Source organism: Scyliorhinus torazame, chromosome 4, assembly GCF_047496885.1.
Source record: "Scyliorhinus torazame isolate Kashiwa2021f chromosome 4, sScyTor2.1, whole genome shotgun sequence".
NCBI lineage: Eukaryota > Metazoa > Chordata > Chondrichthyes > Carcharhiniformes > Scyliorhinidae > Scyliorhinus > Scyliorhinus torazame.
The window spans coordinates 370,562,799-370,634,887 of record NC_092710.1 but is presented as its reverse complement, the minus strand read 5'-3'; the positions used below and the strand labels follow the sequence as shown (position 1 = coordinate 370,634,887).

The 72,089-nt window shown below is 50.9% G+C and overlaps 1 protein-coding gene across 1 annotated transcript; it reads right to left on the bottom strand.

The window, feature by feature from the left end:
• Positions 1-28,461: 28,461 nt before the first annotated feature.
• Positions 28,462-55,818, bottom strand: LOC140411784 (uncharacterized). The gene is made up of 4 exons (XM_072500767.1): positions 55,589-55,818; positions 42,512-42,641; positions 31,177-31,351; positions 28,462-30,275 (listed from the first exon to the last, which is right to left on the bottom strand). The coding sequence occupies exons 1-4, from the start codon at positions 55,718-55,720 to the stop codon at positions 30,110-30,112; spliced, it is 603 nt and encodes a 200-aa protein (XP_072356868.1). The 5' UTR covers positions 55,721-55,818; the 3' UTR covers positions 28,462-30,109.
• Between the last annotated feature and the right edge of the window lie 16,271 nt (positions 55,819-72,089).

Sequence of the window (72,089 nt, the reverse complement as noted above, 5' to 3'; positions counted from 1 at the left end):
GCCTCTTGTTGGCCTGTCAACATATTGTTTCAGGAAACCCTCCTGCACACACTGTACAAAAAACGACCCATCTATTGTACTCAAACTATATCTTTTCCAGTCAATATTTGGAAAGTTAAAGTCTCCCATAATAACTACCCTGTTACTTTCGCTCATATCCAGAATCAGCTTCGCCATCCTTTCCTCTACATCCCTAGAACTATTAGGAGGCCTATAAAAAACTCCCAACAGGGTGACCTCTCCTTTCCTGTTTCTAACTTCAGCCCATACTACCTCGGAAGAAGAGTCCCCATCTAGCATCCTCTCTGCCACCGTAATACTGCTCTTGACTAGCAGCGCCACACCTCCCCCTCTTTTGCCTCCTTCTCTGAGCTTACTAAAGCACCTAAACCCCGGAACCTGCAACATCCATTCCTGTCCCTGCTCTATCCATGTCTCCGAAATGGCCACAACATCGAAGTCCCAGGTACCAACCCATGCTGCCAGTTCCCCTACCTTGTTTCGTATACTCCTGGCATTGAAGTAGACACACTTCAAACCACCTACCTGAACACTGGCCCCCTCCTGCGACGTCAAATCTGTGCTCCTGACCTCTATACTCTCATTCTCCCTTACCCTAAAACTACAATCCAGGTTCCCATGCCCCTGCTGCATTAGTTTAAACCCCCCCAAAGAGCACTAACAAATCTCCCCCCCAGGATATTTGTGCCCCTCAGGTTCAGATGTAGACCATCCTGTCTGTAGAGGTCCCACCTTCCCCAGAAAGAGCCCCAGTTATCCAGAAATCTGAATCCCTCCCGCCTGCACCATCCCTGTAGCCACGTGTTTAAATGCTCTCTCTCCCTATTCCTCATCTCACTATCACGTGGCACGGGCAACAACCCAGAGATAACAACTCTGTTTGTTCTAGTTCTGAGCTTCCATCCTAGCTCCCTGAAAGCCTGCCTGACATCCTTGTCCCCTTTCCTACCTATGTCGTTAGTGCCAATGTGGACCACGACTTGGGGCTGCTCCCCCTCCCCCCTAAGGACCCGGAAAACACGATCCGAGACATCACGTACCCTTGCACCTGGGAGGCAACATACCAAACGTGAGTCTCTCACGCTCCCACAAAATCTCCTATCTGTGCCCCTGACTATAGAGTCCCCAATTACTAATGCTCTGCTCCTCTCCCCCCTTCCCTTCTGAGCAACAGGGACAGACTCCGTGCCAGAGGCCCGTACCCCATGGCTTACCCCTGGTAAGTCGTCCCTCCCACAAGTATCCAAAGCGGTATACTTGTTTCTCAGGGGAACGACCGCAGGGGATCCCTGCACTGACTGCTTTTTCCCAGTCCCTCTTACAGTTACCCACCTATCTCCAATCTTTGGTGTAACTAATTCCCTGAAGCTGCTATCTATGACCCCTGCTGCCTCCCGAATGATCCAAAGTTCTTCCAACTCCAGCTCCAGTTCCCTAACTCGGTCTTGGAGGAGCTGGAGATGGCAGCACTTCCTGCAGGTAAAATCAGCAGGGACACTAACTGCGTCCCTCACCTCAAACATCCTGCAGGAGGAACATTGCACTCCCTTCCCTGCCATTCCTCTTACTTTCTACCAGGATCTGGCTAACAACTAAATTAAATTTTTATAAAAAATAATAATAATATAATAAAATATGGTACTTACCTCAGACCAAAGGGTTTTATTATTAGGTTAGAGGAGGAGGGCGGTTGGGAGACACTAAACGTGTAGTGTCTCGGGTTTCCTCTCCACCAGAATTTATTGGTGAGGGTCTTCCCAGACGTCCACGGGTCGACTTCCTGTTCCCGCATAAAAAACTAAATTAAAAAAAAAAAAATTCTCAGCTCCTGCTCAAACTGACTAACCAGCCAGCTCCACTCCCGCCGAAATCGACTGGCCTGCCCCTGCAAAGACAAGTGGACAGGACAAGGACAGACTTACCTCCCAGCAGCCACTTCCGCACTGCTCCCGCTGAAACTGACTCACCAGCTGATTCTCCCGCCTAAATCGACAGGCCTGCCCCTGCAAAGACAAGTGCTTTTAAGTCCTTAGGTACATAGTAAAGCTCCCTCTACACGGCCCCCATCAGACACTCCCAGGACAGGTACAACACGGGGTTAGATACAGAGTAAAGATCCCTCTACACTGTCCCCATCAAACACTCCCAGGACAGGTACAGCACGGGGTTAGATACAGAACAAAACTTCCTCTACACTGTCCCCATCAAACATTCCCAGGACAGGTACAACACGGTGTTAGATACAGAGTAAATCTCCTTCAACACTGTCCCCATCAAACACTCCCAGGACAGGTACAGCACGGGGTTAGGTACAGAGTAAAGCTTCTTCTACACTGTCCCCATCAAACACTCCCAGGACAGGTACAGCACGGGGTTAGATACAGAACAAAGCTCCCTCTACACTGTCCCCATCAAACACTCCAAGGACAGGTACAGCACGGGGTTAGATACAGAGTAAAGCTCCCTCTACACTGTCCCCATCAAACACTCCCAGGACAGGTACAGAACGGGGTTAGATGCAGAGTAAAGCTCCCTCTACACTGTCCACATCAAACACTCCCAGGACAGGTACAGAACGGGGTTAGATGCAGAGTAAAGCTCCCTCTACACTGTCCCCAATAAACACTCCCAGGACAGGTACAGCACGGGGTTAGATACAGAGTAAAGCTCCCTCTACACTGCCCCCATTAAACACTCCCAGGACAGGTACAGCACGGGGTTAGATACAGAGTAAAGCTCCCTCTACACTGTCCCCATCAAACACTCCCAGGACAGGTACAGCACGGTGTTAGATCCAGAGTAAAGCTCCCTCTACACTGTATCCATCAAACACCCCCAGGACAGGTACAGCACAGGGTTAGATACAGAGTAAAGCTCCCTCTATACTGTCCCCATCAAACACTCCCAGGACAGGTACAGCACGGGGTTAGATACAGAGTAAAGCTCCGTCTACACTGTCCCCATCAAACACTCCCAGGACAGGTGCAGCACAGGGTTAGATACTGAGTAAAGCTCCCTCTACACTGTCCCCATCAAACACTCCAAGGTCAGGTACAGCACGGGGTTAGATACAGAGTAAAGCTCCCTCTACACTGTCCCCATCAAACACTCCCAGGACAGGTACAGAACGGGGTTAGATGCAGAGTAAAGCTCCCTCTACACTGTCCACATCAAACACTCCCAGGACAGGTACAGAACGGGGTTAGATGCAGAGTAAAGCTCCCTCTACACTGTCCCCATCAAACACTCCCAGGACAGGTACAGAACGGGGTTAGATGCAGAGTAAAGCTCCCTCTACACTGTCCCCATCAAACACTCCCAGGACAGGTACAGCACGGGGTTAGATACAGAGTAAAGCTCCCCCTCCACTGCCCCCATTAAACACTCCCAGGACAGGTACAGCACGGGGTTAGATACAGAGTAAAGCTCCCTCTACACTGTCCCCATCAAACACTCCCAGGACAGGTACAGCACGGTGTTAGATCCAGAGTAAAGCTCCCTCTACACTGTATCCATCAAACACCCCCAGGACAGGTACAGCACAGGGTTAGATACAGAGTAAAGCTCCCTCTATACTGTCCCCATCAAACACTCCCAGGACAGGTACAGCACGGGGTTAGATACAGAGTAAAGCTCCCTCTACACTGTCCCCATCAAACACTCCCAGGACAGGTACAGCACAGGGTTAGATACTGAGTAAAGCTCCCTCTACACTGTCCCCATCAAACACTCCAAGGACAGGTACAGCACGGGGTTAGATACAGAGTAAAGCTCCCTCTACACTGTCCCCATCAAACACTCCCAGGACAGGTACAGAACGGGGTTAGATGCAGAGTAAAGCTCCCTCTACACTGTCCCCATCAAACACTCCCAGGACAGGTACAGCACGGGGTTAGATACAGAGTAAAGCTCCCTCTCCACTGCCCCCATTAAACACTCCCAGGACAGGTACAGCACGGGGTTAGATACAGAGTAAAGCTCCCTCTACACTGTCCCCATCAAACACTCCCAGGACAGGTACAGCACGGTGTTAGATCCAGAGTAAAGCTCTCTCTACACTGTATCCATCAAACACCCCCAGGACAGGTACAGCACAGGGTTAGATACAGAGTAAAGCTCCCTCTATACTGTCCCCATCAAACACTCCCAGGACAGGTACAGCACGGGGTTAGATACAGAGTAAAGCTCCCTCTACACTGTCCCCATCAAACACTCCCAGGACAGGTACAGCACAGGGTTAGATACTGAGTAAAGCTCCCTCTACACTGTCCCCATCAAACACTCCCAGGACAGGTACAGCATGGGGTTAGATACAGAGTAAAGCTCCCTCTACACTGTCCCCATCAAACACTCCCAGGACAGTGACAGCACAGGGTTAGATACAGAGTAAAGCTCCCTCTACACTGTCCCCATCAAACACTCCCAGGACAGGTACAGCACGTGGTTAGATGCAGAGTAAAGCCCCCTCGACACTGTCGCCATCAAACACTCCCAGGTCAGGTACAGCACGGGGTTAGATACAGAATAAAGCTCCCTCTACACTGTCCCCATCAAACACTCCGAGGACAGGTATAGCACGGGGTTAGATACAGACTAAAGCTTCCTCACCACTGTCCCCATCAAACACTCCCAGGACAGGGACAGCACGGGGTTAGATACAGAGTAAAGCTCCCTCTACACTGTCCCCATCAAACACTCCCAGGACAGGGACAGCACGGGGTTAGATACAGAGTAAAGCTCCCTCTACACTGTCCCCATCAAACACTCCCAGGACTCCAAGGCGGCCTTCAGGACGCGCAACAACGCAGAATCGCCGAGCAGAAACTTATAGCCAAGTTCCGCACACATGAGTGCGGCCTCAACCGGGACCTGGGATTCATGTCACATTACATTCATCCCCCACCATCTGGCCTGCGAAACCCTACCAACTGTCCTGGCTTGAGACAATTCACACCTCTTTAACCTGGGGTTACCCCATCTCTGGATCTGTAAAGATGTAATCACCTGCTAATGCTCGCATTCCTAGCATTGTTTGGCATCTTTGAATTTGTCTATATATGTATTTCTGGAACATACCTCTTCATTCACCTGAGGAAGGAGCAGCGCTCCGAAAGCTAGTGACATCGAAACAAACCTGTTGGACTTTAACCTGGTGTTGTAAGACTTCGTACTGTGCTCACCCCAGTCCAATGCCGGCATCTCCACATCATGACTCCCAGGACAGGTACAGCACGGGGTTAGATACAGAGTAAAGCTCCCTCTACACTGTCCCCATCAAACACTCCCAGGACAGGTACAGCACGGGGTTAGATACAGAGTAAAGCTCCCTCTACACTGTCCCCATCAAACACTCCCAGGACAGGTACAGCACGGGGTTAGATACAGAGTAAAGTTCCCTCTACACTGTCCCCATCAAACACTCCCAGGACAGGTACAGCACGGGGTTAGATACAGAGTAAACCTCCCTCTACACTGTCCCCATCAAACACTCCCAGGACAGGTACAGCACGGGGTTAGATACAGAGTAAAGTTCCCTCTACACTGTCCCCATCAAACACTCCCAGGACAGGTACAGCACGGGGTTAGATACAGAGTAAAGCTCCCTCTACACTGTCCCCATCAAACACTCCCAGGACAGGTACAGCACAGGGTTAGATACAGAGTAAAGCTCCCTCTATACTGTCCCCATCAAACACTCCCAGGACAGGTACAGCACGGGGTTAGATGAAGAGTAAAGCTCCCTCTACACTCTCGCCATCAAACACTCCCAGGACAGGGACAGCACGGGGTTAGATACAGATTAAAGCTTCCTCTACACTGTCCCCTTCAAACACTCCCAGGCCAGGTACAGCACGGGGTTAGATACAGAGTAAAGCTACCTCTACACTGCCCCCATCAAACACTTCCAGGACAGGTACAGTACGGGGTTAGATACAGAGTAAAGCTCCCTCTACACTGTCGCCATCAAACACTCGCAGGACAGGGACAGCACGGGGTTTGATACAGAGTAAAGCTCCCTCTACTCTGTCCTTATCAAACACTCCCAGGACAGGTACAGCACGGGGTTAGATACAGAGTAATGCTCCCTCTACACTGTCGCCATCAAACACTCGCAGGACAGGGACAGCACGGGGTTAGATACAGAGTAAAGCTCCCTCTACACTGTCCGCATCAAACACTTGCAGGACAGGTACAGCACGGGTTTAGATGCAGAGTAAAGCTCCCTCTACACTGTCTCCATCAAACACTCGGAGGACAGGTACAGCACGGGGTTAGATACAGAGTAAAGCTCCCTCTACACTGTCCCCATCAAACACTCCCAGGACAGGTACAGCACGGGGTTAGGTACAGAGTAAAGCTCCCTCTACACTGTCCCCATCAAATACTCCCAGGACAGGTACAGCACGGGGTTAGATACAGAGTAAAGCTCCCTCTACACTGTCCCCATCAAACACTCCCAGGACAGGTACAGCACGGGGTTAGATGCAGAGTAATGCTCCCTCTACACTGTCTCCATCAAACACTCCGAGGACAGGTACAGCACGGGGTTAGATACAGAGTAAAGCTCCCTCTACACTGTCCCCATCAAACACTCCCAGGACAGGGACAGCACGGGGTTAGATACAGAGTAAAGCTCCCTCTACACTGTCTCCATCAAACACTCCGAGGACAGGTACAGCACGGGGTTAGGTACAGAGTAAAGCTCCCTCTACACTGTCCCCATCAAACACTCCCAGGACAGGTACAGCACGGGGTTAGATACAGAGTAAAGCTCCCTCTACACTGTCCCCATCAAACACTCCCAGGACAGGGACAGCACGGGGTTAGATACAGAGTAAAGCTCCCTCTACACTGTCCCCATCAAACATTCGAAGGACAGGTGCAGCATGGAGTTACATACAGAGTAACGCTCCCTCTACACTGTCCCCATCAAACACTCCCAGGACAGGTACAGCACGGGGTTAGATACAGAGTAAAGCTCCCTCTACACTGTCCCCATCAAACACTCCCAGGATAGGGACAGCACGGGGTTAGATACAGAGTAACGCTCCCTCTACACTGTCTCCATCAAACACTCGGAGGACAGGTACAGCACGGGGTTAAATACAGAGTAAAGCTCCCTCTACACTGTCCCCATCAAACCCAGGACAGGTACAGCACGGGGTTAGATACAGAGTAAAGCTCCCTCTACACTGTCCCCATCAAACACTCCCAGGACAGGTACAGCACTGGGTTAGATACAGAGTAAAGCTCCCTCTGCACTATCCTTATCAAACACTCCCAGGACAGGTACAGCATGGGGTTAGATACAGAGTAATGCTCCCTCTACACTGTCCCAATCAAACACTCCCAGGACAGGTACAGCACGGGGTTAGATACAGAGTAAAGCTCCCTCTACACTGTCCGCATCAAACACTCCCAGGACAGGTACAGCACGGGGTTAGATACAGAGTAAAGCTCCCTCTACACTGTCCCCATCAAACACTCCCAGGACAGGTACAGCACGGGTTTAGATGCAGAGTAAAGCTCCCTCTACACTGTCCCCATCAAACACTCCCAGGACAGGTACAGCACGGGGTTAGATACAGAGTAAAGCTCCCTCTACACTGTCCCCATCAAACACTCCCAGGACAGGTACAGCACGGGGTTAGATACAGAGTAAAGCTCCCTCTACACTGTCCCCATCAAACACTTGCAGGACAATTACAGCACGGGGTTAGATGCAGAGTAAAGCTCCCTCTACACTGTCTCCATCAAACACTCGGAGGACAGGTACAGCATGGGGTTAGATACAGAGTAAAGCTCTCTCTACACTGTCCCCATCAAACACTCCCAGGACAGGTACAGCACGGGGTTAGATACAGAGTAAAGCTCCCTCTACACTGTCCCCATCAAACACTCCCAGGACAGGTACAGCACGGGGTTAAATACAGAGTAAAGCTCCCTCTGCACTGTCCTTATCAAACACTCCCAGGACAGGTACAGCATGGGGTTAGATACAGAGTAATGCTCCCTCTACACTGTCGCCATCAAACACTCGCAGGACAGGGACAGCACGGGGTTAGATACAGAGTAAAGCTCCCTCTACACTGTCCGCATCAAACACTCCCAGGACAGGTACAGCACGGGTTTAGATGCAGAGTAAAGCTCCCTCTACACTGTCCCCATCAAACACTCCCAGGACAGGTACAGCACGGGGTTAGATACAGAGTAAAGCTCCCTCTACACTGTCCCCATCAAACACTCCCAGGACAGGTACAGCACGGGGTTAGGTACAAAGTAAAGCTCCCTCTACACTGTCCCCATCAAACACTCCCAGGACAGGTACAGCACGGGGTTAGATACAGAGTAAAGCTCCCTCTACACTGTCCCCATCAAACACTCCCAGGACAGGTACAGCACGGGGTTAGATGCAGAGTAATGCTCCCTCTACACTGTCTCCATCAAACACTCCGAGGACAGGTACAGCACGGGGTTAGATACAGAGTAAAGCTCCCTCTACATTGTCCCCATCAAACACTCCCAGGACAGGGACAGCACGGGGTTAGATACAGAGTAAAGCTCCCTCTACACTGTCTCCATCAAACACTCCGAGGACAGGTACAGCACGGGGTTAGGTACAGAGTAAAGCTCCCTCTACACTGTCCCCATCAAACACTCCCAGGACAGGTACAGCACGGGGTTAGATACAGAGTAAAGCTCCCTCTACACTGTCCCCATCAAACACTCCCAGGACAGGGACAGCACGGGGTTAGATACAGAGTAAAGCTCCCTCTACACTGTCCCCATCAAACACTCCCAGGACAGGTACAGCATGGAGTTACATACAGAGTAACGCTCCCTCTACACTGTCCCCATCAAACACTCCCAGGACAGGTACAGCACGGGGTTAGATACAGAGTAAAGCTCCCTCTACACTGTCCCCATCAAACACTCCCAGGACAGGGACAGCACGGGGTTAGATACAGAGTAACTCTCCCTCTACACTGTCTCCATCAAACACTCGGAGGACAGGTACAGCACGGGGTTAGATACAGAGTAAAGCTCCCTCTACACTGTCCCCATCAAACCCAGGACAGGTACAGCACGGGGTTAGATACAGAGTAAAGCTCCCTCTACACTGTCCCCATCAAACACTCCCAGGACAGGTACAGCACTGGGTTAGATACAGAGTAAAGCTCCCTCTGCACTATCCTTATCAAACACTCCCAGGACAGGTACAGCATGGGGTTAGATACAGAGTAATGCTCCCTCTACACTGTCCCCATCAAACACTCCCAGGACAGGTACAGCACGGGGTTAGATACAGAGTAAAGCTCCCTCTACACTGTCCGCATCAAACACTCCCAGGACAGGTACAGCACGGGGTTAGATACAGAGTAAAGCTCCCTCTACACTGTCCCCATCAAACACTTGCAGGACAGGTACAGCACGGGGTTAGATGCAGAGTAAAGCTCCCTCTACACTGTCTCCATCAAACACTCGGAGGACAGGTACAGCATGGGGTTAGATACAGAGTAAAGCTCTCTCTACACTGTCCCCATCAAACACTCCCAGGACAGGTACAGCACGGGGTTAGATACAGAGTAAAGCTCCCTCTACACTGTCCCCATCAAACACTCCCAGGACAGGTACAGCACGGGGTTAAATACAGAGTAAAGCTCCCTCTGCACTGTCCTTATCAAACACTCCCAGGACAGGTACAGCATGGGGTTAGATACAGAGTAATGCTCCCTCTACACTGTCGCCATCAAACACTCGCAGGACAGGGACAGCACGGGGTTAGATACAGAGTAAAGCTCCCTCTACACTGTCCGCATCAAACACTCCCAGGACAGGTACAGCACGGGTTTAGATGCAGAGTAAAGCTCCCTCTACACTGTCCCCATCAAACACTCCCAGGACAGGTACAGCACGGGGTTAGATACAGAGTAAAGCTCCCTCTACACTGTCCCCATCAAACACTCCCAGGACAGGTACAGCACGGGGTTAGGTACAGAGTAAAGCTCCCTCTACACTGTCCCCATCAAACACTCCCAGGACAGGTACAGCACGGGGTTAGATACAGAGTAAAGCTCCCTCTACACTGTCCCCATCAAACACTCCCAGGACAGGTACAGCACGGGGTTAGATGCAGAGTAATGCTCCCTCTACACTGTCTCCATCAAACACTCCGAGGACAGGTACAGCACGGGGTTAGATACAGAGTAAAGCTCCCTCTACATTGTCCCCATCAAACACTCCCAGGACAGGGACAGCACGGGGTTAGATACAGAGTAAAGCTCCCTCTACACTGTCTCCATCAAACACTCCGAGGACAGGTACAGCACGGGGTTAGGTACAGAGTAAAGCTCCCTCTACACTGTCCCCATCAAACACTCCCAGGACAGGTACAGCACGGGGTTAGATACAGAGTAAAGCTCCCTCTACACTGTCCCCATCAAACACTCCCAGGACAGGGACAGCACGGGGTTAGATACAGAGTAAAGCTCCCTCTACACTGTCCCCATCAAACACTCCCAGGACAGGTACAGCATGGAGTTACATACAGAGTAACGCTCCCTCTACACTGTCCCCATCAAACACTCCCAGGACAGGTACAGCACGGGGTTAGATACAGAGTAAAGCTCCCTCTACACTGTCCCCATCAAACACTCCCAGGACAGGGACAGCACGGGGTTAGATACAGAGTAACTCTCCCTCTACACTGTCTCCATCAAACACTCGGAGGACAGGTACAGCACGGGGTTAGATACAGAGTAAAGCTCCCTCTACACTGTCCCCATCAAACCCAGGACAGGTACAGCACGGGGTTAGATACAGAGTAAAGCTCCCTCTACACTGTCCCCATCAAACACTCCCAGGACAGGTACAGCACTGGGTTAGATACAGAGTAAAGCTCCCTCTGCACTATCCTTATCAAACACTCCCAGGACAGGTACAGCATGGGGTTAGATACAGAGTAATGCTCCCTCTACACTGTCCCCATCAAACACTCCCAGGACAGGTACAGCACGGGGTTAGATACAGAGTAAAGCTCCCTCTACACTGTCCGCATCAAACACTCCCAGGACAGGTACAGCACGGGGTTAGATACAGAGTAAAGCTCCCTCTACACTGTCCCCATCAAACACTCCCAGGACAGGTACAGCACGGGTTTAGATGCAGAGTAAAGCTCCCTCTACACTGTCCCCATCAAACACTCCCAGGACAGGTACAGCACGGGGTTAGATACAGAGTAAAGCTCCCTCTACACTGTCCCCATCAAACACTCCCAGGACAGGTACAGCACGGGGTTAGATACAGAGTAAAGCTCCCTCTACACTGTCCCCATCAAACACTCCCAGGACAGGTACAGCACGGGGTTAGCTACATGGGGAAGACGGGGACACAGTGATAATGTTGCTGGAGTTGCAATTCAGAGATCCAGATCCTCTCGGGACGGGTATGAATCCCACCGCGGCAGATGGTGGAAATCAAACTCGATGACCATGAAACCATTGTCAATTGTTGTAAAATCCCACCTAGTGCCCTTTAGGGAGGGAAATCTGCGGTTGTTTCCGAGTCTGGCCTGCATGCCACTCCAGACCCCAGCAATGTGGTTGTATCAGGATGTCAACAGGGGGACAGGGTGGTGAAGGAGGCATTCAGCAAGCTGGGTTTGATTGGTCAGAATATTGAACACAGGAGTTAGGGCGTCTTGTTGAAGTTGTAGCAGACATTGCGAAGACCACACATGGAATCCTGTGTTCAGTTCTGGTCACCCTGTTATAGGAAGGATGTTGTTAAACTAGAAATAGTGCAGTAAGAAGTCTTACAACACCAGGTTAGATTCTGTAGCAGCTCGGACACTGAAGGGCCTAACGGAATGGCACGGAATAGCACACTTCAGCTCAGGCCCATCAGAAAACACAGGGCACGGAATGAGCTTTGACTTTTCGGGGTGAAGATATTTGCAGTCTTTCCAGCCTGCCACAAGGGGGAGCTGCAATGTCAACACAGTTGTGGGGGGAGATTTCCCTTCGGAAAGAATATGTGGAGAGGTTGGACAACATCTGCTCCTGGTTCTGGGTCTGTTGATTTGGGGGGAGGGGGAGCAGATGTTTTCGTGCCATTGAGTCACGGGTCAGCCCAGGTTTCTGCCTGTGTCCCTGAACAGCGAGTTGTTCATTTCTGTGTGAGCTCTCTGGTGCTCTGGGGTAAAAGACAGTTGATATCCTGCAGGGAATTCTCTGTCCAATATTCAGTCAGGGGCCTGGGAGCAGAGCATCATCCTGTCCTCTCGTCACAAATGGGATGTGGTGGGTCTGGGACAGAAGGGAAATTACAGGAGGATGATAAGGATGTGCTACTAAAAAGATTAATGATGGAATGTGCCAATTTGCTTTGTTAGCCCAGTCTGGGGTCATTCAGGCAGAGGTCGCTGCAAATGAACAGCACTGACACCAAATGCTTAGCTCCCAAACCCCCTTTTGGGTGTAATGTCAAGGCTCCAGTACAAGTGAGGATGCATTATATAGTGCTTTATGGTGAAACAGTTGAGGACTAGCGGAGAACCTTCCAAGCAATTTTTCACAGTGCTCAGCAAAGGTTTATACCAACAAAAAGGAAGGACGGTAGAAAGAGGGAAAATCAACCGTGGATATCTAAAGAAATAAGGGAGAGTATCAAATTGAAGGAAAAAGCATTCAAAGTGGCAAAGATTAGTGGGAGACTAGAGGACTGGGAAATCTTTCGGGGGCAACAGAAAGCTACTAAAAAAGCTATAAAGAAGAGTAAGATAGATTATGAGAGTAAACTTGCTCAGAATATAAAAACAGATAGTAAAAGTTTCTACAAATACATAAAACAAAAAAGAGTGGCTAAGGTAAATATTGGTCCTTTAGAGGATGAGAAGGGAGATTTAATAATGGGAGATGAGGAAATAGCTGAGGAACTGAACAGGTTTTTTGGGTCGGTCTTCACAGTGGAAGACACAAATAACATGCCAGTGACTGATAGAAATGAGGCTATGACAGGTGAGGACCTTGAGAGGATTGTTATCACCAAGGAGGTAGTGATGGGCAAGCTAATGGGGCTAAAGGTAGACAAGTCTCCTGGACCTGATGGAATGCATCCCAGAGTGCTAGAAGAGATGGCTAGGGAAATTGCAAATGCACTCGTGATAATTTACCAAAATTCACTAGACTCTGGGGTGGTCCCGGCGGATTGGAAATTAGCAAACGTGACACCACTGTTTAAAAAAGGAGGTAGGCAAAAAGCGGGTAATTATAGGCCAGTGAGCTTAACTTCGGTAGTAGGGAAGATGCTGTAATCTATCATCAAGGAAGAAATAGCGAGGCAACTGGATGGAAATTGTCCCATTGGGCAGATGCAACATGGGTTCGTAAAGGGCATGTCGTGCCTCACTAATTTAGTGGAATTTGTTGAGGACATTACTAGTGCGGTAGATAACGGGGAGCCAATGGATGTGGTATATCTGGATTTCCAGAAAGCCTTTGACAAGATGCCACACAAAAGGCTGCTGCATAAGATAAAGATGCATGGCATTAAGGGTAAAGTAGTAGCATAGACAGAGGATTGGTTAATTAATAGAAAGCAATGAGTGGGGATTAATGGGTGTTTCTCTGGTTTGCAAGCAGTAGCTAGTGGTGTCCCTCAGGGATCAGTGTTGGGCCCATAATTGTTCCCAATTTACATAGATGATTTGAAGTTGGGGACCAAGGGCAATGTGTCCAAGTTTACAGACGACACTAAGCTGAAAGGTAAAGCAAAAAGTGCAGAGGATACTGGAAGTCTGCAGAGGGATTTGGATAGGTTAAGTGAAAGGACTAGGGTCTGGCAGATGGAATACAATATTGACAAATGTGAGGTTATCCATTTTGGTAGGAATAACAGCAAAAGGGATTATTATTTAAATGATAAAATATTAAAACATGCTGCTGTGCAGAGAGACCTGGGTGTGCTAGTGCATGAGTCACAAAAAGTTGGTTTACAGGTGCAACAGGTGATTAAGAAGGCAAATGGAATTTTGTCCTTAATTGTTAGAGGGATGGAGTATAAGGTGTTAGTGAGGCCACACCTGGAGTATTGTGTTCAGTTTTGGTCTCCTTACTTGAGAAAGGACGTACTGGCGCTGGAGGGTGTGCAGAGGAGATTCACTAGGTTAATCCCAGAGCTGAAGGGGTTGGATTACGAGGAGAGGTTGAGTAGACTGGGACTGTACTCGTTGGAATTTAGAAGGATGAGGGGGGATCTTATAGAAACATATAAAATTATGAAGGGAATAGATAGGATAGATGAGGGCAGGTTGTTTCCACTGGCGGTGAAAGCAGAACTAGGGGGCATAGCCTCAAAATAAGGGGAAGTAGATTTAGGACGGAGTGTAGGCGGAACTTCTTCACCCAAAGGGTTGTGAATCTCTGGAATTCCTTGCCCAGTGAAGCAGTTGAGGCTCCTTCTTTAAACATTTTTAAGAAAAAGATAGATACCTTTCGAAAGAATAAAGGGATTCGGGGATATGGTGTACGGGCCTGAGAGTGGAGCTGAGTCCACAAAGGTCAGCCATGATCTAATTGAATGGCGGAGCAGGCTCGAAGGCCAGATGGCCTACTCCTGCTCCTAGTTCTTATGTTCTTATGGTCACTTGTCCATCATCTGCCCTTCCTTATTTAATTTCAATAATAATAATCTTTATTGTCACAAGCAGGCTTACATTAACACAGCTAGGAAGTTACTGTGAAAATCCCCTCGTTGCCACATTCCGGCACCTGTTCGGGTCACAGAGGGAGAATTCAGAATGTCCAATTCATCTAACAAGCACATCTTCGGGACTGTGGGAGGAAACCGGAGCACCCGGAGGAAACCCACGCATACGCAGACTCCGCACAGACAGTGACGCAAACCGGAATCGAACCTGGGACCCTGGCGCTGTGAAGCAACAGTGCTACCCACTTTGCTACCGTGTGAAGTTAAAAACTCACCACTAATCTTAGAATTCCCCCTATACCAAAAATAGGGTCGATATTCTAAATGGTGAACAGGGACTCTCACTCCCTGACTCTGATGCAGGCTTCAGTGGGTGCTATTCAGGTCAAACTATATTTTCAAGTTATCCCCCGGTATAACCCATACCTTCACTGAAGAATTTTACCTACTTACCCCTCAGTAGCATTGATACCCTGGGTCCTGTGTTGCTAAGTAAGTAAAGTAGGCTAATAACCACTGTTTCAGGTTAAAACCTTTAAGGTATTTTATTGCCATATTTTTTTTTTTCTTTTTAAAAGATGCAATCACTGTCTTTACAGAAAAGTAGAACGATCTTGCTTCTGGGTCCTTCTGGTTGGTTGAAGGGACCTTCAGGCCCAACTTGACAATCAATCTTCTTTTTTAAATCTGGTCTCCTTTCGATGTATTCGCTGGTGAGCTCGGTTGCTGTGTCCTATCTTTCCCATGTACCGAGCTGTGAGAGCTGACTCTGCTGGCTGTCCCCTTTCTTCGGGTTTTTATATATTTCGAACAGTTATCTAGTTTTTATGACTTTATTGTAAAGTAACTCTTGATTCTCTTTGATTGTAAAAAGTATCTTTGATCTAAACATTCCAATCCAACTAAGTATTCATTTTGACATAACCTCATCTCATAGATCGGATTACATTGTGTCCTTTGTGATGTTCAAAATGCTTTGACTTCAAGAGGTGTTACTTTTAATTCCTGTCATTTCAATAGTTTTATTTTCCAATTGTGTCCTCAGCTCATAATTTTGACTTTGATTTTGGCTTTGAATTATGTTTCTCGTAGACTGATAGTCTCCAGTTTTCTTTAATTTACCCGGTATTAGCAAATTTTAACACCGAGAATTCTCACCAAATTCAACTGAACCTCATCCATGCTTTTCCAGATGTTTACTGAGATAGTTACTTTCAATGAAGGTGTGAGCCATTGTTTTTGGCTTCATTCAAAATCCTGTTTGCCTTGTTTGCTAATCTGCTTGACCAAGGGTATCTGGATTTTACAATCCTTCCCTGGCAGCTGCTGTTAACCCTTTGTGGGATTTTGCCCTGTATCCTCTCATGTTTCTCTCAGACCAGATATTGCCAGACTTCCATGTTTCAAATGACACATCTTTCCATATTTTCAATAACACCCCGTCTTGACATTTGAAACATAACTATATCGTTTGGTCAATTATCCCCCCATCTAATTGTACTGACTAACATTTATCCCCAATCTTTCTCATTTGTATGTACATGTTTTGTGATTTTAAATTGTGCACCGAAATCAATTCGTAAATGTATCCATATCACAGACCAGTGTCTTTTTTCGTTCTTTCCTCAAGTCCAATTACCGTGAACCATAGCCGCAGCCGCTCAGGAAGGTAACACAATAGCTATATCCGTGTTCCACTACCTCCAAAGCATTTTACTTCCTTGGGGTAGCAGCACCGTAGAAGCTTCCTCATGTCCCTCAGAAACAGCACACAACTCAGTCCATCAGTAACCAAAAAGGTCTTTTGTTCATCACTGGCTGTTTCCTGTCCCATTATTCCATCATCCAAATTGCTTCCCGTTTCTCATCGGAATGGTAAATTATGACATCATGTATCACCCACTGGTTCCCTCGCTTCATTAATTTAAAAGGTTCAATTGATCCTGCTTCTATCCCTGACTTCTCCACATTAATATCTAACATTGTCCTGAACCATGTATGTCTGCCAGTACCTGAGAGAATATCTTTCTGACAAATTTCCTTCAAATCCTTTTCATCTATCATTTCCCTGACAACATGAAAGTGTGTATTTTCCATTACAACACGCCCACAGTATTCGCAAAACCACATCGAACTGTCACTTTTCTTTTTCCAAATAAATTCTCCCTATTGTTAAATACAGTTTTAAAAAAAACTAAGTCTTATCTTAACACATTACTCATGACCTAACCACACAAATGGACTGTGTTGCAACTTTACATATGTGCAACTGTTATCACAATTCCAAGACTAAAAATAAAGTACAATATCGACGCATCCCTTCGTGGCTTTGGGACCAATAGTCACCATATACTAAATATGGTGTGTGAACAACATCAATATTATTTGTGATGTTCTATGTGGTTAAATCAAGAAAACACACTTAACTACCACTATTCCCCCTCTATTAAAACATTCACACATCTTAGAAATGCTGATCAAGTTCCTGAACGGCACACAGACCCCCATTATCTTACATACATAACAGTGCCTACCAATTTACATGACATTTCTTCCTTAATAATGTTTACAGCTCGTCAATGCAATATTGTTTGCTGCATTGGTAACAATTTTCCCACCGTGGCATCAAGCTACAATAATTCTTAAACTTTTGTCATTTATCATGTTGGGGCTCCTCGTCAGTCGCTGCTGTCTGCCGAGACCCTTAATAACTCCACCACGTAGTAAATACCCTGTGGAGACCTCAGATCATCCATCAGCTGATGTCCAATTAGAGATGTCTGACCGGAGGTTTCATTGCTCAGTAATAATTTGATATTTTGATTTGTTTCTAACCCGTAAAGTTTTCCTTCGGGCTCTGTCAATTAATTCCCTCAAATATGTAGCCAATTGTATCATTAGTTTCCCCCCAGTCCTGTCTAAAACATTCTTTTCTGTAGTGAGGTTCTCTTCCCTCTTGTGAACTGGCTTGTCTGTTATTTACTTTTTCCATCTGAAAAATCAAATGAACAGGTCACGGGTGGAGAGGGCCCTAATCTTTAATTTGTACTTTCTATCTTCGTTTGAACACTCCAGAAGTGCCCTCTCCAGGACCTCCGGATTTCTTTTGCCACCATTTCTTTCCTTTTTTTTTGAACTGATTTATTTTCCTTTTCCTTTATGTCCTTCATACAATTAAAGCCTGTTAAGCCTCCTCCTTCTGTCATTGCACCCCTGAGTGAGATTCAAAGAATCTCAAACTCCTCCTCTTTTGCTCACTCAGTGATCCAATCTGGTCAAAACCTTACCCTGATACATTCCTGATATTGCTACTGCATTTACTTTAGTTATTTTATTTTGATTACAACCGGATTTTTATGAAGGCAAGCTTCAAACATGACATTTTAACTTTATCATCTGTCCAATCAATGCTGCTCACGGGTTTTAATTCACTGTCTTCCCACCAATTGGGTCATGTATTTTAATTGTTGTAGAGGGTGCCATCTCTGCTACTCCACTACTGAGGGTGCCATCTCTGCTACTCCACTACTGAGCCGATATCTGGGGTTTGAGTATCTGTGTGTGTCTCTCTCCAGCTGGCACTGAAACTTCAGAGGCCAGGGGATGCCGCACTGGGACACCTCCGCGGGAGAGAGCACTGAATCAAGCCTGCCGTTTATCCCTAACCGGAAGCCTGAGGCTTATATCACACAGATATCCAGACCCCTACCAATGCCCAGGTGATTCTCTCTCTTGCCGGTGGTGCAACACCCACCCGGTTCCTACTTCGCTGGAGTAGCTTTCCCAAGAGAGAGAATAGGACACTGCTGTTTATTACCTAACCAGCAGCCTGTCCTGAGTGAATCGCTCAAGATGACCCTAGATTCTTGAACCCGGAATTAAGGTGAGGAATATTTTAACAATGACTTGGTCAGAGATCGCTAGTGAGAGATTGAAGAATTTAAACGACTCCAATTATCAGCAAATCAAGGTTTATTGCAAAACCCAGGTCAAAATCATCAAACAGAAGAAATTATAATAAAATCTTAAACTCTAACACAAACTAAGTCTATTCAGAAAGTACTATAACGGACACAACGAAAAATCTTATTGTTACACAGTTTTAGCAATGACACAGAACACAAATCAAGTCCCCTTCCCCAAAGCCTTAACCACTATCAAGGTCAAGCGAGTTTCGCAAGCTGCTGCAGGGTACTTACAGTCACAGGCTGCAGAGGTCAAGTCAAAGGTGGAGAGGTCGAGCCAAGAGCCCCTCAATCGAAACACAGCCCCTTTTACATTGTTTTACCTGGCCTTTTTTGTGTTCGGCCAGCCCCTTTTGCATTGAGTTGGTAAGGTTTAGATTTCCCGCTGGTCCCGCCCCCTTTGAGCCGGTCAGAGCTGTCGACTTCCGGGTTTTCCTCCCCCTTTGCGTTGTATCGGTCCAAGTTTAAAGTTCCCGCTGGTCCCGCCCCCCTTTGAGCCGGTCAGAGCTGTTCGCTTCCGGGTTATCCTCGCAGGTCCGCTCCTTCCAGCCAGGCAGACCTGCCGCGATTTGAATTTGGCGCCGACTCCGCCCCCTCCTCCCAGTGAGTTCCTGCCGGTGGCTTCTGTCAAGATTGGAGTACCTCCCCCAGGTCCGCCTCCAACTTGGTTTTTTCTACCGTTTATCTTCAAGGGGCTTTTCCAGCGCAATATACTGAGCCCAGACAGTCTGCTTTTTAGGATAACAAGGTTAAGCTCTCTTGTGAAGATTTTCAAAAGTCTTCCAGCTGCTCCGGAGATGGCTGCTATTCTCACCTTGCTATGTTGATGGGGTGTTAATTGGATTCTGCTCTGGTGGAGGCCAGGTCATTTACATCTGCATGGGGCTATGACCATCCCATTGTCCTGCCTGCAGGCAGGCCCCCTGTGTATTCCCGTGCCCCTTTGTCTGTGTTTTGATCTTATCTCGTTGTCTGGCTCCTTCTTCCTTGTAGCTCCTAGGGGGGGGGTTTGTAAATACCTATGCCCCTACTCAGCTCAGCGGACCAAGCCTGCTGGGAAATCTGGTTACGTTCTCTTGGCTGAAAAGTCAGTTTACAGTCTCTGGGTTTTATTCTTGGGCAGTCCAAAAAGGGCCGAATTGCCCGAAAACCTTACATTGTGATACAATTTATTTTGCTCCAGCCACCATGCTTCTCTAATTCAACTGCATGTTTACCCAGATTCTGAACAATCTTGTCTTTACATTTCACAGCTTCACTGATTATTTTCCCTGCAGTCCTAGTTGGTAGCTTCACCCACACTTCCTCTCGTACTTAATAATTTCCAGATTCACTTGGGTCCCCTTGTCCCAGGGTGACAGAGGTTCCGAGATTACTATTAAGATCAAATACTATTCTCTCAATGTCTTTATCCCAGCCTTTATCATTCTGATTCTTTATTATCCAATCCTTTACTTTTCTTACAGACCTCTCAGCCAGTCCATTACTCTCAGGCGCATATTTCACGGCCCAATTGATTGCTATTCCTCTGTCAGCACAAAAGTTAATAGCGGTATTATTTCTAAAGTGCGACGCATTGTCCATCCGGGTCGATTCTGGCCTACCTCTTGAGGTCATCATTTCTGCCAATACCTTTTTGGTAGTGGCTCCATTTGCTTTGCTGGTTGCTCTGAGGTCAATTTCTCCCATGCAGCTGTCAGTTTTGACTAGAAAGTACAAATTACCTTTGCTGCTTCTCGGAAAAAGCGGTCCTGCATAATCTAATGACCATTCTTGCATTGGTTTCTCAGTTTTTATGCTCCTGTATGTTTTATTCCCTCTCTGTCCTCCACAGGCCATACCTCTTTCACATTTTCTCCTGACTGCCGTTAAGTGTTGTCTCCAATAGGCTATTTTAATTCCTAACTTTTTCAACTCCCTTGCGACTACAACATGACCTCCATGCCCTGTGGCTTCATGTATTTGCTTAATTACCACTTGAAGGTCGGTCGCTGTGTTCCCAAAAGTCCCCAAGGTTATCGTTCTAAGTCTGGCTAATTCATCCACTTCCTGATTCCCCTTACACATCTCCCCAGTTCCTTTTGTGTGAGCTTTGTGATGAATTGTCCGGATTTCCACATCTGCTAAAATTTTATCTATCTCTTCCCACTGTTCTTTCTGTTCCAGTCGTTTATTTCTACCGTTCGTCCAACCGTTTAGTTTCCAAAACTTCAATTCTTTCTCTAATCCTTACTGCACAAAAAAGCTATCTGTGACAACGATTACTTCCTGCAGTTTTTCTCTGCTGACACTCCTTTAACCCTTGCAATACTCCCTCTACCTCGGTTGTCTCAGATGGCCCAATGATTATTTCCTGTTTCTCCACTACTTTCTTTCCTGAATTTTTTTAATGAATGCCCATCTGGCTTGTTCTTCGTCCTCCTTGAATTTACTACCATCAGTATATAATACCCAAGCATTCACCAACTCCGTTTTACTAACTGGTTCATCAAGTTTCTGTCCCTTTTTAATGTTATGAATAAACATTAAGTCAGGGTTTAGAAGAATGGGTTCCCATCTTTCCCGTCCAGCTGTATTTGCACCTTGCTGGCAAATGTGTCTCTTAGTTAGCTCTTTTAATTCCAAAAACGCAGTTGTGACATAAATTTTCTTTCCAAGCGATAATTTTTCTATCTCTGATACTCCTTTTGTTACAGCTGCCAGACATTTGTCGATGATTTTTGTTCAGCTCTCGACCAGTTACCTGTCAGATGTTTGATCGGTGTCTGATCGCTATGATTAGCGAGCACCATACCATATCCATTTTTATATAGATCTAATTTAGTGCTTAAATCATCTTCTTCTTGTCTCCCAACGAATGGTCCCGATATTGCAACTGCTGTCTGTAACTGATCTAACCCCCCTGGGCCTCGCTGGCACAAATCAAATCCCCTTTCAATGTTTCATAAATGGGTTTAGCATCAAGACTAAAGTCCTTCACTACTGGCCTTAAATATCCCAATATTCCCATTATTCTTTGAACCCCTTTTCTCGAGACAAAAAGAACAAACAAAGAAATGTACAGCACAGGAACAGGCCCTTCGGCCCTCCAAGCCCGTGCCGACCATACTGCCCGACTAAACTACAATCTTCTACACTTCCTGGGTCCGTATCCTTCTATTCCCATCCTATTCATATATTTGTCAAGATGCCCCTTAAATGTCCCTATCGTCCCTGCTTCCACTACCTCCTCCGGTAGTGAGTTCCAGGCACCCACTACCCTCTGCGTAAAAAACTTGCCTCGTACATCTACTCTAAACCTTGCCCCTCTCACCTTAAACCTATGCCCCCTAGTAATTGACCCCTCTACCCTGGGGAAAAGCCTCTGACTATCCACTCTGTCTATGCCCCTCATAATTTTGTATACCTCTATCAGGTCGCCCCTCAACCTCCTTCGTTCCAGTGAGAACAAACCGAGTTTATTCAATCGCTCCTCATAGCTTATGCCCTCCATACCAGGCAACATTCTGGTAAATCGCTTCTGCACCCTCTCTAAAGCCTCCACATCCTTCTGGTAGTGTGGCGACCAGAATTGAACACTATACTCCAAGTGTGGCCTAACTAAGGTTCTATACCAACATGACTTGCCAATTCTTATACTCAATGCCCCGGCCAATGAAGGCAAGCATGCCGTATGCCTTCTTGACTACCTTCTCCACCTGTGTTGCCCCTTTCAATGACCTGTGGACCTGTACTCCTAGATCTCTTTGACTTTCAATACTCTTGAGGGTTCTACCATTCACTGTATATTCCCTACCTGCATTAGCCCTTCCAAAATGCATTACCTCACATTTGTCCGGATTAAACTCCATCTGCCATCTCTCCGCCCAAGTCTCCAGACAATCTAAATCCTGCTGTATCCTCAGACAGTCCTCATCACTATCCGCAATTCCACTAACCTTTGGTGGAATTGACGGGCACAGTAATTTCAGCTACCTTCTTCCTCATTTCAATACTGACCTCCCTACGTTCCTTTGATACTGAATAACCTAAATAGTTGACTTCGCTTCTCCCAATTTGACATTTCTTTAGTCCTATTTTAAAGCCTGCTTCACTAAGTGTCTTAATAATCCTATCTTTCCCATGTACCGAGCTGTGAGAGCTGGCTCTGCTGGCTGTCCCCTGTCTTGGGGTTTATATATTTTTCTAACAGTTATTTAAGTTTTTATGACTTTATTGTAAAGTAATTCTTATTTCCCTTGGATTGTAAAAGGTACCTTTAATCTGAATTTTTCTAACACGACTAAGTATTCAATGAAGGTGTGAAACATTGCTTTCAGCTGCATGCTAAAAATCCACTTGGTTATTACTTGAAAGGTTATTTATCACCTAGCGCAACTGAAACCCTCATCCATGCTTTTCCAGATGCTTACCAAGATAGTTGTTTTCAATGAAGGTGTGAGCCATTGTTTTTAGCTTCATACAAAAATCCTGTGTGTTTGCTAAGCCTGTTTGGGAGAAAGAATCTGCATTTTATAATCCTGCTCTTTGCAGCTGCTGTGAACCCTTCATGGGATCTTTCTCTACATTCTCTCGTGTTTCTCTCAGACCAGATATTGCCAGGCTTCCATGTTTCAAATGACACATCTTTCCATATTTTCAGTAACACTATTCATGACAAAGAAATCAATTCGGGAAGACACCTTGTGTCCGTGGGAGTAGTACGCGAACTACCTCATCGACAGCCGCCAAATCCTCACGGATCATCTCCCCCCATTTGCTCCATGAACCCTCTCAGTTCCTTTGTCATCGCTGGCAACCTGCCCGTTTTTGAACACGACCGATCCAGGCTCGGGCCCAGGACTGTGTTAAAGTCCCCGCCCATGATCAGTTTGCGCGGGTCCAAGTCGGGGATCGTCCCGAGCAACCTCCTGATAAAATCCACATCGTCCCAATTAGGGGCATACACTGACCAAGACTACTCTCACCCCTTCGAGCTTACCCCTAACCATAACGAATCTGCCATCCCCGTCCGCAATTGTACCCTCCGCTTCAAATTGAACCCTTTTATTAATCAGGATCGCAACCCCCCTAGTCTTAGTGTCGAGCCCCGAATGAAAGACATGACTAATCCAGCCCTTCCTTAGCCTAAGCTGGTCTGCCACTTTCAGGTGTGTCTCCTGCAGCATGACTACGTCTGCCTTCAGAACCCGCAAATGCGCAAACACACGCGCCCTCTTCACTGGCCCGTTTAGCCCTCTAACGTTCCAGGTGATCAGCCTGGTTGGGGGGCACTGCCCCCCCTCCTTTGCCGATCAGCCATCCACTTTCCTTGGCCAGCCCCCCAGCCATGTGTCGCGCATCCTCTGGCCCGCCTCCTGTCCAGCTCCATCCATGACCTCCTCACTGTTGCCATGTCCAATTTCCATCCTCGTCAGCAGATCAACTCCCCCCCCCCTCCCCCCCCTAGCAACACCATCCTACCACCTAATCTAACTATATGAACACCTGGCTTCCGTTGACGAGACCACCCAGCTAGCCTGGTGGCTCCCAGATTCGGCGCCAGTGGGTCTCTCACCCATTGTTCCCTGGCTCCCCTCCCCCCCGGCCCATCCATACCACTTCCCCAAACCAGCCCTGCTTAAACAAAAACTCTATACCAGTCAGAAACATCCCCAACAATAGTGCAATTTAGATCAAACAGATAGAGATAAGAAGTAGCAGGCACGCTCAGCCCTTCCCCTCCAAACACAGAAAAAGAATGGAAAACATTCCCCCGAAACCCCCATCAAAACCGCACCTTTTTAACTCTTTTCTTTTTTATATTTTCCCCCTACCAAAACTCCAACCAAACAAGGAACCCAAAAAGGAAACATTCAAGGAAACCACGAAAAAGAACAAGAAAAACACATCGCAACAAGAATACATCCACCTAAAAAGGGTGAAAAAACGAAAAGAACGGACCCAAACATGCAGGCATCTCTCACAGCGAGAGAGAAACAAAATAGACTTAAAGGTTCTACCATGAGTCCAAGAATCCTCAGCTCAGAGCCAGCCCTTGCTTCTTAACAAAGTCCATCGCCTCCTCGGGTTCCTCGAAATAGTGGTGCTGACTCTCATACGTAACCCACAGCCGCGCCGGAAAAAGCAGCCCGAACTTCACTTTGATCTTATACAAAATCTCCTTCACCTGCCTGTAGCCTCCCCTCCTCCTGGCCACCTCAAGTGCTCAGGTCTTGGTAAACACACAGGGTGCTATTGTCCCAGGTACAGCTTCGTGTGCCCTTGGCCCATTGCAGAACCCGCTCCTTGTCCAGGTACCTGTGGAACCGGACCACCATGGCTCGTGCGGGACCCCCTCGTCGCGGCTGCCTCACCTGCACTCTGTGTGCCCTGTCCACCACCGGCGGGCGAGGGAACACCTCGGTCCCCAGCAGCTTCTGAAACATACCCTCCACATACGCGGCAGCATCCAGCCCCTCAGCCCCCTCCGGGAAGCCAACGATTCTTACATTCTGCCGGCGGGATCTGTTGTCCAGGTCCTCCAGCCTTTCCAGGAGCATTTTTTGCTGATCCCTCAACCTCCGAATCACCACGTCCGCCACCGTTTGAAAGTCGGCCTCCTCCTCCACCGTCTTCTCCAGCTTCTGGAGCTCAGCCTGATCATCCAGCCTTTTTTCCAATCAGTCAATCGATGTCTGGAGCGGCTCCAAATTATCGTGCTTTAGAGCTAAAAAGCCCTCCCGCATGGCCTATAGCAGCTGCTCCATTGTAGGCTGGGATCTTGGCACCTTGCTCTGGACACCGGCCATATTGGTCTCTCTCACAGCCTCCACCGTGCCCTTGCTTGACCACTTCTTCTGCTGTTTACGGTCCCTCTGGCTTCTTAAGTCCGTACAACTCTGTATGGGTTCAGTGCCTGAGTACTATTGCATTCCAGTTCCACGCTCAAAAGCGCAAAAAAGTCAGGGGGAAAAGTCCAAAAGTCCGACCGAAACGGGAGCCACCAAATGTGTGACCTACTCCCTCATAGCCGCCACCGGAAGTCTTGGCCAGGGATTTTAACAACGTTGTGGCCATGGACCTTAAGATCTGGGATCAAGCTAACAATATATTAATTTTGCATTTTGTCGATTTAGCAACCAGATTTAGCCAATCAATTATTGTACGAAGTAAAGAAAATAGATTAATTCTGGATCAAACGTGGAAAAATGGATAGGGACAGGAATGGACCCACCGGAAAAATTCCCTACGGACAATGGGGGAGAGTTTGCTAATGATGAGTTTAGAGATATGTGTGAAAACGTGAATATCACAGTTCTGAATACGGCTGCAGAAAGCCCATTTAGTAATGGTGTGTGTGAAAGGAACCATGCAGTAATAGATGTCATGCTCCGGAAAATTTTGGCAGATAGACCAAACTGCAAGCTAAATTCAGCTTTAGCATGGGCGGTACATGCAAATAATTCATTGCAGATGGGTGGGGGCTATAGTTCCTATCAATTAGTATTTGGTAGAAATCCTAAAATTCCATCCATTTTGGGTGACCAGCCTCCAGCTTGGGAGGGGACTACAATTAGCTCTGCCTTTGCTGAGCATTCAAATGCATTACCTAGCAGTAGAAAAGCTTTTTTGGAAGCAGAAGTCTCTGAAAGAATTCATAGAGCTTTGAAGCTTAATGTACGGCCATCAAATATCGTTTTTCAGCAAGGAGGCATGGTATACTAAAAGAGAGACAATTTTAATGAATGGAAAGGCCCAGGGAAGATCATAGGCATAGATGGCAAAACAATTATTTTGCAACATGGCAATCAAGCTGTTAGGTACATTCATCAAGGATAATGGGTACAGATTGCAAAATTTCAAATTTAGACAGAGCAGACAGATGCATCCTGTGCAAATTTCTGTGATGGGGTTTCAAGCGCAGGAGGTTTTATAATTTTCCTTTTGGGGAACAATGGTAAATGTTGCCCTCTTGTGTGGGAAACAAAGAAAATAAGGAGAGTGGTCAAAAGCACTTTGGCTGCTGAGACATTAAGCCTTGTAGAGGTGGTGGATATGGCATTTTATATATCTCAGATATTGACAGAAATTTGGGGATTTGGACATTTGAGTAACATACCCATTGAGTGTCACATTGACAATAATTTCCTGTGGGAAAATGTGCACTCTACAAAAAGTGTCAATGAGAAAAGGCTCAGGATAGACATCGCAAGTTTGAAGCACATGTTGGACAGACGGGAGATAGCAAAAATTAAATGCGTCGACAGCTATCAATTATCCGACTGTTTAACAAAAAGAGGGGCTAGTTCACAGAAACTTTTGGATATTGTTAATGCAGGGTGCCTGTTTCTGTGACATTGGGTTTTTTTCCTTCCAAAACCAAACAAAAAAGAAGGGGGGGGGTGGGAATTGCGTGTGTTTTTGACTTTCTTGTCATTTTATTTTCACCAAATTATTTTTTTTCTCCAAGGAAGGGAAGACTGTTATGGAATGGGTTAAGAGACATTCCAATTAAATGTCTCATTTGTGTTAAGTATCCAGTAATGGACACTGATATGTGAAGAAGCTTCAGGCATGTGATGTGATGATAGAGTTTTTGTACAGAATTGTGTGAAAGGAAAATAAAGGTGTTTGTGAGAAGCAGCAGAACTTCTGACTCTTTATACAACAGCAGCCAGACGGCTGACATGTTGGCCTCCATAGCGAGAGGATTGGAGTCTAGGAATAGAGATGTTTTACTGCAATTGTATCGGGCATTGGTGAGGCCACACCTGGAGTATTGTGAGCAGTTTTGGTGTCCTGATCTGAGGAAGGATGTTCTTGCTATGGAGGGAGAGCAGTGAAGGTTAACCAGGCTGATTCCTGGGATGGCGGGACTGTCTTATGAGGAGAGACTGAGTCGGTTAAGATTATATTAATTGGAGTTTAGAGAATGAGGGGGTCTCATAGAAACTTATAAAATTCTACCAGGATTAGACAGATTCAGAAAGAATGTTCCTGATGGTGGGGGAGTCCAGAACTAGGGGTCATAGTTAGAGGATAAGGGGTAAACCTTTTAGGACTGAGGTGAGGAGAAATTTCTTCACCCAGAGAGCGGTGAATCTGTGGAATTCACTCCCTCGGAAAGTAGTTGAGGCCAAAACGTTGTGTAATTTGAGGAAGGAATTAGATTTGCTCTCGGGGTGAAAGGGCTCGAGGGAGATGGGGGAAGGCGGGATCAGGGTATTGAACTTGATGATCAGCCATGATCACAATGATTAGCGGAGCAGGCTCGAAGGGCCGAATGGCCTCCTCCTGTATCTCTGTCTGTTTCTAGGTCGGGATTCTATGAACCAGATCCCAAATTAAATTCCTCCCCACCCCACCCAGATTGGGGAGATTTTCCAAACAGGGAAGAAATTCCCAACACCAGGTCGATGATTGATCCATGAATTGTTGAGTGTTGGCGTCTATCTCTCCAGTGATATCCCATTGACAGAGTTAGAAAGACTGCTCAGAGTGGAGTGTGACAGATTGAAGTGTCGGACTGCACGCGGTGTGAGCTGTCACCTGACCAATATGGAGCTCGCTCTCCAAGTGTCACATCTCCCAATAAATTACTCTCCGTCTCTTCATTCTTTCTCATTCTTTAACTTTACACCTCAACATCTTAACAGAATCATTTCACTGAAATGTGGAGAGTTTATCTGATTTGAAGGTAGTGATGTGATCATTGACCCAGATTTATTTGTGAGGAGGAATCGAACACGAGACCAAATGTGTAAATGCATCACCCTCTTTATTTCACAGTGAGAATCCATTCCCAGCAGTTTGAAAAACAAAAGACAAACAAAGACTAGAAGACGATGGATTACTTACTGCACCAGACAAACCTGTGAATGGGGGTCACCTGTTAACGGGAGTCAGATCTGAATCGATCATTTTCTCAGTCACAGATTCAGTCTGTCGATATTCCCAAAGTCAGCTCCCAGTGTGGGTTTGAGGAGATCTGAATGGAAACTTTATTCCACCTTCAGTCTCTGGATTCTAATTTTAAACTGGGATTCTTTCTCCGGTTTAAGGACCAGTTTTCAGCTGCTTCACACCTGGGTCACAAAACTCCCACTTTCACTTTCCTGACCTGGGCCCATCTGTTTCCTGAACTTGGACTGATCTGAGTCAGACCAAACCGGGTTGAGAAACAACCTTTTTAATCATCCCCACCACAATGTCCAGTGTTTGATTCTCAGGACTGGCAGGAAAAGGGAATATTTTACTGCCCACACAGGGTGTGGTCTCCATTAGCAGGTTTCTCCAGTGAGTGACGTGTTCTTCCGACAGTGTCCAGTGTCTATTCCACACAGTCTGTTATATGGTCCATTCCCATTATATTTCAGAGCACAGGACACAGAACTATTCAAACATTGAAGGAAAATCTTCCAGAGGATGTGATGAAAATCTCATTATTTTACAAATGGTGAACACACTGTCTCTTTACAGTTTAAACATTCCCTTGTAATTAAATAATTCCACCTGGAACTAACTCCGAGTGAGAGAGCCCAGGAACAGTCCCACATCTGATCACTCCATGATTTCACATTTAACAGCTTCAATACTCTGTGCTCTGTAACAAATCCCAACTCTTTTCACATCAACTTGAAACATTCTGGTCAGTATGATGGATAAATATGAATATATTCCATGGCTGTGTGAAGATAGAAAATTCTGGAACTATATCTGACACTAGGACGATCACAGTCTCAGTCTCACAATTTACTAAAAGCAAGATTACAGAAAAAGCAAATTAGTGCAGTGATTAATCTCCGTTCCCCAATAGAGGGCCCACCACCCGGTACAATTGAGTTTTGCCCTGTATCTGTGCAGTGTGGAGACGTGTTCAGCAATGAATTTCAGACGTTGAAGGGAGACCTAATTATAAATAATATTAAGGGGAAATAGAGCAGGCGGGACTCAGAGACAGTCAAATATATCAGGGCTGGAGTCACATGTACGGTTAACGTGTGGGTGGACGATCACGTGTTTGCTCCACATTTGGTTGGTTAAGTGAGTGGTTAAGAACATGGCAGGTAGAATATGATGTGGTGATGTTTGGGCTCCTTAGTTAAGGGTGGATGAACCGAGTTTAGTGGGAGTGCATTCCCTGTTTATCAGACAGATTACACACTCGAGGGACAGTGTGGGAAGGTGGAGTTAAGGTCGAAGATCAGCCATGATCTTCCTGAATGGTGGAGTGGCCTTGAAGAGTCTCTGTTTTTATTTAATTTTCACAACAGGCATTGCGTTCCCTCAAAAGGTCCTTCTTGAGGTAAGGAGACTAAACTATGCTCAGTATTCCACATTAAACCCAATGGAAAGTTAAACAGTTTTAGAATAGAGTTCAGCACATCTCACTGTTTGATGCCATGAAAGGTACAGAACCTTCAAGAGAACCTTCATTCTCCTGTTTTCACAAAACCTATTGCCATTAGCCCATGTGTGTTAAAATAAGTGATGTCAAAAAATGTGCTATTGAAGGGCTGGTTGTCTTGTTCCAAATCCTTCAGTAATTGAATCACAAGTTCTTCAGTTTGTTGTTCATCAACTTTCTTGTCAAAAACCCTGCAACAGGATTAAGAACAGAGGATTTAATTTTTATCCTCCTGACAAATCCTGTTTGGAAAGTCGGTTGCCAGGACAACAGGGACAGGAGTTGACCATTCAGCCCATTGAGGCGCCTGCACCAGTCAGTTAGTCCACAGCTGGAGTAAGACCATCGAGAAGCTGGCCAAATGGGCAGACAAGTGGCAGATAGAGTTTAACACAGAGAAATGTGAGGTGATGCATTTTACAGAGAGGGTGGAGAGAGTCTATCCAGACTTAATGGCTCTGTTCTAAAGAGAGTGCAGTAGCAGAGGGTCCTCGGGGTGCCCGCCCAGGATAGATTCTCTGCCATTCCGGCGGGAAAAACGCCAGTGTGAGAAACATTCTTCACAATGTAGTGTGCCAAAGTCAGGATGCGTGGCGCTGCCCACAGAGTTGTGGATGGAGAGCGCCCACAACCCTGGACCCTGGAGCACCACAGCAGTGGGTTGGGGGAGATTGGATCCTTGGATCTTCCGTATTATGTGTTCTGGAGGGGGTCCTTCTGCTGGCCTGTTTCTGGGTGACCAATGTTGCTGGAAATCGATCTGCATTTTCAGGAGGTCCACCTTCTTTTGTCAACATGGCTCAGTGTTGTTGGACATCTTTTCAATATGACACCCGGGCAGGAGGGCAGACTACACACCATCCAGGCCTGACCCACTGCTGAAAACAGCGGAAAACACCCAGGTGAATAATTAATGATGGGTGGGAAGATTCGGAGTGTTTTCCGGCAAGAAGCCACAGCAGGAACATTCCACATTCCCACCCACACCACAGCACTTAGTCTCAAAACGGGAGAATCCCGCCCCAGGCTGATGTTGATACAAGAGCTGACAGAAAGGAACATCAATCCCAATATATCAGTCACTAAACTCACCTGCCATAGTACCAAATATGAGGTCCAGTTTGTAATGTAACTGCTGGATCTGTTGGTTCCGGTGGATTGATGACTTCGGGAACTATCAGGACAAATACACTGAATCTTTGTTGTATTTTGCCATTTTTCAAGTATCCAAAAACTCCCCAAGATGCAGTGAGAGGAATAACGGTACCTGTAGACAGAGAGACACAGCATTTAACTGGGTGATCAGCTTACAGGGAGTAAAAAGTTTCAGGTGAGGGGGCAGGGTGACTTTGTTGAAATGTGGAAAATGTTGTGATATCACTTTAAGGGAATATGCAAATGAACAAGTAGCCAGGATGTAGAGCAGCACGTGACAAACTAACTCCACCATCAACAACCAAGAAACAAATCACCCCGAAGCCCTGACAATCGTGGCTGGAGACTTCAACCAGGCCCACCTCAGGAAGGTTCCACCCAAACTCCATCAACATATCTCCTGCTCCACCAGAGGTGCAAACACCCTGGACACTGCCACACGAGCATCAAAGGAGCCTCAAGAATGATGCATAGAAACAGCTTCTTCCCCACAGCTACTAGACTCCTCAACGACTCCCCCTCGGACTGACTGTTCCCTGTAAGAACACTATTCACGACGCCCTATGCTGCCCTTGCTCATGTATTTGCTTTGATCGGCCCCTTGTTCCGCACTGTAACCAATCACTGTTTGTGATTGTAGCATTTGTCAATGTTCTCTGTTGATTATTCTTTGGTCTACTCTGTAAATACTGCGTGCGTTCCCTCGGCCGCAGGAAAATACTTTTCACTGTACTTCGGTACAAGTGACAATCAATCAAATCGAATCAATCAATCAGTCAGCCTGTGACCAGCCTGGGCCCACTCGCAGTGTGAGAGCCGACACCATATTGAAATGTCCGTCCCGCTCACTCATATCACTCTGTGCAGCCCCCTCCCTTCACCAGACTGTGCAGCACGTTAACACCCAGCTGGGAAAGTCTCACAGCCTCGAGGGACAGTCTGTTCCTCAATCTACCCCCACACCCCCCTCCCTGCCCCCCGAGCCCTACCCCCACACCCCCCTCCCTGCCCCCCGAGCCCTACCCCCACACCCCCCTCCCTGCCCCCCGAGCCCTACCCCCACACCCCCCTCCCTGCCCCCCAAGCCCTACCCCCACACCCCCCTCCCTGCCCCCCGAGCCCTACCCCCACCCCCCCTCCCTGCCCCCTGAGCCCTACCCCACACCCCCCTCCCTGCCCCCTGAGCCCTACCCCCACACCCCCCTCCCTACCCCCCGAGCCCTACCCCCACATCCCCCTCCCTGCCCCCCGAGCCCTACCCACACACCCCCCTCCCTGCCCCCCGAGCCCTACACCCCACACCCCCCTCCCTGCCCCCCCGAGCCCTACCCCCACACCCCCCTCCCTGCCCCCCGAGCCCTACCCCCACACCCCCCTCCCTGCCCCCCAAGCCCTACCCCCACACCCCCCTTCCTGCCACCCGAGCCCTACCCCCCACACCCCCCTCCCTGCTCCCCGAGCCCTGCACCCCACACCCGCTCCGTGACCCCCGAGTCCTACCCCCACACCCCCCTCCCTGCCCACCGAGCCCTACCCCCACACCCCCCTCCCTGCCCCCCGAGCCCTACCCCCCACACCCCCTCCTGCCCCCCGAGACCTACCCCCCTCCCTGCCCCCGGGGCCTACCCCCCACACCCCCCTCCGTGCCCCCCGAACCCTACCCCCACACCCCCCTCCCTGCCCCCCGAGCCCAACCCCCCACACCCCCCTCCCTGCCCCCCGAGCCCTACTCCCACCCCCCCCTCCGTGCCCCCCGAGCCCTACCCACACACCCCCCTCCCTGCCCCCCGAGCCCTACCCCCACACCCCCCTCCCTGCCCCCCGAGCCCTACCCCCACACCCCCCTCCCTGCCCCCCGAGCCCTACCCCCACACCCCCCTCCCTGAAACCCTACCCGAGCCCTACCCCCGACAAGCACCTCCCTGAAAACCCACCTGAGCCCTACCCCCCCCACACCCCACATCCCTCTCCCTGCACCCCCCGAGCCCTACCCCGCAAACCCCCCCGCACCCCCCCCCCCCGCCCCGCACCCTACACTTCTGCCTGGAATCGTGGCCCCTCACCCAACCCCCCCACCCCACGCTATCCCCCTACACCTCTTGCACAACCCTCCTTCCCCATTGCGCCTCAGAACAACCCCCGACCCCACAATACATCTCACCCTCCTCCCCAGGTCTAACTTTGTACCTTTATTGTGATGGATGCTGAGGGTCACAGAGCTGTCCAGATAGACACTGGTGTGTGTCACTGCTGGAAGGGACAGACAGCACAGAGCTGTCCAGATAGACACTGGTGTGTGTCGCTGCTGGAAGGGACAGACAGCACAGAGCTGTCCAGATAGACACTGGTGTGTGTCACTGCTGGAAGGGACAGACAGCACAGAGCTGTCCAGATAGACACTGGTGTGTGTCGCTGCTGGAAGGGATAGACAGCACAGAGCTGTCCAGATAGACACTGGTGTGTGTCACTGCTGGAAGGGACAGACAGCACAGAGCTGTCCAGATAGACACTGGTGTGTGTCACTGCTGGAAGGGACAGACAGCACAGAGCTGTCCAGATAGACACTGGTGTGTGTCACTGCTGGAAGGGACAGACAGCACAGAGCTGTCCAGATAGACACTGGTGTGTGTCACTGTTGGAAGGGGGACACAGCACAGAGCTGTCCAGATAGACACTGGTGTGTGTCACTGCTGGAAGGGACAGACAGCACAGAGCTGTCCAGATAGACACTGGTGTGTGTCGCTGCTGGAAGGGACAGACAGCACAGAGCTGTCCAGATAGACACTGGTGTGTGTCACTGCTGGAAGGGGGACACAGCACAGAGCTGTCCAGATAGACACGGGTGTGTGTCACTGCTGGAAGGGACAGACAGCACAGAGCTGTCCAGATAGACACTGGTGTGTGTCGCTGCTGGAAGGGGGAGACAGCACAGAGCTGTCCAGATAGACACTGGTGTGTGTCACTGCTGGAAGGGACAGACAGCACAGAGCTGCCCAGATAGACACTGGTGTGTGTCACTGCTGGTAGGGACAGAGAGCACAGAGCTGTCCAGATAGACACTGGTGTGTGTCGCTGCTGGAAGGGACAGACAGCACAGAGCTGTCCAGATAGGCACTGGTGTGTGTCACTGCTGGAAGGGACAGACAGCACAGAGCTGTCCAGATAGACACTGGTGTGTGTCACTGCTGGAAGGGGGAGACAGCACAGAGCTTTCCAGATAGACACTGGTGTGTGTCACTGCTGGAAGGGACAGACAGCACAGAGCTGTCCAGATAGACACTGGTGTGTGTCACTGCTGGAAGGGGGAGACAGCACAGAGCTGTCCAGATAGACACTGGTGTGTGTCACTGCTGGAAGAGGGAGACAGCACAGAGCTGTCCAGATAGACACTGGTGTGTGTCACTGCTGGAAGGGACAGACAGCACAGAGCTGTCCAGATAGACACTGGTGTGTGACACTGCTGGAAGGGACAGACAGCACAGAGCTGTCCAGATAGACACTGGTGTGTGTCACTGCTGGAAGGGGGAGACAGCACAGAGCTGTACAGATAGACACTGGTGTGTGTCACTGCTGGAAGGGACAGACAGCACAGAGCTGTCCAGATAGACACTGGTGTGTGTCACTGCTGGAAGGGGGAGACAGCACAGAGCTGTCCAGATAGTCACTGGTGTGTGTCACTGCTGGAAGGGGGAGACAGCACGGAGCTGTCCAGATAGACACTGGTGTGTGTCACTGCTGGAAGGGGGAGACAGCACAGAGCTGTCCAGATAGACACTGGTGTGTGTCACTGCTGGAAGGGGGAGACAGCACGGAGCTGTCCAGATAGACACTGGTGTGTGTCACTGTTGGAAGGGGGACACAGCACAGAGCTGTCCAGATAGACACTGGTGTGTGTCACTGCTGGAAGGGACAGACAGCGCAGAGCTGTCCAGATAGACACTGGTGTGTGTCGCTGCTGGAAGGGACAGACAGCGCAGAGCTGTCCAGATAGGCACTGGTGTGTGTCACTGCTGGAAGGGACAGACAGCACAGAGCTGTCCAGATAGACACTGGTGTGTGTCACTGCTGGAAGGGACAGGCAGCACAGAGCTGTCCAGATAGACACTGGTGTGTGTCACTGCTGGAAGGGACAGACAGCACAGAGCTGTCCAGATAGACACTGGTGTGTGTCACTGCTGGAAGGGACAGACAGCACAGAGCTGTCCAGATAGACACTGGTGTGTGTCACTGCTGGAAGGGGGACACAGCAGAGAGCTGTCCAGATAGACACGGGTGTGTGTCACTGCTGGAAGGGACAGACAGCACAGAGCTGTCCAGATAGACACTGGTGTGTGTCGCTGCTGGAAGGGACAGACAGCACAGAGCTGTCCAGATAGACACTGGTGTGTGACACTGCTGGAAGGGACAGACAGCACAGAGCTGTCCAGATAGACACTGGTGTGTGTCACTGCTGGAATGCGGAGACAGCACAGAGCTGTCCAGATAGACACTGGTGTGTGTCGCTGCTGGAATGCGGAGACAGCACAGAGCTGTCCAGATAGACACTGGTGTGTGTCACTGCTGGAAGGGACAGACAGCACAGAGCTGCCCAGATAGACACTGGTGTGTGTCACTGCTGGTAGGGACAGAGAGCACAGAGCTGTCCAGATAGACACTGGTGTGTGTCGCTGCTGGAAGGGACAGACAGCACAGAGCTGTCCAGATAGGCACTGGTGTGTGTCACTGCTGGAAGGGACAGACAGCACAGAGCTGTCCAGATAGACACTGGTGTGTGTCACTGCTGGAAGGGACAGACAGCACAGAGCTGTCCAGATAGTCACTGGTGTGTGTCACTGCTGGAAGTGACAGACAGCACAGAGCTTTCCAGATAGACACTGGTGTGTGTCACTGCTGGAAGGGGGAGACAGCACAGAGCTGTCCAGATAGACACTGGTGTGTGTCACTGCTGGAAGAGGGAGACAGCACAGAGCTGTCCAGATAGACACTGGTGTGTGTCGCTGCTGGAAGGGACAGACAGCACAGAGCTGTCCAGATAGACACTGGTGTGTGTCACTGCTGGAAGTGACAGACAGCACAGAGCTTTCCAGATAGACACTGGTGTGTGTCACTGCTGGAAGGGGGAGACAGCACAGAGCTGTCCAGATAGACACTGGTGTGTGTCACTGCTGGAAGAGGGAGACAGCACAGAGCTGTCCAGATAGACACTGGTGTGTGTCACTGCTGGAAGGGACAGACAGCACAGAGCTGTCCAGATAGACACTGGTGTGTGTCACTGCTGGAAGGGACGGACAGCACAGAGCTGTCCAGATAGACACTGGTGTGTGACACTGCTGGAAGGGGGAGACAGCACAGAGCTGTCCAGATAGTCACTGGTGTGTGTCACTGCTGGAAGGGACAGACAGCACAGAGCTTTCCAGATAGACACTGGTGTGTGTCACTGCTGGAAGGGACAGACAGCACAGAGCTGTCCAGATAGACACTGGTGTGTGTCACTGCTGGAAGGGGGAGACAGCACAGAGCTGTCCAGATAGACACTGGTGTGTGTCACTGCTGGAAGGGACAGGCAGCACAGAGCTGTCCAGATATACACTGGTGTGTGTCACTGCTGGAAGGGACAGACAGCACAGAGCTGTCCAGATAGACACTGGTGTTTGTCACTGCTGGAAGGGGGAGACAGCACAGAGCTGTCCAGATAGACACTGGTGTGTGTCACTGCTGGAAGGGGCAGACAGCACAGAGCTGTCCAGATAGACACTGGTGTGTGTCACTGCTGGAAGGGACAGACAGCACAGAGCTGTCCAGATAGACACTGGTGTGTGTCACTGCTGGAAGGGGGAGACAGCACAGAGCTGTCCAGATAGACACTGGTGTGTGTCACTGCTGGAAGGGACAGACAGCACAGAGCTGTCCAGATATACACTGGTGTGTGTCACTGCTGGAAGGGACAGACAGCACAGAGCTGTCCAGATAGACACTGGTGTGTGTCACTGCTGGAAGGGACAGACAGCACAGAGCTGTCCAGATAGACACTGGTGTGTGTCGCTGCTGGAAGGGGGAGACAGCACAGAGCTGTCCAGATAGACACTGGTGTGTGTCATGCTGGAAGGGACAGACAGCACAGAGCTGTCCAGATAGACACTGGTGTGTGTCACTGCTGGAAGGGGGAGACAGCACAGAGCTGTCCAGATAGACACTGGTGTGTGTCACTGCTGGAAGGGACAGACAGCACAGAGCTGTCCAGATAGACACTGGTGTGTGTCGCTGCTGGAAGGGGGAGACAGCACAGAGCTGTCCAGATAGACACTGGTGTGTGTCACTGCTGGAAGGGGGAGACAGCACAGAGCTGTCCAGATAGACACTGGTGTGTGTCACTGCTGGAAGGGACAGACAGCACAGAGCTGTCCAGTTAGACACTGGTGTGTGTCGCTGCTGGAAGGGACATACAGCACAGAGCTGTCCAGATAGACACTGGTGTGAGTCACTGCGGGAAGGGGGAGACAGCACAGAGCTGTCCAAATAGACACTGGTGTGAGTCACTGCTGGAAAGCGGGAGACAGCACAGAGCTGTCCAGATAGACACTGGTGTGTGTCACTGCTGGAATGGACAGACAGCACAGAGCAGTCCAGATAGACACTGGTGTGTGTCACTGCTGGAATGGACAGACAGCACAGAGCAGCCCAGATAGACACTGGTGTGTGTCACTGCTGGTAGGGGGAGACAGCACAGAGCTGTCCAGATAGACACTGGTGTGTGTCACTGCTGGAAGGGGCAGACAGCACAGAGCTGTCCAGATAGACACTGGTGTGTGTCACTGCTGGAAGGGACAGACAGCACAGAGCTGTCCAGATTGACACTGGTGTGTGTCACTGCTGGAAGGGAGAGACAGCACAGAGCTGTCCAGATAGACACTGGTGTGTGTCACTGCTGGAAGGGACAGACAGCACAGAGCTGTCCAGATTGACACTGGTGTGTGTCACTGCTGGAAGGGACAGACAGCACAGAGCTGTCCAGATAGACACTGGTGTGTGTCATGCTGGAAGGGACAGACAGCACAGAGCTGTCCAGATAGACACTGGTGTGTGTCGCTGCTGGAAGGGGGAGACAGCACAGAGCTGTCCAGATAGACACTGGTGTGTGTCACTGCTGGAAGGGACAGACAGCACAGAGCTGTCCAGATAGACACTGGTGTGTGTCGCTGCTGGAAGGGACATACAGCACAGAGCTGTCCAGATAGACACTGGTGTGAGTCACTGCTGGAAGGGACAGACAGCACAGAGCTGTCCAGATAGACACTGGTGTGTGTCACTGCTGGAAGGGACAGACAGCACAGAGCAGTCCAGATAGACACTGGTGTGTGTCACTGCTGGAATGGACAGACAGCACAGAGCAGCCCAGATAGACACTGGTGTGTGTCACTGCTGGTAGGGGGAGACAGCACAGAGCTGTCCAGATAGACACTGGTGTGTGTCACTGCTGGAAGGGGCAGACAGCACAGAGCTGTCCAGATAGACACTGGTGTGTGTCACTGCTGGAAGGGACAGTCAGCACAGAGCTGTCCAGATAGACACTGGTGTGTGTCACTGCTGGAAGGGACAGACAGCACAGATCTGTCCAGATAGACACTGGTGTGTGTCACTGCTGGAAGGGACAGACAGCACAGACCTCAATCACCATTAACCATTAAACATTCACCGTTAACCACCATTAACCATTAAACATTCACCCTCAACCACCATTAACCATGAAACATTCACCGTTAACCGCCATTAACCATTAAACATTCACCGTTAACCACCATTAACCACTAAACATTCACCCTCAACCACCATCAACCATTAAACATTCACCCTCACCCACCATTAACCATTAAACATTCACCCTCAAACACCATGAATCATTAAACATTCACCCTCAAACACCATTAACCATTAAATATTCACCCTCAACCACCATTAACCATTAAACATTCACCCTCAACCACCATTAACCACTAAACATTCACCCTCAAACACCATGAATCATTAAACATTCACCCTCAAACACCATTAACCATTAAACATTCACCCTCAACCACCATTAACCATTAAACATTCACCCTCAACCATCATAAACCATTAAACATTCACCCTCAACCCCCATTAACCATTAAACATTCACCCTCAACCACCATTAAATAACTGGACGCAGTTAGTTCCACAGGATTTCTCTTTAACAAGGTAGAATTTCCCGTCATTGAGTCTCAGACAGGAGCCAGCATTCCCGCAGCATCCACTGAGCTGAGAGAGATGCAGTTTCTCAGCTTCCACAAGGGTTCATGTCGACTCCAATAGCGGGTTCATGCCTGAGAAAGAGTCTTTATTACACTCGGGAAATTCAGCAACCACAGCTGGAATCTCGCTCCCAGTGCATGTGGGAAACCTTCCCGGTTTCTGGGAACATAAAGCCGGCAGGTATCAAAGAAGTATATAATTGAGTGGGAGTAGTTGGGGACTATAACTTTCCCAACATTAACTGGGACAGCCATAGCACGAGGGGTTTGGATGGAGAGAACTTTGTCGAGAGTATTCAGGAAGAATTCCTCATTTAATATGTGGATAGCCCGACCAGAGAGGGGGGGGGAAACTTGACCTCCTATTGGGGAATAACGAAGGTCAGGTGACAGAAGTGTGAGTGAGGGATCACTTTGGGATCTGTGACCAGAATTCCGTTAGTTATAAGATAGCTCCGGAGAATGATAGTTCTGGCCCAAAAGTTAAAATTCTAAATTGGGGCAAGGCCAATTTCGGGGGTATTAGGCAGGAACTTTGAAAAGTTGATTGGCGGTGCCGATTGACAGGCAAGGGGACAGCTGTAAATGGGAATCTTTCAAAACGGTGTTAACTAGGATCCAGGGTGAGCACATTCCTCTTAGAGTGAAGGGTAAGGCTGGGAGAAGTGGGGAACCCTGGATGACTCGGGATATTGAAGCCATGGTCAAAAGGAAGAAGGAGGCATATGACACGCTGAGGCAGCTGGGATCAAGTGGATCCCTTGAAGAGTACAAGGCTTGTGGGAGTAGAGTTAAGAGAGAAATCAGGAGGGCAAAAAGGGGACATGAGATTGTCTTGGCAGATAAGGCAAAGGAAAATCCAAAGAGCTTTTCCAGATGCATACTGGGTAAAAGGGTGACTGGGGAGAGGGTGGGGCCTCTTCAGGATAAACAAGGTCATCTATGTGCAGAGCCACAAGGGATGGGAGAGGTCCTAAATGAATATTTCTCGTCAGTATTTACTGTTGAGAATGGCACGAATGTTAGGGAAATTGGGGAAATAAAAAGTGATGTCTTGAGGAGTGTCCATATTACAGAGAAGGAGGTGCTGGAGGTATTAAAGCGCATCAAGATAGACAAATCTCCGGGACCTGATGAAATGTATCCCAGGACGTTGTGGGAGGCTCGGGAGGAAATTGCCGGCCCCCTGGCTGAGATATTTAATTCATCGACAGTCACAGGAGAAGTGTCTGAAGATTGGAGGGTTGCAAATGTTGTGCCCTTGTTTAAGAAGAGCTGTAGGGATAAGCCTGGGAATTACAGACCGCTTAGCCTGACTTCTGTAGTGGGTAAGTTGTCAGACGGTATTCTGAGGGACAGGATCTACAGGCATTTAGACAGGCAAGGGCTAATTAGGGAAGGTCAGCGTGGCTTTGTAAGGGGAAAGTCATGTCTCACCAATTTGAGTTTTTTGAAGGGGTAACCAAGAAGGTAGATGAGGGCAGTGCGGTCGACGTTGTCCAAATGGACTTTAGCAAGGCCTTTGACAAGGTACCGCATGGTAGATTGTTGCAAAAGGTTAAATCTCACGGTATCCAGGGCGCGGTAGCCAATTGGATACAAAATTGTCTTGGCGACCGAAGCTAAAGGGTGGTTGTGGAGGGTTATTTTTCAAACTGGAGGCCTGTGAGCAGCGGTGTGGCTCGGGGATCGGGGCTGGGTCCACTGTTATCTGTTGTATATACTATTGATTTGGATGAGAATGTAGGAGGCATGGTTAGTAACTTTGCAGATAACACCAAGATTGGTGTCATAGTGGACAGTGAAGAAGGTTCTATAAGATTGCAACAGGATCTTGACCAATTGGGCCAGTGGGCCGATGAATGGCAGATGGAGTTTAATTTGGATAAATGTGAGGTGATGCATTTTGGTCGATCGAATCGGGGCAGGACCTACTCAGCTAATGGTAGGGAGTTGGGGAGAGTTCCAGAACAAAGAGATCGAGGGGTACAGGCTCCATAGCTCCTTGGAGGTGGAGTCACAGGTGGACAGGGTGGTGAAGGAGGCATTCAGCAGGCTCGGTTTTATGGGTCAGAGTATTGAATACAGGAGTTGGGACGTCTTGTTGAAGTTGTCCAAGACATTAGTAAGAGCATACATGGAATAATGTGTTCAGTTCTGGTCACCCTATGAGAGGAAGGATATTGTTAACCTAGAAAGAGTGAGAAGAGATTTACGAGGATGCTGCCAGGACTTGATGGTCTGAGTTATAAGGAGAGGCTGGATAGGCTGGGACTTTTTCCCCTGGAGTGTAGGAGGCTTAGGGGTGATCTTATTGAGGTCTTTAAAATCATGAGGGGCACAGATAAGGGAGATAGTCAACAACTTTTCCCAAAGATAGAGGAGTCTAAAACTAGAGGGCATAGGTTCAAGGTGAGAGGGGAGAGATACAAGAGAGACCAGAGGGGACATTTCTTCGCACAGAGGGTGGTGAGCATCTGGAACGAGCTGCCAGAGGCAGTGGTAGAGGCGGGTACAATTTTGTCCTTTAAAAAACAGACAGTTCCATGGCAGGGTGGGTACAGGGGGATATGGGCCAAATGTGGGCAAGTGAGACCAGCTTAGTGATAGAAACTGGGCGGCATCGACAAGTTGGGCTGAAGGGTCTGTTACCATGCTGTAAACATCTGTGACTCTTAGAGCTCAGGGGATCGAGGGATATGGGGGGAAGGTGGGATCAGGGTATTGAACTTGATGATCAGCCATGATCAGAATGAATGGCGGAGCAGGCTCGAAGGGCCGAATGGCCTCCTCCTGCTTCTATTTTCCCGGTTTGTTTCTATGTGTGTAAGTAGCCCAAACAGCGCCTCAACCCACTGGTCACATGTGACCGCGGAACGCTCTGGGATTGACAATTCTTTGCTCAGTGTGTCAGTCTGTACAGAAAGTTTGAAACGTGACAGGTTAAAGAGTGAGTGGCTGTTTTAGAATCTGTTGTTACTTTGAAGGAACATCTGACATACCTGCAACATTCCCACAACGTGCATAACTGAATAGTTTGTCCAGACCGATCGCCAGCGCACTTTTAATATCCACGGCACCAACTTCAGTTTGAACCCATTGGCGAAATTCTAATTCCACCTCATCATAATTCTAAAACAAGAAAATAAAATCCATCACCATGTGACACAACTGAATTCGCACCAAAACACATCAGTGTTAGAACATAGAACAGTATAGCACAATACAGGCCCTTCGGCCCACAATGTTGTGCCGACCATTTATCCGAATCTAAGATCAACCTAACCTTCTCCTTTCAATTTACTGCTGTCCATGTGCCTGTCCAAGAGCCGCTTAAATGTCCCGAATGACTCAGACTCCTCCAGTGCATTCCACGCGCCCACCACTCTCTGTGTAAAGAACATACCCTCTGACATCTCCCCTCTACCTTCCTCCAATCACCTTATAATTATGTCCCCTCGTGACAGCCATTTCCGCCCTGGGGAAACATCTCTGGCTATCCACTCTATCCATGCCTCTCATCACCTTGTACATCTTTATCAAGTCACCTCTCTTCCTTCTTCGCTCCAGTGAGAAAAGCCCTAGCTCCCTCAACCTTTCTTCACAAGACATGCCCTCCAGTCCAGGCAGCATCCTGGTAAATCTCCTCTGTCCCTCTCCAAAGCATCCACATCCTTCCTATAATGAGGCGACCAGAACTGGACACAATATTCCAAGTGTGGTCTAACCAGGGTTTTATAAAGCTGCAGTAAAACCTCGCGGCTCTTAAACTCAATCCCCCTGTTAATGAAAGCTAACACACCATACGCCTTCTTAACAACCCTATCAACCTGGGTGGCAACTTTGAGGAATTTATGTACGTGGATCCCTAGATCCCTCTGTCCTTCCACACTTCCAAGAATCCTGCCTTTAACCCTGTATTCAGCATTCAAATTCGACCTTCCAAAATGAATCACTTCACATTTATCTAGGTTGAACTCCATCTGCCACTTCTCAGCCCAGCTCTGCATCCTGTCAATGCCCTATTGTAACCTGCAAGATGCCTCGACACTATCTCCAACTCCACCAACCTTCGTGTCATCGGCAAACTTACTAACCCACCCTTTCACTTCCTCATCCAAGTCATTCAGAAAAACACAAAGAGCAGAGGTCCCAGTACAGATCCCCGCAGGACATGACTGGTCACCGACCTCCAGGCGGAATACTTTCCATCCACTACCACTCGCTGTCTTCTTTCAGCCAGCCAATTCTGTATCCTGGCAGCCAAATTTCCCTGTATTCCATGCCCCCTGACTTTCTGAATGAGCCTACCATGGGGAACTTTATCAAATGCCTTACTGAAATCCATATACACCACATCCACTGCCCGGCCTTCATCAATGTGTCTCGTCGCATCCTCAAAGTATTGAATGAGGCTTGTGAGGCATGACCTGTCCCTCACAAAGCCATGCTGACTATCTTTAATCAAACTGTTTGTCCAAATTATCATAAATCCTATCTCTCAGAATCCTTGCCAATATTTTGCTCACCACAGACGCAAGACTGATGGGTCTGTAACTCCCAGGGATTTCCCTATTCCCTTTCTTGAATAGGGGAACAACATTCGCCTCCCTCCAATCATTCAGTACTACTCCAGTGGAGAGTGAGGACGCAAAGATCATCGCCAACTGCGCAGCAATCTCCTCCCTTGCTTCCTGTAGTAACCTTGGGTATATCCCGTCAGTCCCAGGGGACTTATCTATCCTGATGCTTTTCAAAATGCCCAGCAAATCCTGCTTCTTAATATCAACCTGTTTGAGCCTATTAAACAACCTTAAACAATCCCCACATTACTGCTGCACATTTCCCCAAGAACAATTGTTCTCACTTTATGCTCCTTAACTCCTGTCTAATATTAGTATAATTTCCCATCCCCCAATGAAATACCCTCCCATACTGTGTGTTCCTGTCCCTCTCCGTGACTATGATAAAGGTCAAGGAGTTGTGGTCACTGTCACCAAAATGCTCTCCCACCGAGACATCTGACACCTGGCCTGGTTCGTTGCCAAGCACCAAATCCAATATGGCCTCCCCCCTAGTCGGCCTATCTACATATTGAGTCAGGAATCCTTCCTGTACACACCTGACAAAATCTGCTCCATCCAAACCATTTGCAGGAAGGAGGTTCCAGTCAATATTAGGGAAGTTGAAGTCACCCATGACAACAACTCTGTTACTTCTGCGCCTTTCCAGAATCTGCCACCCAATCTGTTCCTCCATCACTCTGCTGCTATTGGGGGGTCTATAGGAAACTCCCAATAAAGTGACTGCTCCTTTCTTGTTTCTGACTTCCACCCATACTGACTCAGTAGACAAACCCTCTTCAACTACCTCCTTTTCTGCAGCTGTGGTGCACTCCCTAATTAACAGTGCCACTCCCCCTCCTCTTTTACCTCCCTCCCTATTCTTCTTAAAACATCTAAACCCCAGAACGTCTAACAACCATTCCTGCCCCTGTGAAATCCATTTCTCCGTGATGGCCATAACATCACAGTTCTAAATACTGATCCATGTTCTAAGTTCATCTCCCTTATTCCTGACACTCCTTACATTGAAGCAGACACACTTTAACCCATTCCACTGAGTGCAACTTTGCCCTATCAACTGTCTATCCTTCCTCACAGACTTGCTGCATACTATTTCTGCCTGTTCAACAGCTACCCTATCCTCTGATCCATCGCTCTGGTTCCCATCCCCCTGCCCAACTAGTTTAAACCCTCCCGAAGAGCTCGAGCAAACCTCCCACTCAGGATATTGGTGCCCCTCCAGTTTAGGTGCAACCCGTCCTTCATGTACAGGACTGTCCTCGGTTCCCAGGTGTGGGAGCAGTATTCATGTCCTGCATGGACTGACCTGGTAAAAGAGTTTGGAATTTTTGATGGGAGTCTTGGCATCACCACTTCCAGATTGATTTCCCTGACCCCCTCATGCACTCTGTCAACTTTAGAGTTATCCTGCCCATTGGGCCTCACACCTTCCCCTTGGGCTTTCAATGAAAACAAATATAGAGAATGTTCTGGAAGGCCATCGACACTGAATCATGTCCAGGAATTGTGTTTCCCTTTGGCTGTTTTACCACATTATTGAAACAGAAAGGTTTCAATGGGTTAGAAATTGGTCCTCGTATCCAGGCACTAATCCAGGATGAAAAGAAAACAATGTCATTGGACCGTAAGAAATAGGAGCTGGAATAGGCCCAATAACTCCTCAAGCCTGTTCCACCAATCAACAAGATCATGCCTCACCTTTAACCCCAACTCCACTTGCCCCACGCACTCCCCACCTGTTCCATTGTGTTGTTGTGTTGGAGAAGTTTCCGTAACTCCCAGAGACTGCTGGCTGCAGACATTCTAACTGTATTGGAACACATTTACCGTTTGGAGAACATTCCCCGACACGAGCTTCTTTTCGTGCTGCTTTCTGCGAGACTCTCAGATCACGAGTAGATGTCACTTCCTGCCAGTGACATCACAGGGTTAACCCTTCACAGGACCTGTCCGAATATACTCCATTATACTACACCCCGAGCAACCTGGAATCCTAAATTGTACCTTGTCACCTTGTCTGTTTCAATGAGATCCTCTCATTCTCCTAAATTCCAGAGAGTTCCCGACAATCTGATTCCTTTCAGTATTGGACATCTCTGTAACCCAGGAATCAACCCAGTGAATCTTCACTGCATCATCTCCAAGGAATGGACGTCCTGTTTTGGATCCGGTGTGAGCGTGCATACCCTGGTCGAGACCAGAGTGGGCCTCCAGGACTGGCAGCGCCAGGTGGCGGGGTTGTCTCAGGGATTACCCGCACCCCAGTCCCATGGAGATGCCTGGGGGCCACCGGGCACCCCGAGGGAGGAGGAGGTGCTGGGCCCGTGCCGGTGACTCCCGCAGGGGAGGTGTCGGAACACCGCAGCCCCTCAGACTCCACCCCTCCTGTCCCTGGAGCCTCCAGTGGGCAGCAGGCAGAACAGGGCAGCACCACACCACCTGGGACACACGGGCAGGAGCCGGGCCCATCCAGGCCCGATCGCCCCAGAAGGCACCCACCGACCGGGACCCAGGTGGCAGGGCGGGAATCACAGCAGGGCCGCCTCCACTCCTGCTGGACCGTCTGGGGAACTACCTAGACGCAATGTTAGGGCTGGAAGGCCAGAACATTAGACACCAGTTAAGTTGGCAGGGGTGCAGGGCACAGTTTCGAGTTAGGGTCTCGGGTTTTCAATTTAAACACCTGTTCACACCGTTCCAACCTGCCTCGGTGCTCTGTCAGGGTGTGAGGGGTGGGCTGGGCTGGGCTGGCCATAGAGGAGGTGGGGGGGGAATGGGCGGATGTTGTGGGTGGCGGGGGCTCCCCACCGTACACCCCCCCACCCCCCCACCCCACCGACCGTGTGATGGACTGGCCAGCTGGCATGCAGGGTTCACCCAGGTGGAAGGTGCGACCGTGGGCATGAGGCAGACATTGTCAAACGATGTGGAGCACGGAGCTCATGGCAGAGCGGGCTGTCATCACCCTCCATCCCATGGCTCCGACCCGCTGTTACTGCCAACCCAGGGCCCCCAGCTCGGAGCGCCGCAGGTATGTATCACCGAGCTGCAGGCGGGGGATGTGGGGGCCTGGTGGTGGGAGGCGGTGTCCGTGCCCCAGGCCAGGTTCCCCCCCCCCCGTCTAGTTGGTGAACCTGGAGATGATCAGAGCGTCCCGTGCCCATTGGCCCCGGTGCACATGTTGTGCGGCCCCCTGAGCTGCCCATTGCAGGGGACCCTGGGGGTCTCACTGTCACAGGGGTCTCTGTGGGGGGGGGGTCCCTATCACAGAGGTCTCTGTGGGGGGGGGGTCTCACTGTCACAGGGGTCTCTGTGCGGGGGGGGGCTCCTATCACAAGGGCCTCTGTGGGGGGGGGGGTCTCACTGTCACAGGGGTCTCTGTGGGGGGGGGGGGGAACTCCCTATCACAAGGGCCTCTGTGGGGGTCTCCCTATCACAGGGGTCTCTGTGGGGGTCTCCTTATCACAGGGGTCTCTGTGGGGGGGTCTCCCTATCACAGTGGCCTCTGTGGGGGGGGGTCTCCCTATCACAGGGTCTATGTGGGGGGGTCTCACTGTCACAGGGGTCTCTGTGGAGGGGGGGTCTCCCTATCACAAGGGCCTCTGTGGGGGGGGTCTCCCTATCAAAGGGTCTATGTGGGCGGTCTCCCTATCACAGGGGTCTCTGTGGGGGTCTCCTTATCACAGGGGTCTCTGTGGGGGGGTGGGTCTCCCTATCACAAGGGCCTCTGTGGGGGGGTCTCACTGTCACAGAGGTCTCTGTGAGGGGGGGTCTCCCGATCACAGGGGTCTCTGTGGGGGGGTCTCCCTATCACAGGGTCCATGTGGGGGGGTCTCCCTATCACAGGGGTCTCAGTGGGGTGGTCTTCCTATCACAGGGGTCTCTGTGGGGGGGTCTCCATATCACAGGGGTCTCAGTGGGGTGGTCTCCCTATCACAGGGGTCTCTGTGGGGGGTCTCCCTATCACAGGGGTCTCAGTGGGGGAGTCTCCCTATCACAGGCGTCTCTCGGGGGGTCTTCCTATCACAGGGGTCTCTGTGTGGCAGTCTCCCTATCACAGGAGTCTAAGTGGGCGGTCTCCCTATCTCAGGGGTCTCTGTGGGGGGGTCTCCCTATCACAGGGGTCTCTGTGAGAGGGGGGTCTCCCTATCACAGGGGTCTCTGTGGGAGGGTCTCCCGATCAAAGGGGTCTATGTGGGGGGGGCTCCCTATCACAGGGGTCTCTGTGGGGGGTTGTCCCTATCACAGGGGTCTCTGTGGGGGGGGTCTCACTATCACAGGGGTCTCTGTGGGGGGGTCTCCCTATCACAGGGGTCTCTGTGGGAGGTCTCCCTATCACAGGGGTCTCTGTGGGGGGTCTCCCTATCACAGGGGTCTCTGTGGGGGGTTCTCCCTATCACAGGGGTCTCTGTGGGGGGGTGTCTCCCTATCACAGGGGTCTCTATGGGAGGGTCTCCCGATCATAGGGGTCTCTGTGGGGAGGGGGGGTCTCCCTATCCCAGGGGTCTCTGTGTGGGGCTCTCCCTATCACAGGGGTCTCTGAGGGGCGGGGTCTAACGATCATAGGGGTCTCTGTGGGGGGTTCTCCCTATCCCAGGGTTTTCTGTGGGGGGGGGGTCTCCCTATCACAGATGTCTCTGGGGGGGTCTCCCTATCACAGGGGTCAGTGTGGGGGGGTCTCCCTATCTCAGGGGTCTCTGTGGGGGGTTCACCCTCTCACAGGGGTCTCTGTGGGCGGGGGGTCTCCGTATCACAGGGGTGTCTATGGGAGGGTCTCCCTATCACAGGGGTCTCTGTGGGTGGTCTCCCTATCACAGGGGTCTCTGTGGGGGGTCTCCCTATCACAGGGGTCTCAGTGGGGGAGTCTCCCTATCTCAGGGGTCTCTGTGGGGGCTTCACCCTCTCACAGGGGTGTCTATGGGAGGGTCTCCCTATCACAGGGGTCTCTGTGGGAGGGTCTCCCGATCAAAGGGGTCTATGTGGGGGGGGCTCCCTATCATAGGGTTCTCTGTGGTGTGGGGTCTAACTATCACAGGGGTCTCTATGGGAGGGTCTCCCTATCACAGGGGTCTCTGTGGGAGGTCTCCCTATCACAGGGGTCTCTGTGGGGGGTTGTCCCTATCACAGGGGTCTCTGTGGGGGGGGTCTCACTATCACAGGGTTCTATGTGGGTGGTCTCCCTATCTCAGGGGTCTCTGTGGGGGGGTCTCCCTATCACAGGGGTCTCTGTGGGGGGGTCTCCCTATCACAGGGGTCTCTGTGGGAGGTCTCCCTATCACAGGGGTCTCTGTGGGAGGTCTCCCTATCACAGGGGTCTCTGTGGGGGGTTCTCCCTATCACAGGGGTCTCTGTGGGGGGGTGTCTCCCTATCACAGGGGTCTCTGAGGGGCGGGGTCTAACGATCATAGGGGTCTCTGTGGGGGGTTCTCCCTATCCCAGGGTTTTCTGTGGGGGGGGGGTCTCCCTATCACAGATGTCTCTGGGGGGGTCTCCCTATCACAGGGGTCTCTGTGGGGGGTTCACCCTCTCACAGGGGTCTCTGTGGGCGGGGGGTCTCCGTATCACAGGGGTGTCTATGGGACGGTCTCCCTATCACAGGGGTCTCTGTGGGAGGTCTCCCTATCACAGGGGTCTCTGTGGGCGGGGGTCTCCCTATCACAGGGGTCTCTGTGGGGGAGGTCTCCCTATCACAGGGGTCTCTGCGGGGGTTCTCCCTATCACAGGGGTCTCTGTGGGCTGGGGGTCTCCATATCACAGGGGTCTCTGTGGGGGGTTCTCCCTATCACAGGGGTCTCTGTGGGGGGGGGTCTCCGTCTCACAGGGGTCTCTATGGGAGGGTCTCCCGATCAAAGGGGTCTCTGTGGAAGGTTCTCCCTATCACAGGGGTCTCTGTGGGGGCTATCCCTCTCACAGGGGTCTCTATGGGAGGGTCTCCCTATCAGAGGTGTCTCTGTGGGGGGTTCTCCCTATCACAGGGGTCTCTGAGGGATGGGGTCTAACTATCACAGGGGTCTCTATGGGAGGGTCTCCCTATCAAAGGGGTCTCTGTGGGGGGTTCTGCCTATCACAGGGGTATCTGAGGGGCTGTCCCTATCAAAGGGGTCTCTGTGGGGGGGGTCTCCCTATCACAGGGGTCTCTATGGGAGGTTTTCCCGATCACAGGGGTCTCTGTGGGGGGTTCTGCCTATCACAGGGGTCTCTGTGGGGAGGTCTCCCTATCACAGAGGTCTCTGTGGGGGGTCTCCCTATCACAGGGGTCTCTGTGGGGAGGTCTCCCTATCACAGGGGTCTCTGTGGGGGGTGTTCCTATCACAGGGGTCTCTGTGGGGGTCTCCCTATCACAGGGGTCTCTGTGGGGGGGGGGTCTCCCTATCACAGGGGTCTCTGTGGGGGGGTCTCCCTATCACAGGGGTCTCTGTGGGGGGGGTCTCCCTATCACAGGGGTCTCTGTGGGGGGGTCTCCCTATCACAGGGGTCTCTGTTGGGGGGGTCTCCCTATCACAGGGGTCTCTGTGGCGGGGGTCGACCTATCACAGGGGTCTCTGAGGGTGGTTCTCCCTATCACAGGGGTCCGTGGGCAGTGGGGGCAAGTTGTATCACCCCTGTAGTTGTGAGTTGGGGAGGCGGAGGGGGTCGGGGGAGGGGGGAGTGTCGGAGAGGGGTCGGGGGTCAGGGGTGGGGGGGAGTGTCAGGGAGGAGTCAGGGTGGGGGGATGGGGAGTGTCGGGGAGAGTTCGGGGGTCGGTGTGGGGGGGATGGGGAGTTTCGGGGAGGGGTTGGGGGTCGGGGAGGGGGGAGTGTCGGGGAGGGGTCTGGGTGGGGGATGAGGCGTGTCGGGGAGGGGTGGGGGATGGGGAGTGTCGGGGAGGGATCGGGGGTCGGGGGCATGGGGAGTGTCGGGGAGGGATCGGGGGTCGGGGGGGGATGGGGAGTGTCGGGGAGGGGTCGGGGGTCAGGGTGGGGGGGGGGAGTTTCGGGGAGGGGTCCGGGTGGGGTGGGATGCGGAGTGTCAGGGGAGGGGTCGGGGTGGGGGGGGGATGGGGAGTGTCGGGGTGGGTGGGGATGGGGAGTGTTGGGGAGGGTTCGGGGTTCGGGGGGTTGGGTAGTGTCGGGGAGGGGTCGGGGGTCGGGGTGGGGGGGATGGGTAGTGTCGGGGAGGGGTCGGGGTGGGGGGGATGGGGAGTGTCGGGGAGGGGTCGGTGGGGGGGGATGGGGAGTGTCGGGGAGGGGTTAGGGTTCGGGGTCGGGGGAGTGTCGGGGAGGGGTCGGGGGTCGGGGTGGGGGGATGGGGAGTGTCGGGGAGGGGTCGGGGTGGGTGGGGATGGGGAGTGTTGGGGAGGGGTCGGGGTTCGGGGGGTTGGGTAGTGTCGGGGAGGGGTCGGGGGTCGGGTTGGGGGGATGGGTAGTGTTGGGGAGGGGTCGGGGGTCAGGGTGGGGGGAGTGTCGGGGAGGGATCGGGGTGGGGGGGATGGGAAGTGTCGGGGAGGGGTCGGAGTGGGGGGGATGGGGAGTGTCGGGGAGGGGCCGGGTTGGGGGGATGGGGAGTGTCGGGGAGGGGTCGGGGTGGGGTGGGATGGGTAGTGTCGGGGAGGGGTCGGGGTTCGGGGTGGGGGGGATGGGGAGTGTCGGGGAGGGGTCGGGGTGGGGGATGGTGAGTGTCAGGGAGGGATCGGGGTCGGGGTGGGGGGGAGTGTCGGGGAGGGATCGGGGTGGGGGGGATGGGGAGTGTCGGGGAAGGGTCGGGGTGGGGGGATGGGGAGTGTCGGGGAAGGGTCGGGGTGGGGGATGGTGAGTGTCAGGGAGGGATCGGGGTCGGGGTGGGGGGGAGTGTCGGGGAGGGATCGGGGTGGGGGGGATGGGAAGTGTCGAGGAGGGGTCGGGGTGGGAGGGATGGGGAGTGTCGGGGAGGGGTCGGGGGGGGGATGGGGAGTGTCGGGGAGGGGTCGGGGTGGGGTGGGATGGGTAGTGTCGGGGAGGGGTCGGGGTTCGGGGTGGGGGGGGAGTGTCGGGGAGGGATTGGATTGGGGGGGATGGGAAGTGTCGGGGAGGGGTCGGGGTGGGGGGGATGGGGAGTGTCGGGGAAGGGTCGGGGTGGGGGATGGTGAGTGTCAGGAAGGGATCGGGGTCGGGGTGGGGGGGAGTGTCGGGGAGGGATCGGGTTGGGGGGTTGGTGAGTGTCAGGGAGGGGTCGGGGGTCGGGGTGGGATGGGATGGGGAGTGTCGGGGAGGGGTCGGGGGTCGGGTGGGATGGGTAGTGTCGGGGCGGGGTCGGGTGGGAGTGTCGGGGAGGGGTCGGGGTGGGGGTGGAGTGTCGGGGAGGGGTCGGGGTGGGGGGGGGGAGTGTCGGGGAGTGGTCGGGGTTCGGGGGGATGGGGAGTGTCGGGGAGGGGTCAGAGTGGGGGGGATGGGGAGTTTCAGGGAGGGGTTGGGTGTCGGGGTGGGGGGGGTTTGGGAGGGGTTGGGGGGGTGAATGGGGAGTGTCGGTCAGGGGTCGGGGTGGGGGGAGTGCGTCAGGAAGGGGTTGGATCGGCGTTGGGGAGTGTATTGGGGAGGGGGCCTGGAGAGAGTCGGGAGGGTTTGGGGGTGGGTGGGAGTGTCGGGGAGGGGTCGGGGTGGGGGGGGATGGGGAGTGTTGGGGAGTGGTCGGGGTGGGGGGGGGATGGGGAGTGTCGGGGAGGGGTCGGGTTGGGGGGGGATGGGGAGTGTCGGGGAGGGGTCGGGGTGGGGGGGGGATGGGGAGTGTCGGGGAGGGGTTAGGGTTCGGGGTGGGGGGGAGTGTCGGGGAGGGGTCGGGAGTCGGGGTGGGGTTGATGGGGAGTGTCGGGGAGGGGTCGGGGTGGGGAGGGGAGTGTCGGGGAGGGGTCGGGCTGGGGGGGATGGGGAGTGTCGGGGAGGGGTCGGGGTGGGGGGGGGGATGGGGAGTGTCGGGGTGGGGTCGGGGTGGGGGTGATGGGGAGTGTCGGGGAGTGGTCGGGGGTCGGGGGGGATGGGTAGTGTCGGGGAGAGGTCGGGGGTGGGGGGGGTAGTGTCGGGGAGGGGTCGGGCTGGGGGGGCTGGGGAGTGTCGGGGAGGGGTCGGGGTGGGGTGGAATGGGGAGTGTCGGGGTGGGGTCGAGGTGGGGGGGGATGGGGAGTGTCGGGGCGGGGTCGGGGGTCGTGGGGGATGGGTAGTGTCGGGGAGGCGTCGGGGTGGGGGGGAGTGTCGGGGAGGGGCCGGGCTCGGGGGGATGGGGAGTGTCGGGGAGGGGTCGGGGTGGGGGGGATGGGGAGTGTTGGGGTGGGGTCGGGGTGGGGTGGATGGGGAGTGTCGGGGACGGGTCGGGGTTCGGGGTGGGGAGTGTCGGAGAGGGGTCAGAGTGGGGGGGATGGGGAGTTTCAGGGAGAGGTCGGGTGTCGGGGTGGGGGGGGTTGGGGAGGGGTTGGGGGTGGATGGGGAGTGTCGGTCAGGGTTCAGGGTGGGGGGAGTGCGCCAGGAAGGGGTTGGGGTCGGCGTTGGGGAGTGTATTGGGGAGGGGGCCTGGAGAGAGTCGGGAGGGTTTGGGGCTGGGTGGGAGTGTCGGGGAGGTGTCGGTGTGGGTGTGTGGGTGGAGTGTCGGGGAGGGGTCGGGGTTGGGGGGGAGTGTCGGGGAGGGGTCGGAGTTGGGGGGGAGTGTCGGGGAGGGGTCGGGGTGGGGGGGATGGGGAGTGTCGGGGAGGTGTCGGGGTGGGGGGGTGGAGTGTCGGGGAGGGGTCGGGCTGGGGGGGGATGGGGAGTGTCGGGGAGGGGTCGGGGTGGGGGGGGATGGGGAGTGTCGGGGTGGTGTCGGGGTGGGGGGGATGGGGAGTGTCGGGGAGGGGTCGGGGGTCGGGGGGGTTGGGTAGTGTCGGGGAGGGGTCGGGGTGGGGGGTGAGTGTCGTGGAGGGGTCGGGCTGGGGGGGATGGGGAGTGTCGGGGAGGGGTCGGGGTGGGGGGGATGGGGAGTGTCGGGGTGGGGTCGGGGTAGGGTGGATGAGGAGTGTCGGGGAGGGGTCGGAGTTCGGGGTGGGGAGTGTCGGGGAGGGGTCAGAGTGGGGGGATGGGGAGTTTCAGGGAGGGGTCGGGGTGGGGGGGTTGGGGAGGTGTTGGGGGGTGGATGGGGAGTGTCGGTCAGGGGTCGGGGTGGGGGGAGTGCGTCAGGAAGGTGTCGGGGTCGGGGTTGGGGAGTGTATTGGGAAGGGGGCCTGGAGAGAGTCGGGAGGGTTTGGGGGTGCGTTGGAGTGTCGGGGAGGGGTCGGTGTGGGTGTGTGGGTGGAGTGTCGGGGAGGGGTCGGGGTGGGGGAGTATCAGGGGTGGGACGCCTCAGCAGCACAGTGGTTAGCACTGTGGCTTCACAGCTCCAGGATCCCGAGTTCGATTCCCGGCTTGGGTCACTGTCTGTGTGGAGTCTGCACGTTCTCCCGTGTCTGCGTGGGTTTCCTCCGGGTGCTCCGGTTTCCTCCCACAAGCCCCGAAAGACGTGCTGTTGGTGAATTGGACATTCTGAATTCTCCCTCTGTGACCCGAACAGGCGCCGGAATGTGGCGATGAGGGGATTTTCACAGTCACTTCATTGCAGTGTTAGTGTAAGCCTGCTTGTGACAATAAAGATTATTATTATTATCCTGACCATGCCCCTCTTAATCTTGTAGCCATCGATCAGATCGCCCCTCAGTCTTCTCTACTCCAGCGAAAACAGCCCAAGCCCCAACCTCTCTTCATAACTGAAATGTTCCGTCCCAGGCACCATCCTGGTGAATTTCCTCTGCACCCCCTCCAGTACAGTCACCTCCTTCCTATAATGTGGTGCCCAGAATTACACACAGTACTCCAGCTGTGTCCTCACCAATGTTCTGTACAACTCCAACATCACCTCCCTGCTGTTGTAATCTATGTCCCGATTGAGAAAAGCCAGTGTCCCATTTGCCTTTTCCACCCCCCTATTAACCTGCCCTCTGCCTTCAGAGACCACCCTCAGCTTCCTGCCTCTCAGCCAATTGTGGGTCCAATGTGTCTCTTTGCCTTGGGTGCCATGGGCCCTGACTGGATCAGTCTGCCACGAGGGACCCTATCAAAAGCCTGGCTAAAGCCCATATCGACCACTCCAAATGCATCCCCCTCATCAACACTCCTGCTCACCGCCTCAAATAATTCAACTGTGTTTGTCAAGAAAGACCTTCCACGCTGACTATTCCTGATTAATCCGTGTCTAAAGTACAGATAGATTCTGTCCCTCAGAATACTTTCCTGATCCCAGCCTTGAATTTAGAAATCATTAACTGTGTGAGTGCCGGGTCCTGGGATGTGTGAACCGCCCGGGGCAGATATTTCACTGTTTATTCCAGTTCACACACTCAGCATTGACAATCCTCCCTGCCTGAGTCAGACAGATGTTTGACAGTAAAGAGAGCAAAGGGGACACGACCCAATAACACAGGCATTAAATAATTTCCACTGGTACAAATATTACAGAATGCAGTAAACTCTGAACTATACTCACCTTGTCGTTAATGACGACTTCGGGTTTAAGGCAGTCATCTCGTTCACAGAGTTTGATCACCTCGTCTACCGGATTCTGTGCAGCGAGTTGGTTCCAGAAGAGGAAAGACACGGTTAAGACGATTCTCAGCATCTTGGTGTCGGTACAGGTCACTGGTGAATTCACTGAATGACCCTCAGCACCTTCAGCTCGATCTGCAGTTTGAGCAGAGAGCTCAGGGATTTTTATACAGTTTTAAGGGGATGATTTTGAATAAAGTTTAGCTACGGGAACATCAGATGTTGAAGAACCGCCCAGTTTATTAACTATGGAAATGTTTTTTGGTGTTTTGATCACAGCCTGGAATTTAGAAACCATTTAGAAATATTTAGGTATCACAGTGGTTAGCACTGTTGCTTCACTGCTCCAGGGTCCCTGGTTTGATTCCCGGCTTGGGTCACTGTCTGTGCGGAGTCTGCACGTTCTCCCCGTGTCTGCGTGGGTTTCCTCCGGGTGCTCCGGATTCCTCCCACAAGTCCCGAAAGAAATGCTGTTGGTGAATTGGCCATTCTGAATTCTCCCTCAGTGTGCCCGAACAGGCGGCGTAATGTGGCGACTAGGGGCTTTTCACAGTAAATTCATTGCAGTGTTAATGTAAGCCTGCTTGTAACAATAATAAAGATTATTATTATCTCTGTGATGCCGTTTACCGGGAAATGTGAACCGCCCGAGGCAGTTATTTCACTATTGATTCCAGTTCACACACTCAGCATTGACCCCCCTGCCTGAGTTAGACAGGAAATGTGAACCGCCCGGGGCAGATATTTCACTATTGATTCCAGTTCACACACTCAGCATTGACTCCCCCTGCCTGAGTTAGACAGGAAATGCGAACCGCCCGGGGCAGATATTTCACTATTGATTCCAGTTCACACACTCAGCATTGACTCCCCCTGCCTGAGTTAGACAGGAAATGTGAACCGCCCGGGGCAGATATTTCACTGTTGATTCCAGTTCACACACTCAGCATTGACTCCCCCTGCCTGAGTTAGACAGGAAATGTGAACCGCCCGGGGCAGATATTTCACTATTGATTCCAGTTCACACACTCAGCATTGACTCCCCCTGCCTGAGTTAGACAGGAAATGTGAACCGCCCGGGGCAGATATTTCACTATTGATTCCAGTTCACACACTCAGCATTGACCCCCCTGCCTGAGTTAGACAGGAAATGTGAACTGCCCGGGGCAGATATTTCACTATTGATTCCAGTTCACACACTCAGCATTGATCACCCTGCCTGAGTGAGACAAGAAATGTGAACCGCCCGGGGCAGATATTTCACTATTGATTCCAGTTCACACACTCAGCATTGACCCCCCTGCCTGAGTTAGACAGGAAATGTGAACCGCCCGGGGCAGATATTTCACTATTGATTCCAGTTCACACACTCAGCATTGATCCCCCTGCCTGAGTTAGACAGGAAATGTGAACCACCCGGGGCAGATATTTCACTATTGATTCCAGTTCACACACTCAGCATTGGTCCCCCTGCCTGAGTTAGACAGGAAATGTGAACCGCCCGGGGCAGATATTTCACTATTGATTCCAGTTCACACACTCAGCATTGACCCCCCTGCCTGAGTTAGACAGGAAATGTGAACTGCCCGGGGCAGATATTTCACGATTGATTCCAGTTCACACACTCAGCATTGACCCCAGTGCCTGAGTTAGACAGGAAATGTGAACCGCCCGGGGCAGATATTTCACTATTGATTCCAGTTCACACACTCAGCATTGACCCCCCTGCCAGAGTTTGACAGGAAATGTGAACCGCCCGGGGCAGATATTTCAGTATTGATTCCATTTCACACACTCAGCATTGACCCCCCTGCCAGAGTTAGACAGGAAATGTGAACCTCCCGAGGCAGATATTTCATTATTGATTCCAGTTCACACACTCAGCATTGATCCCCCCTGCCTGAGTTAGACAGGAAATGTGAACCGCCCGGGGCAGATATTTCACTATTGATTCCAGTTCACACACTCAGCATTGACCCCCCCTGCCTGAGTTAGACAGGAAATGTGAACCGCCCGGGGCAGATATTTCACTATTGATTCCAGTTCACACACTCAGCATTGACCCCCCTGCCTGAGTTAGACAGGAAATGTGAACCGCCAGGGGCAGATATTTCACTATTGATTCCAGTTCGCACACTCAGCATTGATCACCCTGCCTGAGTTAGACAGGAAATGTGAACCGCCCGGTGCAGATATTTCACTATTGATTCCAGTTCACACACTCAGCATTGATCACACTGCCTGAGTGAGACAAGAGATGTGAACCGCCCGGGGCAGATATTTCAATATTGATTCCAGTTCACACACTCAGCATTGACCCCCCTGCCAGAGTTAGACAGGAAATGTGAACCGCCAGGGGCAGATATTTCACTATTGATTCCAGTTCACACACTCAGCATCGGTCCCCCTGCCTGAGTTAGACCAGAAATGTGAACCGCCCGGGGCAGATATTTCACTATTGATTCCAGTTCACACACTCAGCATTGACCCCCCTGCCGGAGTGCGACAGGAAATGTGAACCGCCCGGGGCAGATATTTCACTATTGATTCCAGTTCACACACTCAGCATTGACCCCCCTGCCTGAGTTAGACAGGAAATGTGAACCGCCCGGGGCAGATATTTCACTATTGATTCCAGTTCACACACTCAGCATTGACTCCCCTGCCTGAGTTAGACAGGAAATGTGATCCGCCCGGGGCAGATATTTCACAATTGATTCCAGATCACACACTCAGCATTGACCCCCCTGCCTGAGTTAGACAGGAAATGTGAACCGCCCGGGGCAGATATTTCACTATTGATTCCAGTTCACACACTCAACATTGATCCCCCTGCCTGAGTTAGACAGGAAATGTGAACCGCCCGGGGCAGATATTTCACTATTGATTCCAAATCACACACTCAGCATTGACCCCCCTGCCTGAGTTAGACAGGAAATGTGAACCACCCGGGACAGAAATTTCACTATTGATTCCAGTTCACACACTCAGCATTGATCCCCCTGCCTGAGTTAGACAGGAAATGTGAACCGCCCGACGCAGATATTTCATTATTGATTCCAGTTCACACACTCAGCATTGACCCCCCTGCCTGAGTTAGACAGGAAATGTGAACTGCCCGGGGCAGATATTTCACGATTGATTCCAGTTCACACACCAGGCATTGACCCCCCTGCCTGAGTTAGACAGGAAATGTGAACCGCCCGGGGCAGATATTTCTCTATTGATTCCAGTTCACACACTCAGCATTGACCCCCCTGCCTGAGTTAGACAGGAAATGTGAACTGCCGGGGCAGATATTTCACGATTGATTCGAGTTCACACACTCAGCATTTACCCCCCTGCCAGAGTTTGACAGGAAATGTGAACCGCCCGGGGCAGATATTTCACTATTGATTCCAGTTCACACACTCAGCATTGGTCCCCCTGCCTGAGTTAGAACAGAAATGTGAACCACCCGGGGCAGATACTTCACTATTGATTCCAGTTCAGACACTCAGCATTGACCACCCTGCCTGAGTTAGACAGGAAATGTGAACCGCCCGGGGCAGATATTTCACTATTGATTCCAGTTCACACACTCAACATTGATCCCCCTGCCTGAGTTAGACAGGAAATGTGAACCGCCCGGGGCAGATATTTCACTATTGATTCCAGTTCACACACTCAGCATTGACCCCACTGCCTGAGTTAGACAGGAAATGTGAACCGCCCGGGGCAGATATTTCACTATTGAATCCAATTCACACACTCAGCATTGACCCCCCTGCCTGAGTTAGACAGGAAATGTGAACCGCCCGGGACAGAAATTTCACTATTTATTCCTGTTCACACACTCAGCATTGATCCCCCTGCCTGAGTTAGACAGGAAATGTGAACCGCCCGACGCAGATATTTCATTATTGATTCCAGTTCACACACTCAGCATTGACCCCCCTGCCTGAGTTAGACAGGAAATGTGAACCACCCGGGGCAGATATTTCACTATTGATTCCAGTTCACACACTCAGCATTGACTCCCATGCCTGAGTTAGACAGGAAATGTGAACCGCCCGGGGCAGATATTTGACTATTAATTCCAGTTCACATACTCAGCATTGACCCCCCTGCCTGAGTTAGACAGGAAATGTGAACCGCCCGGGGCAGATATTTCACTATTGATTCCAGTTCACACACTCAACATTGATCCCCCTGCCTGAGTTAGACAGGAAATGTGAACCGCCCGGGCAGATATTTCACTATTGATTCCAGTTCACACACTCAGCATTGACCACCCTGCCTGAGTTAGACAGGAAATGTGAACCGCCCGGGGCAGATATTTCACTATTGATTCCAGTTCACACACTCAGCATTGACCCCCCTGCCTGAGTTAGACAGGAAATGTGATCCGCCCGGGGCAGATATTTCATTATTGATTCCAGTTCACACACTCAGCATTGACCCACCTGCCTGAGTTAGACAGGAAATGTGAACCGCCCGGGGCAGATATTTCACTATTGATTCCAGTTCACACACTCAGCATTGATCACCCTGCCTGAGTGAGACAAGAAATGTGAACCGCCCGGGGCAGATATTTCAATATTGATTCCAGTTCACACACTCAGCATTGACCCCCCTGCCAGAGTTAGACAGGAAATGTGAACCGCCCGGGGCAGATATTTCACTATTGATTCCAGTTCACACACTCAGCATTGACCCCCCTGCCTGAGTGAGACAGGAAATGTGAACCGCCTGGGGCAGATATTTCACTATTGATTCCAGTTCACACACTCAGCATTGACCCCCCTGCCTGAGTTAGACAGGAAATGTGAACCGCCCGAGGCAGATATTTCACTATTGATTCCAGTTCACACACTCAGCATTGACCCCCCTGCCTGAGTTAGACAGGAAATGTGAACCGCCCGGGGCAGATATTTCACTATTGATTCCAGTTCACACACTCAGCATTGACCCCCCTGCCTGAGTTAGACAGGAAATGTGAACCACCCGGGGCAGATATTTCACTATTGATTCCAGTTCACACACTCAGCATTGACTCCCCTGCCTGAGTTAGACAGGAAATGTGATCCGCCCGGGGCAGATATTTCACAATTGATTCCAGATCACACACTCAGCATTGACCCCCCTGCCTGAGTTAGACAGGAAATGCGAACCGCCCGGGGCAGATATTTCACTATTGATTCCAGTTCACACACTCAGCATTGACCCCCCTGCCTGAGTTAGACAGGAAATGTGAACCGCCCGGGGCAGATATTTCACTATTGATTCCAGTTCACACACTCAGCATTGACCCCCCTGCCTGAGTTAGACAGGAAATGTGAACCGCCCGGGGCAGATATTTCACTATTGATTCCAGTTCACACACTCAGCATTGACCCCCCTGCCTGAGTTAGACAGGAAATGTGAACCGCCCGGGGCAGATATTTCACTATTGATTCCAGTTCACACACTCAGCATTGACTCCCCTGCCTGAGTTAGACAGGAAATGTGATCCGCCCGGGGCAGATATTTCACTATTGATTCCAGTTCACACACTCAGCATTGACCCCCCTGCCTGAGTTAGACAGGAAATGTGAACCGCCCGGGGCAGATATTTCACAATTGATTCCAGATCACACACTCAGCATTGACCCCCCTGCCTGAGTTAGACAGGAAATGTGAACCGCCCGGGGCAGATATTTCACTATTGATTCCAGTTCACACACTCAGCATTGACCCGCCTGCCTGAGATAGACAGGAAATGTGAACCGCCCGGGGCAGATATTTCACTATTGATTCCAGTTCACACACTCAACATTGATCCCCGTGCCTGAGTTAGACAGGAAATGTGAACCGCCCGGGGCAGATATTTCACTATTGATTCCAGTTCACACACTCAGCATTGACCCCCCTGCCTGAGTTAGACAGGAAATGTGATCCGCCCGGGGCAGATATTTCACAATTGATTCCAGATCACACACTCAGCATTGACCCCCCTGCCTGAGTTAGACAGGAAATGTGAACCGCCCGGGGCAGATATTTCACTATTGATTCCAGTTCACACACTCAGCATTGACCCCCCTGCCTGAGTTAGACAGGAAATGTGAACCACCCGGGGCAGATATTTCACTATTGATTCCAGTTCACACACTCAGCATTGACTCCCATGCCTGAGTTAGACAGGAAATGTGAACCGCCCGGGGCAGATATTTGACTATTAATTCCAGTTCACATACTCAGCATTGACCCCCCTGCCTGAGTTAGACAGGAAATGTGAACCGCCCGGGGCAGATATTTCACTATTGATTCCAGTTCACACACTCAACATTGATCCCCCTGCCTGAGTTAGACAGGAAATGTGAACCGCCCGGGCAGATATTTCACTATTGATTCCAGTTCACACACTCAGCATTGACCACCCTGCCTGAGTTAGACAGGAAATGTGAACCGCCCGGGGCAGATATTTCACTATTGATTCCAGTTCACACACTCAGCATTGACCCCCCTGCCTGAGTTAGACAGGAAATGTGATCCGCCCGGGGCAGATATTTCATTATTGATTCCAGTTCACACACTCAGCATTGACCCACCTGCCTGAGTTAGACAGGAAATGTGAACCGCCCGGGGCAGATATTTCACTATTGATTCCAGTTCACACACTCAGCATTGATCACCCTGCCTGAGTGAGACAAGAAATGTGAACCGCCCGAGGCAGATATTTCACTATTGATTCCAGTTCACACACTCAGCATTGACCCCCCTGCCTGAGTTAGACAGGAAATGTGAACCGCCCGGGGCAGATATTTCACTATTGATTCCAGTTCACACACTCAGCATTGACCCCCCTGCCTGAGTTAGACAGGAAATGTGAACCACCCGGGGCAGATATTTCACTATTGATTCCAGTTCACACACTCAGCATTGACTCCCCTGCCTGAGTTAGACAGGAAATGTGATCCGCCCGGGGCAGATATTTCACAATTGATTCCAGATCACACACTCAGCATTGACCCCCCTGCCTGAGTTAGACAGGAAATGCGAACCGCCCGGGGCAGATATTTCACTATTGATTCCAGTTCACACACTCAGCATTGACCCCCCTGCCTGAGTTAGACAGGAAATGTGAACCGCCCGGGGCAGATATTTCACTATTGATTCCAGTTCACACACTCAGCATTGACCCCCCTGCCTGAGTTAGACAGGAAATGTGAACCGCCCGGGGCAGATATTTCACTATTGATTCCAGTTCACACACTCAGCATTGACCCCCCTGCCTGAGTTAGACAGGAAATGTGAACCGCCCGGGGCAGATATTTCACTATTGATTCCAGTTCACACACTCAGCATTGACTCCCCTGCCTGAGTTAGACAGGAAATGTGATCCGCCCGGGGCAGATATTTCACTATTGATTCCAGTTCACACACTCAGCATTGACCCCCCTGCCTGAGTTAGACAGGAAATGTGAACCGCCCGGGGCAGATATTTCACAATTGATTCCAGATCACACACTCAGCATTGACCCCCCTGCCTGAGTTAGACAGGAAATGTGAACCGCCCGGGGCAGATATTTCACTATTGATTCCAGTTCACACACTCAGCATTGACCCGCCTGCCTGAGATAGACAGGAAATGTGAACCGCCCGGGGCAGATATTTCACTATTGATTCCAGTTCACACACTCAACATTGATCCCCGTGCCTGAGTTAGACAGGAAATGTGAACCGCCCGGGGCAGATATTTCACTATTGATTCCAGTTCACACACTCAGCATTGACCCCCCTGCCTGAGTTAGACAGGAAATGTGATCCGCCCGGGGCAGATATTTCACAATTGATTCCAGATCACACACTCAGCATTGACCCCCCTGCCTGAGTTAGACAGGAAATGTGAACCGCCCGGGGCAGATATTTCACTATTGATTCCAGTTCACACACTCAGCATTGACCCCCCTGCCTGAGTTAGACAGGAAATGTGAACCGCCCGGGGCAGATATTTCACTATTGATTCCAGTTCACACACTCAGCATTGATCCCCCTGCCTGAGTTAGACAGGAAATGTGAACCGCCCGGGGCAGGTATTTCACTATTGATTCCAGTTCACACACTCAGCATTGATCCCCCTTTCTGAGTTAGACAGGAAATGTGAACCGCCCGGGGCAGATATTTCACTATTGATTCCAGTTCACACACTCAGCATTGACCCCCCTGCCTGAGTTAGACAGGAAATGTGAACCGCCCGGGGCAGATATTTCACGATTGATTCCAGTTCACACACTCAGCATTGACCCCCCTGCCTGAGTTAGACAGGAAATGTGATCCGCCCGGGGCAGATATTTCACTATTGATTCCAGTTCACACACTCAACATTGACCCCCCTGCCTGAGTTAGACAGGAAATGTGAACATCCCGGGGCAGATATCTCAATATTGATTCCAGTTCACACACTCAGCATTGACCCCCCTGCCTGAGTTAGACAGGCCATGTGAACCGCCCGGGGCAGATATTTCACTATTGATTCCAGTTCACACACTCAGCATTGACCCCCCTGCCTGAGTTAGACAGGCCATGTGAACCGCCCGGGGCAGATATTTCACTATTGATTCCAGTTCACACACTCAGCATGGACCCCCCTGCCTGAGTTAGACAGGAAATGTGAACCGCCCGGGGCAGATATTTCATTATTGATTCCAGTTCACACACTCAGCATTGACCCCCCTGCCTGAGTTAGACAGGAAATGTGAACCTCCCGGGGCAGATATTTCACTATTGAATCCAGGTCACACACTCAGCATTGATCACCCTGCCTGAGTGAGACAAGAAATGTGAACCGCCCGGGGCAGATATTTCAATATTGATTCCAGTTCACACACTCAGCATTGACCCCCCTGCCAGAGTTAGACAGGAAATGTGAACCGCCCGGGGCAGATATTTCACTATTTATTCCAGTTCACACACTCAGCATTGACCCCCCTGCCTGAGTTAGACAGGAAATGTGAACCGCAAGGGGCAGATATTTCACTATTGATTCCAGTTCACACACTCAGCATCGGTCCCCCTGCCTGAGTTAGACAGGAAATGTGAACCGCCCGGGGCAGATATTTCACTATTGATTCCAGTTCACACACTCAGCACTGACCCCCCTGCCTGAGTTAGACAGGAAATGTGATCCGCCCGGGGCAGATATTTCACAATTGATTCCAGATCACACACTCAGCATTGACCCCCCTGCCTGAGTTAGACAGGAAATGTGAACCGCCCGGGGCAGATATTTCACTATTGATTCCAGTTCACACACTCAACATTGATCCCCCTGCCTGAGTTAGACAGGAAATGTGAACCGCCCGGGGCAGATATTTCACTATTGACTCCAGTTCACACACTCAGCATTGACCCCCCTGCCTGAGTTAGACAGGCCATGTGAACCACCCGGGGCAGATATTTCACTATTGATTCCAGTTCACACACTCAGCATTGACCCCCCTGCCTGAGTTAGACAGGAAATGTGAACCGCCCGGGGCAGATATTTCATTATTGATTCCAGTTCACACACTCAGCATTGACCCCCCTGCCTGAGTTAGACAGGAAATGTGAACCTCCCGGGGCAGATATTTCACTATTGATTCCAGTTCACACACTCAGCATTGATCACCCTGCCTGAGTGAGACAAGAAATGTGAACCGCCCGGGGCAGATATTTCACTATTGATTCCAGTTCACACACTCAGCATTGACCCCCCTGCCTGAGTTAGACAGGAAATGTGAACCGCCCGGGGCAGATATTTCACTATTGATTCCAGTTCACACACTCAGCAGTGACTCCCCCTGCCTGAGTTAGACCGGAAATGTGAACCGCCCGGGGCAGATATTTCACTATTGATTCCAGTTCACACACTCAGCATTGATCCCCCTGCCTGAGTTAGACAGGAAATGTGAACCGCCCGGGGCAGATATTTCACTATTGATTCCAGTTCACACACTCAGCATCGGTCCCCCTGCCTGAGTTAGACCAGAAATGTGAACCGCCCGGGGCAGATATTTCACTATTGATTCCAGTTCACACACTCAGCATTGACCCCCCTGCCTGAGTGAGACAGGAAATGTGAACCGCCTAGGGCAGATATTTCACTATTGATTCCAGTTCACACACTCAGCATTGACCCCCCTGCCTGAGTTAGACAGGAAATGTGAACCGCCCGGGGCAGATATTTCACTATTGATTCCAGTTCACACACTCAGCATTGACCCCCCTGCTTGAGTTAGACAGGAAATGTGACTCGCCCGGGGCAGATATTTCACTATTGATTCCAGTTCACACACTCAGCATTGACCCCCCTGCCTGAGTTAGACAGGAAATGTGAACCACCCGGGGCAGATATTTCACTATTGATTCCAGTTCACACACTCAGCATTGACTCCCCTGCCTGAGTTAGACAGGAAATGTGATCCGCCCGGGCCAGATATTTCACAATTGATTCCAGATCACACACTCAGCATTGACCCCCCTGCCTGAGTTAGACAGGAAATGTGAACCGCCCGGGGCAGATATTTCACTATTGATTCCAGTTCACACACTCAATATTGATCCCCCTGCCTGAGTTAGACAGGAAATGTGAACCGCCCGGGGCAGATATTTCTCTATTGATTCCAGTTCACACACTCAGCATTGACCCCCCTGCCTGAGTTAGACAGGAAATGTGAACCGCCCGGGGCAGATATTTCACTATTGATTCCAGTTCACACACTCAGCATTGACCCCCCTGCCTGAGTTAGACAGGAAATGTGAACCGCCCGGGGCAGATATTTCACTATTGATTCCAGTTCACACACTCAGCATTGACCCCCCTGCCTGAATTAGACAGGAAATGTGAACCGCCCGGGGCAGATATTTCACTATTGATTCCAGTTCACACACTCAGCATTGACTCCCCTGCCTGAGTTAGACAGGAAATGTGATCCGCCCGGGGCAGATATTTCACTATTGATTCCAGTTCACACACTCAGCATTGACCCCGCTGCCTGAGTTAGACAGGAAATGTGAACCGCCCGGGGCAGATATTTCACAATTGATTCCAGATCACACACTCAGCATTGACCCCCCTGCCTGAGTTAGACAGGAAATGTGAACCGCCCGGGGCAGATATTTCACTATTGATTCCAGTTCACACACTCAGCATTGACCCGCCTGCCTGAGATAGACAGGAAATGTGAACCGCCCGGGGCAGATATTTCACTATTGATTCCAGTTCACACACTCAACATTGATCCCCCTGCCTGAGTTAGAAAGGAAATGTGAACCGCCCGGGGCAGATATTTCACTATTGATTCCAGTTCACACACTCAGCTTTGACCCCCCTGCCTGAGTTAGACAGGAAATGTGATCCGCCCGGGGCAGATATTTCACAATTGATTCCAGATCACACACTCAGCATTGACCCCCCTGCCTGAGTTAGACAGGAAATGTGAACCGCCCGGGGCAGATATTCCACTATTGATTCCAGTTCACACACTCAACATTGATCCCCCTGCCTGAGTTAGACAGGAAATGTGAACCGCCCGGGGCAGATATTTCACTATTGATTCCAGTTCACACACTCAGCATTGACCACCCTGCCTGAGTTTGACAGGAAATGTGAACCGCCCGGGGCAGATATTTCACTATTGATTCCAGTTCACACACTCAGCATTGACCCCCCTGCCTGAGTTAGACAGGAAATGTGAACCGCCCGGGGCAGATATTTCATTATTGATTCCAGTTCACACACTCAGCATTGACCCCCCTTCCTGAGTTAGACAGGAAATGTGAACCGCTCTGGGCAGATATTTCACTATTGATTCCAGTTCACACACTCAGCATTGACCCCCCTGCCTGAGTTAGACAGGAAATGTGAACCGCCCGGGGCAGATATTTCACTATTGATTCCAGTTCACACACTCAGCATTGATCACCCTGCCTGAGTGAGACAAGAAATGTGAACCGCCCGGGGCAGATATTTCACTATTGATTCCAGTTCACACACTCAGCATTGACCCCCCTGCCTGAGTGAGACAGGAAATGTGATCCGCCCGGGGCAGATATTTCACAATTGATTCCAGATCACACACTCAGCATTGACCCCCCTGCCTGAGTTAGACAGGAAATGTGAACCGCCCGGGGCAGATATTTCACTATTGATTCCAGTTCACACACTCAACATTGATCCCCCTGCCTGAGTTAGACAGGAAATGTGAACCGCCCGGGGCAGATATTACTCTATTGATTCCAGTTCACACACTCAGCATTGACCCCCCTGCCTGAGTTAGACAGGAAATGTGAACCGCCCGGGGCAGATATTTCACTATTGATTCCAGTTCACACACTCAACATTGATCCCCCTGCCTGAGTTAGACAGGAAATGTGAACCGCCCGGGGCAGATATTTCACTATTGATTCCAGTTCACACACTCAGCATTGACCCCCCTGCCTGAGTTAGACAGGAAATGTGATCCGCCCGGGGCAGATATTTCACAATTGATTCCAGATCACACACTCAGCATTGACCCCCCTGCCTGAGTTAGACAGGAAATGTGAACCGCCCGGGGCAGATATTTCACTATTGATTCCAGTTCACACACTCAACATTGATCCCCCTGCCTGAGTTAGACAGGAAATGTGAACCGCCCGGGGCAGATATTTCACTATTGATTCCAGTTCACACACTCAGCATTGACCACCCTGCCTGAGTTTGACAGGAAATGTGAACCGCCCGGGGCAGATATTTCACTATTGATTCCAGTTCACACACTCAGCATTGACCCCCCTGCCTGAGTTAGACAGGAAATGTGAACCGCCCGGGGCAGATATTTCATTATTGATTCCAGTTCACACACTCAGCATTGACCCCCCTTCCTGAGTTAGACAGGAAATGTGAACCGCTCTGGGCAGATATTTCACTATTGATTCCAGTTCACACACTCAGCATTGACCCCCCTGCCTGTGTTTGACAGGAAATGTGAACCGCCCGGGGCAGATATTTCACTATTGATTCCAGTTCACACACTCAGCATTGATCACCCTGCCTGAGTGAGACAAGAAATGTGAACCGCCCGGGGCAGATATTTCACTATTGATTCCAGTTCACACACTCAGCATTGACCCCCCTGCCTGAGTGAGACAGGAAATGTGATCCGCCGGGGGCAGATATTTCACTATTGATTCCAGATCACACACTCAGCATTGACCCCCCTGCCTGAGTTAGACAGGAAATGTGAACCGCCCGGGGCAGATATTTCACTATTGATTCCAGTTCACACACTCAGCATTGACCCCCCTGCCTGAGTTAGACAGGAAATGTGAACTGCCCGGGGCAGATATTTCACGATTGATTCCAGTTCACACACTCAGCATTGACCCCAGTGCCTGAGTTAGACAGGAAATGTGAACCGCCCGGGGCAGATATTTCACTATTGATTCCAGTTCACACACTCAGCATTGACCCCCCTGCCAGAGTTTGACAGGAAATGTGAACCGCCCGGGGCAGATATTTCAGTATTGATTCCATTTCACACACTCAGCATTGACCCCCCTGCCAGAGTTAGACAGGAAATGTGAACCTCCCGAGGCAGATATTTCATTATTGATTCCAGTTCACACACTCAGCATTGATCCCCCCTGCCTGAGTTAGACAGGAAATGTGAACCGCCCGGGGCAGATATTTCACTATTGATTCCAGTTCACACACTCAGCATTGACCCCCCCTGCCTGAGTTAGACAGGAAATGTGAACCGCCCGGGGCAGATATTTCACTATTGATTCCAGTTCACACACTCAGCATTGACCCCCCTGCCTGAGTTAGACAGGAAATGTGAACCGCCAGGGGCAGATATTTCACTATTGATTCCAGTTCACACACTCAGCATTGATCACCCTGCCTGAGTTAGACAGGAAATGTGAACCGCCCGGTGCAGATATTTCACTATTGATTCCAGTTCACACACTCAGCATTGATCACACTGCCTGAGTGAGACAAGAGATGTGAACCGCCCGGGGCAGATATTTCAATATTGATTCCAGTTCACACACTCAGCATTGACCCCCCTGCCAGAGTTAGACAGGAAATGTGAACCGCCAGGGGCAGATATTTCACTATTGATTCCAGTTCACACACTCAGCATCGGTCCCCCTGCCTGAGTTAGACAGGAAATGTTAACCGCCCGGGGCAGATATTTCACTATTGATTCCAGTTCACACACTCAGCATTGACCCCCCTGCCGGAGTGCGACAGGAAATGTGAACCGCCCGGGGCAGATATTTCACTATTGATTCCAGTTCACACACTCAGCATTGACCCCCCTGCCTGAGTTAGACAGGAAATGTGAACCGCCCGGGGCAGATATTTCACTATTGATTCCAGTTCACACACTCAGCATTGACTCCCCTGCCTGAGTTAGACAGGAAATGTGATCCGCCCGGGGCAGATATTTCACAATTGATTCCAGATCACACACTCAGCATTGACCCCCCTGCCTGAGTTAGACAGGAAATGTGAACCGCCCGGGGCAGATATTTCACTATTGATTCCAGTTCACACACTCAACATTGATCCCCCTGCCTGAGTTAGACAGGAAATGTGAACCGCCCGGGGCAGATATTTCACTATTGATTCCAATTCACACACTCAGCATTGACCCCCCTGCCTGAGTTAGACAGGAAATGTGAACCACCCGGGACAGAAATTTCACTATTGATTCCAGTTCACACACTCAGCATTGATCCCCCTGCCTGAGTTAGACAGGAAATGTGAACCGCCCGACGCAGATATTTCATTATTGATTCCAGTTCACACACTCAGCATTGACCCCCCTGCCTGAGTTAGACAGGAAATGTGAACTGCCCGGGGCAGATATTTCACGATTGATTCCAGTTCACACACCAGGCATTGACCCCCCTGCCTGAGTTAGACAGGAAATGTGAACCGCCCGGGGCAGATATTTCACTATTGATTCCAGTTCACACACTCAACATTGATCCCCCTGCCTGAGTTAGACAGGAAATGTGAACCGCCCGGGGCAGATATTTCTCTATTGATTCCAGTTCACACACTCAGCATTGACCCCCCTGCCTGAGTTAGACAGGAAATGTGAACTGCCGGGGCAGATATTTCACGATTGATTCGAGTTCACACACTCAGCATTCACCCCCCTGCCAGAGTTTGACAGGAAATGTGAACCGCCCGGGGCAGATATTTCACTATTGATTCCAGTTCACACACTCAGCATTGGTCCCCCTGCCTGAGTTAGAACAGAAATGTGAACCACCCGGGGCAGATACTTCACTATTGATTCCAGTTCAGACACTCAGCATTGACCACCCTGCCTGAGTTAGACAGGAAATGTGAACCGCCCGGGGCAGATATTTCACTATTGATTCCAGTTCACACACTCAACATTGATCCCCCTGCCTGAGTTAGACAGGAAATGTGAACCGCCCGGGGCAGATATTTCACTATTGATTCCTGTTCACACACTCAGCATTGATCCCCCTGCCTGAGTTAGACAGGAAATGTGAACCGCCCGACGCAGATATTTCATTATTGATTCCAGTTCACACACTCAGCATTGACCCCCCTGCCTGAGTTAGACAGGAAATGTGAACCACCCGGGGCAGATATTTCACTATTGATTCCAGTTCACACACTCAGCATTGACTCCCATGCCTGAGTTAGACAGGAAATGTGAACCGCCCGGGGCAGATATTTGACTATTAATTCCAGTTCACATACTCAGCATTGACCCCCCTGCCTGAGTTAGACAGGAAATGTGAACCGCCCGGGGCAGATATTTCACTATTGATTCCAGTTCACACACTCAACATTGATCCCCCTGCCTGAGTTAGACAGGAAATGTGAACCGCCCGGGCAGATATTTCACTATTGATTCCAGTTCACACACTCAGCATTGACCACCCTGCCTGAGTTAGACAGGAAATGTGAACCGCCCGGGGCAGATATTTCACTATTGATTCCAGTTCACACACTCAGCATTGACCCCCCTGCCTGAGTTAGACAGGAAATGTGATCCGCCCGGGGCAGATATTTCATTATTGATTCCAGTTCACACACTCAGCATTGACCCACCTGCCTGAGTTAGACAGGAAATGTGAACCGCCCGGGGCAGATATTTCACTATTGATTCCAGTTCACACACTCAGCATTGATCACCCTGCCTGAGTGAGACAAGAAATGTGAACCGCCCGGGGCAGATATTTCAATATTGATTCCAGTTCACACACTCAGCATTGACCCCCCTGCCAGAGTTAGACAGGAAATGTGAACCGCCCGGGGCAGATATTTCACTATTGATTCCAGTTCACACACTCAGCATTGACCCCCCTGCCTGAGTGAGACAGGAAATGTGAACCGCCTGGGGCAGATATTTCACTATTGATTCCAGTTCACACACTCAGCATTGACCCCCCTGCCTGAGTTA

Coding starts and splice junctions, on each gene's coding strand:
- LOC140411784 (XM_072500767.1), bottom strand. CDS start 55,720: ATGCTGAGAATCGTCTTAACCGTGTCTTTCCTCTTCTGGAACCAACTC. Junction 42,642..55,588: donor AAGTCGTCATTAACGACAAG/GTGAGTATAGTT, acceptor TTCTTGTTTTAG/AATTATGATGAGGTGGAATT. Junction 30,276..31,176: donor CATATTTGGTACTATGGCAG/GTGAGTTTAGTG, acceptor ATCCTGTTGCAG/GGTTTTTGACAAGAAAGTTG.